We start from the raw sequence: 72,089 nt of genomic DNA, 5'->3' as shown, positions 1-72,089 counted from the left end.
TGTTGTGTATCCCAGTGTTCAACCATAAGGCTGCTGTGTTGTGTAACCCAGTGTTCATCTATGAGGCTGCTGTGCTGTGTATCCCAGTGTTCAGTCATGAGGTTGCTGTGTAGTGTATCCCAGTGTTCAACCATGAGGCTGAAGTGTTTTGTACCCCAGTGTTCAACCATGAGGCTGCTGTGCTGTGTATCCCATTGTTCAACCATGAGGCTCCTGTGCTGTATATCCCAGTGTTCAACAAAGAGGCTGCTGTGTTGTGTATCTCAGTGTTCAACCAAGAGGTTGCTGTGTTGTGTATCCCATTGTTCAACCATGAGGCTGCTGTGCTGTGTATCCCAGTGTTCGACCATGAGGTTGCTGTGTTGTGTATCCCAGTGTTCAACCAGGAGGCTTCTGCTTTGTGTTTCCCAGTGTTCAACCATGAGTTTGCTGTGTTGGGTATCCCGGTGTTCAATCATGAGGCTGCTGTGTTGTGTATCCCAGTGTTCAACCATGATGTTGCTATGTTGTGTATTCCAGTGTTGAACCATGAGCCTCCTGTGTTGTGTATCCCAGTGTTCAACCATGAGGTTGCTGTGTTGTGTATCCCAGTGTTCAACCATGAGGCTGCTGTGCTGTGTATCCCAGTGTTCAACCATGAGGCTGCTGTGCTGTGTATCCCAGTGTTCAACCATGAGGCTGCTGTGTTGTGTATCCCAGTGTTCAACCATGAGGCTGCTGTGCTGTGTATCCCAGTGTTCAACCATGAGGCTGCTGTGCTGTGTATCCCAGTGTTCAACCATGAGGTTGTTGTGCTGTGTGTCCCAGTGTTCAACCATGAGGCTGCTGTGTTGTATATCCCAGTGTTCAACCATGTGGCTGCTGTGTTGAGTATCCCAGTGTTCAACCATGATGTTGATGTGTTGTGTATCCCAGTGCTCAACCATGAGGTTGCTGTGCTGTGGATCCCAGTGTTCAACCATGAGGCTGCTGTGTTGTGTATCCCAGTGTTCAACCATGCTGTGTTGTGTCTCTCAGTGTTCAACCATGAGGTTGCTGTGTTGTGTATCCCAGTGTTCAACCATGAACCTGCTGTGTTGTGTATCTCAGTGTTCAACCAAGAGGTTGCTGTGTTGTGTATCCCATAGTTCAACCACAAGTCTGCTGTGTTGTGTATCCCAGTGTTCAACCACAAGGCTGCTGTGCTGTGTATCCCAGTATTCAGTCATGAGGTTGCTGTGTTGTGTATCCCCGTTTTCAACCATGAGGCTGAAGTGTTTTGTATCCCAGTGTTCAACCATGAGGCTGCTGTGCTTTGTATCCCAGTGTTCAACCATGTGGCTCCTGTGCTGTACATCCCAGTGTTCAACCATGAGGCTGCTGTGTTGTGTATCTCAGTGTTCAACCAAGAGGTTGCTGTGTTGTGTATCCCAGTGTTCAACCATGAGGTTGCTGTGTTGTGTATCTCAGTGTTCAACCATAAGGCTGCTGCGTTGTGTTTCCCAGTGTTCAACCATGAGTTTGCTGTGTTGGGTATCCCGTTGTTCAACCATGAGGCTGGGTTGTGTATCCCAGTGTTCAACCATGAGGCTGCTGTGTTGGGTATCCCAGTGTTCAACCATGAGGTTGCTGTGTTGTGTATCCCAGTTTTCAACCATGAGGCTGCTGTGTTGTGTATCCCAGTTTTCAACCATGAGGCTGCTGTGTTGTGTATCCCAGTGTTCAACCATGAGGCTGCTGTGCTGTGTATCCCAGTGTTCAACCATGAGGTTGCTGTGTTGTGTATCCCAGTGTTCAACCATGAGGTTGCTGTGTTGGGTATCCCAGTGTTCAACCATGAGGCTGCTGTGTTGTGTATCCCAGTGTTCAACCATGAGGCTGCTGTGCTGTGTATCCCTGTGTTCAACCATGAGTGTTCAACCATGCTGTGTTGTGTATCCCAGTGTTCAACCATGAGGCTGCTGTGTTGTGTATCCCAGAGTTCAACCATGATGTTGCTGTGTTGTGTATCCCAGTGTTCAACCATGAGGCTGAGGTGCTGTGTATCCTAGTGTTCAACCATGAGGCTGCTGTGCTGTGTATCCCAGTGTTCAACCATGATGTTGCTGTGTTGTGTATCCCAGTGTTCAACCATGAGGTTGCTGTGTTGTGTATCCCAGTGTTCAACCATGAGGCTGCTGTGTTGTGTATCCCAGTGTTCAACCATGAGGTTGCTGTGTTGTGTATCCCAGTGTTCAACCATGAGGCTGCTGTGTTGTGTATCCCAGTGTTCAACCATGAGGCTGCTGTGTTGTGTATCTCAGTGTTCAACCATAGGCTGCTGTGTTGTGTATCCCAGTGTTCAACCATGTGTCTGCTGTGTTGTGTATCTCAGTGTTCAACCATGAGGATGCTGTGTTGTGTACCCCAGTGTTCAACCATGAGGCTGATGTGTTGTGTATCCCAGTGTTCAACCATGAGTCTGCTGTGTAGGGTATCCCAGTGTTCAACCATGAGGCTGCTGTGTTGTGTATTCCAGTGTTCAACCATGAGGCTGCTGTGTTGTGTATCCCAGTGCTCAACCATGAGGTTGCTGTGCTGTGGATCCCAGTGTTCAACCATGAGGCTGCTGTGTTGTGTATCCCAGTGTTCAACCATGAGGCTGCTGTGTTGTGTATCCCAGTGTTCAACCATGAGGCTGTTGCGTTGTGTATCTAAGTGTTCAACCATGAGGCTGCTGTGTTGTGTATCCCAGTGATCAACCATGAGGCTGCTGTGTTGTGTATCCCAGTGTTCAACCATGAGGCTGCTATGTTGTGTATCCCAGTGTTCAACCATGAGGCTGCTGTGTTGTGTATCCCAGTGTTCAACCATGAGGCTGTTGCGTTGTGTATCTAAGTGTTCAACCATGAGGCTCCTGTGTTGGGTATCCCAGTGTTCAACCATGAAGCTACTGTGTTGTGAATCTCAGTGTTCAATCATGAGGCTGCTGTGTTGTGTATCCCAGTGTTCAACCATGATGTTGCTATGTTGTGTATCCCAGTGTTCAACCATCAGGCTGCTGTGTTGTGTATCCCAGTGTTCAACCATGAGGCTGCTGTGTTGTGTATCCCAGTGTTCAACCATGAGGCTGTTGCGTTGTGTATCTAAGTGTTCAACCATGAGGCTCCTGTGTTGGGTTTCCCAGTGTTCAACCATGAGGCTGCTGTGTTGTGAATCTCAGTGTTCAATCATGAGGCTGCTGTGTTGTGTATCCCAGTGTTCAACCATCAGGCTGCTGTGTTGTGTTTCCCTGTGTTCAACCATGAGGTTGCTGTGCTTGTGTGCTCCCAAGTGTTCAACCATGAGGCTGCTGTGTTGTGTATCCCAGTCCCAGTGTTCAACCATGAGGCTGCTGTGTTGTATCCCAGTGTTCAACCATGAGGTTGCTGTGTTGTGTATCCCAGTGTTCAACCATGAGGCTGCTGTGCTGTGTATCCCAGTGTTCAACCATGAGGCTGCTGTGGATGTTGCTGTGCTGTGAATTCCAGTGTTCAACCATGAGGCTGCTGTGTTGTGTATCCCAGTGTTCAACCATGAGGCTGCTGTGTTGTGTATCTCAGTGTTCAACCATGAGGTTGCTGTGTTGTGTATCCCAGTGTTCAACCATGAGGCTGCTGTGTTGTGTATCTCAGTGTTCAACCATGAAGTTGCTGTGTTGTGTATCCCAGTGTTCAACCATAAGGCTGCTGTGTTGTGTATCCAAGTGGTCATATATGAGGCTGCTGTGCTGTGTATAACAGTGTTCAGTCATGAGGTTGCTGTGTTGTGTATCCCCGTGTTCAACCATGAGGCTGAAGTGTTTTGTATCCCAGTGTTCAACAATGATCCTGCTGTGCTGTGTATCCCAGTGTTCAACCATGAGGCTGCTGTTCTGTATATCCCAGTGTTCAACAATGACGCTGCTGTGTTGTGTATCTCAGTGTTGAACCAAGAGGTTGCTGTGTTGTGCATCCCAGTGTTCAACCATGAGGCTGCTTTGCTGCGTATCCCAGTGTTCAACCAAGAGGCTGCTGTGTTGTGTATCCCAGAGTTCAACCATGATGTTGCTGTGTTGTGTATCCCAGTGTTCAACCATGAGGCTGAGGTGCTGTGTATCCTAGTGTTCAACCATGAGGCTGCTGTGCTGTGTATCCCAGTGTTCAACCATGAGGTTGCTGTGTTGTGTATCTCAGTGTTTAACCATGAGGCTGCTGTGCTGTGTATCCCAGTGTTCAACCATGAGGCTACTGTGCTGTGTATCCCAGTGTTCAACCATGAGGTTGCTGTTCTGTGTGTCCCAGTGTTCAACCATTAGGCTGCTGTGCTTTGAATCTCAGTGTTCAACCATGAGGCTGCTGTGCATTGTATCCCAGTGTTCAACCATAAGGCTGCTGTGCTGTGCATCCCAGTGTTCAACCATGATGTTGCTGTGTTGTGTATCTCAGTGTTCAACCATGAAGCTGCTGTGTTGTGTATCCCAGTGTTCAACCATGAGGCTGCTGTACTGTGTATCCCAGTGTTCAACCATGAGGTTGCTGTGCTGTGTGTCCCAGTGTTCAACCATGAGGCTGCTGTGTTGTGTATCCCAGTGTTCAACCATGTGGCTGCTGTGTTGCATATCCCAGTGTTCAACCATGATGTTGCTGTGTTGTGTATCCCAGTGCTCAACCATGAGGTTGCTGTACTGTGGATCCCATTGTTCAACCATAAGGCTGCTGTGTTGTGTATCTCAGTGTTCAACCATGAGGTTGCTGTGTTGTGTATCCCAGTGTTCAACCATGAGGCTCCTGTGTTGTGTATCTCAGTGTTCAACCATGAGGTTGCTGTGTTGTGTATCCCAGTGTTCAACCATAACGCTGCTGTGTTGTGTATCCCAGTGATCATCTATGAGGCTGCTGTGCTGTGTATCCCAGTGTTCAGTCATGAGGTTGCTGTGTTGTGTATCCCCGTGTTCAACCATGAGGCTGAAGTGTTTTGTATCCCAGAGTTCAACCATGAGGCTGCTGTGCTGTGTATCCCAGTGTTCAACCATGAGGCTGCTGTGCTGTACATCCCAGTGTTCAACCATGACGCTGCTGTGTTGTGTATCTCAGTGTTCAACCAAAAGGTTGCTGTGTTGTGTATCCCAGTGTTCAACCATGAGGCTGCTGTGCTGTGTATCCCAGTGTTCAACCATGAGGTTGCTGTGTTGTGTATCCCAGTGTTCAACCATGAGGCTGCTGCGTTGTGTATCCCAGTGTTCAACCATGAGTCTGCTGTCTTTTGTATCCAAGTGTTCAACCATGAGGCTGCTGTGCTGTGTATCCCAGTGTTCAACCATGAGGCTGCTGTGCTGTGTATCCCAGTGTTCAACCATGAGGCTGCTGTGTTGTGTATCTCAGTGTTCAACCATGAGGCTGCTGTGTTGTGTATCCCAGTGTTCAACCATGAGGCTGCTGTGCTGTGTATCCCAGTGTTCAACCATGAAGCTGCTGTGTTGTGTATCCCAGTGTTCAACCATGAGGTTGCTGTGTTGTGTATCCCAGATTGTATCCCAGTGTTCAACCATGAGGCTGCTGTGCTGTGTATCCCAGTGTTCAACCATGAGGTTGCTGTGTTGTGTATCTCAGTGTTCAACCATGAGGCTGCTGTGTTGTGTATCCCAGTGTTCAACCATGAGGCTGCTGTGCTGTGTATCCCAGTGTTCAACCATGAGGTTGCTGTGCTGTGTGTCCCAGTGTTCAACCATGAGGCTGCTGTGTTGTGTATCCCAGTGTTCAACCATGAGGCTGCTGTGTTGTGTATCCCAGTGTTCAACCATGATGTTGCTGTGTTGTGTATCCCAGTGCTCAACCATGAGGTTGCTGTGCTGTGGATCCCAGTGTTCAACCATGAGGCTGCTGTGTTGTGTATCTCAGTGTTCAACCATGAGGTTGCTGTGTTGTGTATCCCAGTGTTCAACCATGAGGCTGCTGTGTTGTGTATCTCAGTGTTCAACCATGAGGTTGCTGTGTTGTGTATCCCAGTGTTCAACCATGAGGCTGCTGTGTGTGTATCCCAGTGTCATCTATGAGGCTATCCCAGTGTTCAGTCATGAGGATGCTGTGTTGTGTATCCCCGTGTTCAACCATGTGTTCAACCATGAGGCTGCTGTGTGTGTATCCCAGTGTTCAACCATGAGGCTCCTGTGTGTTCAGTGCTCAACCATGAGGTTGCTGTACTGTGGATCCCAGTGTTCAACTATAAGGCTGCTGTGTTGTGTATCTCAGTGTTCAAATATGAGGTTGCTGTGTTGTGTTTCCCAGTGTTCAACCATGAGTTTGCTGTGTTGGGTATCCCGTTTTTCAACCATGAGGCTGCTGTCTTGTGTATCCCAGTGTTCAACCATGTGGCTGCTGTGTTGAATATCCCAGTTTTCAACCATGATGTTGCTGTATTGTGTATCCCAGTGCTCAACCATGAGGTTGCTGTGTTGTGTATCTCAGTGTTCAACCATGAGGCTGCTGTGTTGTGTATCCCAGTGTTCAACCATGAGGCTGCTGTGCTGTGTATCCCAGTGTTCAACCATGAGGTTGCTGTGTTGTGTATCCCAGTGTTCAACCATGAGGCTGCTGTGTTGTATATCCCAGTGTTCAACCACGTGGCTGCTGTGTTACGTATCCCAGTGGTTAACCATGATGTTGCTGTGTTGTGTATCCCAGTGCTCAACCATGAGGTTGCTGTGCTGTGGATCCCAGTGTTCAACCATGAGGCTGCTGTGTTGTGTATCTCAGTGTTCAACCATGAGGTTGCTGTGTTGTGTATCCCAGTGTTCAACCATGAGGCTGCTGTGTTGTGTATCTCAGTGTTCAACCATGAGGTTGCTGTGTTGTGTATCCCAGTGTTCAACCATAAGGCTGCTGTGTTGTGTATCCCAGTGTTCATCTATGAGGCTGCTGTGCTGTGTATCCCAGTGTTCAGTCATGAGGTTGCTGTGTTGTGTATCCCCGTGTTCAACCATGAGGCTGAAGTGTTTTGTATCCCAGTGTTCAACAATGAGGCTGCTGTGCTGTGTATCCCAGTGTTCAACCATGAGGCTGCTGTGCTGTATATCCCAGTGTTCAACCATGAGGCTGCTGTGTTGTGTATCTCAGTGTTCAACCAAGAGGTTGCTGTGTTGTGCATCCCAGTTTTCAACCATGAGGCTGCTGTGCTGCGTATCCCAGTGTTCAACCATGAGGCTGCTGTGTTGTGTATCCCAGAGTTCAACCATGATGTTGCTGTGTTGTGTATCCCAGTGTTCAACCATGAGGCTGAGGTGCTGTGTATCCCAGTGTTCAACCATGAGGCTGCTGTGCTGTGTATCCCAGTGTTCAACCATGAGGTTGCTGTGTTGTGTATCTCAGTGTTCAACCATGAGGCTGCTGTGCTGTGTATCCCAGTGTTCAACCATGAGGCTACTGTGCTGTGCATCCCAGTGTTCAACCATGAGGTTGCTGTGTTGTGTATCCTGTGCAGTGTTCAACCATGAGGCTGCTGTGCATTGTATCCCAGTGTTCAACCATGAGGCTGCTGTGCTGTGTATCCCAGTGTTCAACCATGATGTTGCTGTGTTGTGTATCTCATTGCTCAACCATGAGGCTGCTGTGTTGTGTATCCCAGTGTTCAACCATGAGGCTGCTGTGCTGTGTATCCCAGTGTTCAACCATGAGGTTGCTGTGCTGTGTGTCCCAGTGTTCAACCATGAGGCTGCTGTGTTGTGTATAGCAGTGTTCAACCATGTGGCTGCTGTGTTGCATATCCCACTGTTCAACCATGATGTTGCTGTGTTGTGTATCCCAGTGTTCAACCATGAGGCTGTTGTGCTGTGTATCCCTGTGTTCAACCATGAGGGTGCTGACTTGTGTATCCCAGTGTTCAACCATGAGGCTGCTGCGTTGTGTATCTCAGTGTTCAACCATGAGGTTGCTGTGCTGTGTGTCCCAGTGTTCAACCTTGAGGCTGCTGTGTTGTGTATCCCAGTGTTCATCTATGAGGCTGCTGTGCTGTGTATCCCAGTGTTCAGTCATGAGGTTGCTGTGTTGTGTATCCCCGTGTTCAACCATGAGGCTGAAGTGTTGTGTATCCCAGTGTTCAACCATGAGGCTGTTGTGCTGTGTATCCCTGTGTTCAACCATGAGGGTGCTGTCTTGTGTATCCCAGTGTTCAACCATGAGGCTGCTGCGTTGTATTTCCCAGTGTTCAACCATGAGTTTGCTGTGTTGTGTATCCCAGTGTTCAACCATGAGGCTGCTGTGCTGTGTATCCCAGTGTTCAACCATGATGTTGCTGTGTTGTGTATCTCATTGCTCAACCATGAGGCTGCTGTGTTGTGTATCCCAGTGTTCAACCATGAGGCTGCTGTGCTGTGTATCCCAGTGTTCAACCATGAGGCTGCTGTGCTGTGTATCCCAGTGTTCAACCATGAGGCTGCTGTGTTGTGTATCTCAGTGTTCAACCATGAGGCTGCTGTGTTGTGTATCCCAGTGTTCAACCATGAGGCTGCTGTGCTGTGTATCCCAGTGTTCAACCATGAGGTTGCTGTGCTGTGTGTCCCAGTGTTCAACCATGAGGCTGCTGTGTTGTGTATCCCAGTGTTCAACCATGTGGCTGCTGTGTTGCATATCCCAGTGTTCAACCATGATGTTGCTGTGTTGTGTATCCCAGTGCTCAACCATGAGGTTGCTGTGCTGTGGATCCCAGTGTTCAACCATGAGGCTGCTGTGTTGTGTATCTCAGTGTTCAACCATGAGGTTGCTGTGTTGTGTATCCCAGTGTTCAACCATGAGGCTGCTGTGTTGTGTATCTCAGTGTTCAACCATGAGGTTGCTGTGTTGTGTATCCCAGTGTTCAACCATAAGGCTGCTGTGTTGTGTATCCCAGTGTTCATCTATGAGGCTGCTGTGCTGTGTATCCCAGTATTCAGTCATGAGGTTGCTGTGTTGTGTATCCCCGTTTTCAACCATGAGGCTGAAGTGTTTTGTATCCCAGTGTTCAACCATGAGGCTGCTGTGCTTTGTATCCCAGTGTTCAACCATGAGGCTGCTGTGCTGTATATCCCAGTGTTCAACCATGAGGCTGCTGTGTTGTGTATCTCAGTGTTCAACCAAGAGGTTGCTGTGTTGTGTATCCCAGTGTTCAACCATGAGGCTGCTGTGCTGTGTATCCCAGTGTTCAACCATGAGGCTGCTGTGTTGTGTATCCCAGTGTTCAACCATGAGTTGCTGTGTTGTGTATCCTAGTGTTCAACCATGAGGCTGAGGTGCTGTGTATCCCAGTGTTCAACCATGAGGCTGCTGTGCTGTGTATCCCAGTGTTCAACCATGAGGTTGCTGTGTTGTGTATCTCAGTGTTCAACCATGAGGCTGCTGTGTTGTGTATCCCAGTGTTCAACCATGAGGTTGCTGTGCTGTGTATCCCAGTGTTCAACCATGAGGCTGCTGCGTTGTGTTTCCCAGTGTTCAACCATGAGTTTGCTATGTTGGGTATCCCGTTGTTCAACCATGAGGCTGCTGTCTTGTGTATCCAAGTGTTCAACCATAAGGCTGCTGCGTTGTTTTTCCCAGTGTTCAACCATGAGGTTGCTGTTTTGTGTATCTCAGTGTTCAACCATCAGGCTGCTGTGTTGTGTATCCCAGTGTACAACCATGAGGCTGCTGTGCTGTGTATCCCAGTGTTCAACCATGAGGTTGCTGTGCTGTGTGTCCCAATGTTCAACCATGAGGCTGCTGTGTTGTATATCCCAGTGTTCAACCATGTGGCTGCTGAGTTACGTATCCCAGTGTTCAACCATGATGTTGCTGTGTTGTGAATGCCAGTGCTCAACCATGAGGTTGCTGTGCTGTGGATCCCAGTGTTCAACCATGAGGCTGCTGTGTTGTGTATCTCAGTGTTCAACCATGAGGTTGCTGTGTTGTGTATCCCAGTGTTCAACCATGAGGCTGCTGTGTTGTGTATCTCAGTGTTCAACCATGAGGTTGCTGTGTTGTGTATCCCAGTGTTCAACCATAAGGCTGCTTTGTTGTGTATCCCAGTGTTCATCTATGAGGCTGCTGTGCTGTGTATCCCTGTGTTCAGTCATGAGGTTGCTGTGTTGTGTATCCCCGTGTTCAACCATGAGGCTGAAGTGTTTTGTATCCCAAAGTTCAACCATGAGGCTGCTGTGCTGTGTATCCCAGTGTTCAACCATGAGGCTCCTGTGCTGTACATCCCAGTGTTCAACCATGATGCTGCTGTGTTGTGTATCCCAGTGTTCAACCATGAGGCTGCTGTGCTGAGTATCCCAGTGTTCAACCATGAGGTTGCTGTGTTGTGTATTATCCCAGTGTTCAACCATGAGGTTGCTGTGTTGTGTATCTCAGTGTTCAACCATGAGGCTGCTGTGTTGTGTATCCCAGTGTTCAACCATGAGGCTGCTGTGCTGCGTATCCCAGTGTTCAACCGTGAGGCTGCTGTGTTGTGTATCCCAGAGTTCAACCATGATGTTGCTGTGTTGTGTATCCCAGTGTTCAACCATGAGGCTGAGGTGCAGTGCATCCCAGTGTTCAACCATGAGGCTGCTGTGCTGTGTATCCCAGTGTTCAACCATGAGGCTGCTGTGTTGTGTATCTCAGTGTTCAACCATGAGGCTGCTGTTCTGTGTATCCCAGTGTTCAACCATGAGGCTACTGTGCTGTGTATCCCAGTGTTCAACCATGAGGTTGCTGTTCTGTGTGTCCCAGTGTTCAACCATTAGGCTGCTGTGTTGTGAATCTCAGTGTTCAACCATGAGGCTGCTGTGCATTGTATCCCAGTGTTCAACCATAAGGCTGCTGTGCAGTGCATCCCAGTGTTCAACCATGATGTTGCCATGTTGTGTATCTCAGTGTTCAACCATCTGGCTGCTGTGTTGTGTATCCCAGTGTTCAACCATGAGGCTGCTGTACTGTGTATCCCAGTGTTCAACCATGAGGTTGCTGTGCTGTGTGTCCCAGTGTTCAACCATGAGGCTGCTGTGTTGTGTATCCCAGTGTTCAACCATGTGGCTGCTGTGTTGCATATCCCAGTGTTCAACCATGATGTTGCTGTGTTGTGTATCCCAGTGCTCAACCATGAGGTTGCTGTGCTGTGGATCCCAGTGTTCAACCATGAGGCTGCTGTGTTGTGTATCTCAGTGTTCAACCATGAGGTTGCTGTGTTGTGTATCCCAGTGTTCAACCATGAGTCTGCTGTGTTGTGTATCTCTGTGTTCAACCATGAGGTTGCTGTGTTGTGTATCCCAGTGTTCAACCATAACGGTGTTGTGTTGTGTATCCCAGTGTTCATCTATGTGGCTGCTGTGCTGTGTATCCCAGTGTTCAGTCATGAGGTTGCTGTGTTGACTATCCTCGTGTTCAACCATGAGGCTGCTGTGTTGTGTATCCCAGTGTTCAACCATGAGGCTGCTGTGCTGTGTATCCCAGTGTTCAACCATGAGGCTCCTGTGCTGTACATCCCAGTGTTCAACCATGAGGCTGCTGTGTTGTGTATCTCAGTGTTCAACCAAGAGGTTGCTGTGTTGTGTATCCCAGTGTTCAACCATGAGGCTGCTGTGCTGTGTATCCCAGTGTTCAACCATGAGGTTGCTGTGTTGTGTATCCCAGTGTTCAACCATGAGGCTCCTGTGCTGTACATCCCAGTGTTCAACCATGAGTTTGCTGTGTTGGGTATCCCGTTGTTCAACCATGAGGCTGCTGTCTTTTGTATCCAAGTGTTCAACCATGAGGCTGCTGTGTTGTGTATCTCAGTGTTCAACCATGAGGCTGCTGTGTTGTGTATCCCAGTGTTCAACCATGAGGCTGCTGTGCTGTGTATCCCAGTGTTCAACCATGAGGTTGCTGTGCTGTTTGTCCCAGTGTTCAACCATGAGGCTGCTGTGTTGTATATCCCAGTGTTCAACCATGAGGCTTGCTGTGTATCCCAGTGTTCAACCATGAGGCTGCTGTGCTGTGTATCCCAGTGCTCAACCATGAGGTTGCTGTGCTGTGGATCCCAGTGTTCAACCATGAGGCTGCTGTGTTGCGTGTCTCAATGTTCAACCATGAGGCTGCTGTGCTGTGTATGCCAGTGTTCAACGATGAGTTTGCTGTGTTGTGTACCTCAGTGTTCAAGCATGAGGCTGCTGTGTTGTGTATCCCAGTGTTCAACCATGAGGCTGCTGTGCTGTGTATCCCAGTGTTCAACCATGAGGCTGCTGTGCTGTGTATCCCAGTGTTCAACCATGAGGTTGCTGTGTTGTGTATCTCAGTGTTCAACCATGAGGCTGCTGTGTTGTGTATCCCAGTGTTCAACCATGAGGCTGCTGTGCTGTGTATCCCAGTGTTCAACCATGAGGTTGCTGTGCTGTGTGTCCCAGTGTTCAACCATGAGGCTGCTGTGTTGTATATCCCAGTGTTCAACCATGTGGCTGCTGTGTTACGTATCCCAGTGTTCAACCATGATGTTGCTGTGTTGTGTATCCCAGTGCTCAACCATGAGGTTGCTGTGCTGTGGATCCCAGTGTTCAACCATGAGGCTGCTGTGTTGTGTATCTCAGTGTTCAACCATGAGGTTGCTGTGTTGTGTATCCCAGTGTTCAACCATGAGGCTGCTGTGTTGTGTATCTCAGTGTTCAACCATGAGGTTGCTGTGTTGTGTATCCCAGTGTTCAACCATAAGGCTGCTTTGTTGTGTATCCCAGTGTTCATCTATGAGGCTGCTCTGCTGTGTATCCCAGTGTTCAGTCATGAGGTAGCTGTGTTGTGTATCCCCGTGTTCAACCATGAGGCTGAAGTGTTTTGTATCCGAGTGTTCAACAATGAGGCTGCTGTGCTGTGTATCCCAGTGTTCAACCATGAGGCTGCTGTGTTGTGTGTTCAACCATGAGGCTGCTATGTTGTGTATCCCAGTGTTCAACCATGAGGCTGCTGTGTTGTGTATCCCAGTGTTCAACCATGAAGCTACTGTGTTGTGAATCTCAGTGTTCAATCATGAGGCTGCTGTGTTGTGTATCCCAATGTTCAACCATGATGTTGCTATGTTGTGTATCCCAGTGTTCAACCATCAGGCTGCTGTGTTGTGTTTCCCTGTGTACAACCATGAGGTTGCTGTGTTGGGTAACCCAGTGTTCAACCATGAGGCTGCTCTGTTGTGTATCTCAGTGTTCAAAAATGAGGTTGCTGTGTTGTGTATCCCAGTGTTCAACCATGAGGCTGCTGTGTTGTGTATCTCAGTGTTCAACCATGAAGTTGCTGTGTTGTGTATCCCAGTGTTCAACTATAAGGCTGCTGTGTTGTGTATCCCAGTGTTCAACCATGAGGCTGAGGTGCTGTGTATCCCAGTGTTCAACCATGAGGCTGCTGTGCTGTGTATCCCAGTGTTCAACCATGAGGTTGCTGTGTTGTGTATCTCAGTGTTCAACCATGAGGCTGCTGTGCTGTGTATCCCAGTGTTCAACCATGAGGCTACTGTGCTGTGTATCCCAGTGTTCAACCATGAGGTTGCTGTGCTGTGTGTCCCAGTGTTCAACCATTAGGCTGCTGTGTTGTGTATCCCAGTGTTCAACCATGAGGCTGCTGTGCATTGTATCCCAGTGTTCAACCATGAGGCTGCTGTGCATTGTATCCCAGTGTTCAACCATGATGTTGCTGTGTTGTGTATCTCAGTGTTCAACCATGAGGCTGCTGTGTTGTGTATCCCAGTGTTCAACCATGAGACTGCTGTGCTGTGTATCCCAGTGTTCAATCATGAGGTTGCTGTGCTGTGTGTCCCAGTGTTCAACCATGAGGCTGCTGTGTTGTGTATCCCAGTGTTCAACCATGTGGCTGCTGTATTGCATATCCCAGTGTTCAACCATGATGTTGCTGTGTTGTGTATCCCAGTGCTCAACCATGAGGTTGCTGTGCTGTGGATCCCAGTGTTCAACCATAAGGCTGCTGTGTTGTGTATCTCAGTGTTCAACCATGAGGTTGCTGTGTTGTGTATCCCAGTGTTCAACCATGAGGCTGCTGTGTTGTGTATCTCAGTGTTCAACCATGAGGTTGCTGTGTTGTGTATCCCAGTGTTCAACCATGAGGCTGCTGTGTTGTGTATCCCAGTGTTCAACCATGAGGCTGCTGTGTTGTGTATCCCAGTGTTCATCCATGAGGTTGCTGTGTTGTGTATCCCAGTGATCAACTATGAGGCTGCTGTGCTGTGTATCCCAGTGTTCAACCATAAGGCTGCTGTGTTGTGTATCTCAGTGTTCAACCATGAGGTTGCTGTGTTGTGTATCCCAGTGTTCAACCATAACGCTGTTGTGTTGTGTATCCCAGTGATCATCTATGAGGCTGCTGTGCTGTGTATCCCAGTGTTCAGTCATGACGTTGTTGTGTTGTGTATCCCCGTGTTCAACCATGAGGCTGAAGTGTTTTGTATCCCAGAGTTCAACCATGAGGCTGCTGTGCTGTGTATCCCAGTGTTCAACCATGAGGCTGTGCTGTACATCCCAGTGTTCAACCATGAGTGCTGTGTTGTGTATCTGTGTTCAACCATGAGGTTGCTGTGTTGTGTATCCCAGTGTTCAACCATGAGGCTGCTGTCTGTGTTTCCCAGTGTTCAACCATGAGTGCTGTGTTGGGTATCCCGTTGTTCAACCATGAGGCTGCTGTCTTGTGTATCCAAGTGTTCAACCATGAGGCTGCTGTGCTGTGTATCCCAGAGTTCAACCATGAGGCTGCTGTGCTGTGTATCCCAGTGTTCAACCATGAGGTTGCTGTGTTGTGTATCTCAGTGTTCAACCATGAGGCTGCTGTGTTGTGTATCCCAGTGTTCAACCATGAGGCTGCTGTGCTGTGTATCCCAGTGTTCAACCATGAGGTTGCTGTGCTGTGTGTCCCAGTGTTCAACCATGAGGCTGCTGTGTTGTATATCCCAGTGTTCAACCATGTGGCTGCTGTGTTACGTATCCCAGTGTTCAACCATGATGTTGCTGTGTTGTGTATCCCAGTGCTCAACCATGAGGTTGCTGTGCTGTGGATCCCAGTGTTCAACCATGAGGCTGCTGTGTTGTGTATCTCAGTGTTCAACCATGAGGTTGCTGTGTTGTGTATCCCAGTGTTCAACCATGAGGCTGCTGTGTTGTGTATCTCAGTGTTCAACCATGAGGTTGCTGTGTTGTGTATCCCAGTGTTCAACCATAAGGCTGCTGTGTTGTGTATCCCAGTGTTCATCTATGAGGCTGCTGTGCTGTGTATCCCAGTGTTCAGTCATGAGGTTGCTGTGTTGTGTATCCCCGTATTCAGCCATGAGGCTGAAGTGTTTTGTATCCCAGTGTTCAACAATGAGGCTGCTGTGCTGTGTATCCCAGTGTTCAACCATGAGGCTGCTGTGCTGTATATCACAGTGTTCAACCATGAGGCTGCTGTGTTGTGTATCTCAGTGTTCAACCAAGAGGTTGCTGTGTTGTGCATCCCAGTGTTCAACCATGAGGCTGCTGTGCTGCGTTTCCCAGTGTTCAACCATGAGGCTGCTGTGTTGTGTATCCCAGAGTTCAACCATGATGTTGCTGTGTTGTGTATCCCAGTGTTCAACCATGAGGCTGAGGTGCTGTGTATCCCAGTGTTCAACCATGAGGCTGCTGTGCTGTGTATCCCAGTGTTCAACCATGAGGTTGCTGTGTTGTGTATCTCAGTGTTCAACCATGAGGCTGCTGTGTTGTGTATCCCAGTGTTCAACCATGAGGCTGCTGTGCTGTGTATCCCAGTGTTCAACCATGAGGCTGCTGTGCTGTGTATCCCATTGTTCAACAATGAGGTTGCTGTGCTCTGTGTCCCAGTGTTCAACCATGAAGCTGCTGTGTTGTGTATCCCAGTGTTCAACCATGAGGCTGCTGTGTTGTGTATCCCAGTGTTCAACCATGAGGCTGCTGTGTTGTGTATCCCAGTGTTCAACCATGAGGCTGCTGTGTTGTGTATCCCAGTGTTCAACCATGAGGCTGCTGTGCTGTGTATCCCAGTGTTCAACCATGAGGCTGCTGTGTTGTGTATCCCAGTGTTCAACCATGAGGGTGCTGTGTTGTGTATCCCAGTGTTCAACCATGAGGCTGCTGTGTTGTGTATCTCAGTGTTCAACCATGAGGCTGCTGTGTTGTGTATCCCAGTGTTCAACCATGAGGCTGCTGTGTTGAGTATCGCAGTGTTCAACCATGATGGTGCTGTGTTGTGTATCCCAGTGGGATCCCAGTGTTCAACCATGAGGCTGCTGTGTTGTGTATCTCAGTGTTCAACCATGAGGTTGCTGTGTTGTGTATCCCAGTGTTCAACCATGAGGCTGCTGTGTTGTGTATCTCAGTGTTCAACCATGAGGTTGCTGTGTTGTGTATCCCAGTGTTCAACCATGAGGCTGCTGTGTTGTGTATCCCAGTGTTCAACCATGAGGCTGCTGTGCTGTGTATCCCAGTGTTCAACCATGAGGCTGCTGAGTTATGTATCCCAGTGTTCAACCATGATGTTGCTGTGTTGTGAATGCCAGTGCTCAACCATGAGGTTGCTGTGCTGTGAATTCCAGTGTTCAACCATGAGGCTGCTGTGTTGTGTATCCCAGTGTTCAACCATGAGGCTGCTGTGTTGTGTATCTCAGTGTTCAACCATGAGGTTGCTGTGTTGTGTATCCCAGTGTTCAACCATGAGGCTGCTGTGTTGTGTATCTCAGTGTTCAACCATGAGGTTGCTGTGTTGTGTATCCCAGTGTTCAACCATGAGGCTGCTGTGTTATGTATCTCAGTGTTCAACCATGAGGCTGCTGTGCATTGTATCCCAGTGTTCAACCATAAGGCTGCTGTGCTGTGTATCCCAGTGTTCAACCATGATGTTGCTGTGTTGTGTATCTCAGTGTTCAACCATGAGGCTGCTGTGTTGTGTATCCCAGTGTTCAACCATGAGGCTGCTGTGCTGTGTATCCCAGTGTTCAACCATGAGGTTGCTGTGCTGTGTGTCCCAGTGTTCAACCATGAGGCTGCTGTGTTGTGTATCCCAGTGTTCAACCATGATGTTGCTGTGTTGTGTATCTCAGTGTTCATCCATGAGGCTGCTGTGTTGTGTATCCCAGTGATCAACTATGAGGCTGCTGTGCTGTGTATCCCAGTGTTCAACCATAAGGCTGCTGTGTTGTGTATCTCAGTGTTCAAGCATGAGGTTGCTGTGTTGTGTATCCCAGTGTTCAACCATGAGGCTCCTGTGTTGTGTATCTCAGTGTTCAACCATGAGGTTGCTGTGTTGTGTATCCCAGTGTTCAACCATAATGCTGCTGTGTTGTGTATCCCAGTGATCATCTATGAGGCTGCTGTGCTGTGTATCCCAGTGTTCAGTCATGAGGTTGCTGTGTTGTGTATCCCCGTGTTCAACCATGAGGCTGAAGTGTTTTGTATCCCAAAGTTCAACCATGAGGCTGCTGTGCTGTGTATCCCAGTGTTCAACCATGAGGCTCCTGTGCTGTACATCCCAGTGTTCAACCATGATGCTGCTGTGTTGTGTATCCCAGTGTTCAACCATGAGGCTGCTGTGCTGAGTATCCCAGTGTTCAACCATGAGGTTGCTGTGTTGTGTATCCCAGTGTTCAACCATGAGTTTGCTGTGTTGTGTATCCCGTTGTTCAACCATGAGGCTGCTGTGTTGTGTATCCCAGTGTTCAACCATGAGGCTGCTGCTGTGTTGTATCCCAGAGATCAACCATGAGGCTGCTGTGTTGTGTATCCCAGTGTTCAACCATGAGGTTGCTGTGTTGTGTATCTCAGTGTTCAACCATGAGGCTGCTGTGTTGTGTATCCCAGTGTTCAACCATGAGGCTGCTGTGCTGTGTATCCCAGTGTTCAACCATGAGGTTGCTGTGTTGGGTATCCCAGTGTTCAACCATAAGGCTGCTGTGTTGTGTATCCCAGTGTTCAACCATGAGGCTGAGGTGCTGTGTATCCCAGTGTTCAACCATGAGGCTGCTGTGTTGTGTATCCCAGTGTTCAACCATGAGGCTGCTGTGTTGTGTATCTCAGTGTTCAACCATGAGGCTGCTGTTCTGTGTATCCCAGTGTTCAACCATGAGGCTACTGTGCTGTGTATCCCAGTGTTCAACCATGAGGTTGCTGTTCTGTGTGTCCCAGTGTTCAACCATTAGGCTGCTGTGTTGTGTATCTCAGTGTTCAACCATGAGGCTGCTGTGCATTGTATCCCAGTGTTCAACAATAAGGCTGCTGTGCTGTGCATCCCAGTGTTCAACCATGATGTTGCTGTGTTGTGTATCTCAGTGTTCAACCATGAGGCTGCTGTGTTGTGTATCCCAGTGTTCAACCATGAGGCTGCTGTGCTGTGTATCCCAGTGTTCAACCATGAGGTTGCTGTGCTGTGTGTCCCAGTGTTCAACCATGAGGCTGCTGTGTTGTGTATCCCAGTGTTCAACCATGTGGCTGCTGTGTTGCATATCCCAGTGTTCAACCATGATGTTGCTGTGTTGTGTATCCCAGTGCTCAACCATGAGGTTGCTGTGCTGTGGATCCCAGTGTTCAACCATAAGGCTGCTGTGTTGTGTATCTCAGTGTTCAACCATGAGGTTGCTGTGTTGTGTATCCCAGTGTTCAACCATGAGGCTGCTGTGCTGTGTATCCCAGTGTTCAACCATGAGGTTGCTGTGTTGTGTATCCCAGTGTTCAACCATGAGGCTGCTGTGTTGTGTATCCCAGTGTTCAACCATGAGGCTGCTGTGTTGTGTATCCCAGTGTTCAACCATGAGGTTGCTGTGTTGTGTATCCCAGAGTTCAACCATAACGCTGCTGTGTTGTGTATCCCAGTGTTCAACCATGAGGCTGCTGTGCTGTGTATCCCAGTGTTCAACCATGAGGCTCCTGTGCTGTACATCCCAGTGTTCAACTATGATGCTGCTGTGTTGTGTATCTCAGTGTCCAACCATGAGGTTGTTGTGTTGTGTATCCCAGTGTTCAACCATGAGGCTGCTGCGTTGTGTTTCCCAGTGTTCAACCATGAGTTTGCTGTGTTGGGTATCCCGTTGTTCAACCATGAGGCTGCTGTCTTGTGTATCCAAGTGTTCAACCATGAGGCTGCTGTGCTGTGTATCCCAGAGTTCAACCATGAGGCTGCTGTGCTGTGTATCCCAGTGTTCAACCATGAGGTTGCTGTGTTGTGTATCTCAGTGTTCAACCATGAGGCTGCTGTGTTGTGTATCCCAGTGTTCAACCATGAGGCTGCTGTGCTGTGTATCCCAGTGTTCAACCATGAGGTTGCTGTGCTGTGTGTCCCAGTGTTCAACCATGAGGCTGCTGTGTTGTATATCCCAGTGTTCAACCATGTGGCTGCTGTGTTACGTATCCCAGTGTTCAACCATGATGTTGCTGTGTTGTGTATCCCAGTGCTCAACCATGAGGTTGCTGTGCTGTGGATCCCAGTGTTCAACCATGAGGCTGCTGTGTTGTGTATCTCAGTGTTCAACCATGAGGTTGCTGTGTTGTGTATCCCAGTGTTCAACCATGAGGCTGCTGTGTTGTGTATCTCAGTGTTCAACCATGAGGTTGCTGTGTTGTGTATCCCAGTGTTCAACCATAAGGCTGCTGTGTTGTGTATCCCAGTGTTCATCTATGAGGCTGCTGTGCTGTGTATCCCAGTGTTCAGTCATGAGGTTGCTGTGTTGTGTATCCCCGTGTTCAACCATGAGGCTGAAGTGTTTTGTATCCGAGTGTTCAACAAGGAGGCTGCTGTGCTGTGTATCCCAGTGTTCAACCATGAGGCTGCTGTGCTGTATATCCCAGTGTTCAACCATGAGTATGCTGTGTTGTGTATCTCAGTGTTCAACCAAGAGGTTGCTGTGTTGTGCATCCCAGTTTTCAACCATGAGGCTGCTGTGCTGCGTATCCCAGTGTTCAACCATGAGGCTGATGTGTTGTGTATCCCAGAGTTCAACCATGATGTTGCTGTGTTGTGTATCCCAGTGTTCAACCATGAGGCTGAGGTGCTGTGTATCCCAGTGTTCAACCATGAGGCTTCTGTGCTGTGTATCCCAGTGTTCAACCACGAGGTTGTTGTGTTGTGTATCTCATTGTTCAACCATGAGGCTGCTGTGCTGTGTATCCCAGTGTTCAAACATGAGGCTACTGTGCTGTGTATCCCAGTGTTCAACCATGAGGTTGCTGTGCTGTGTGTCCCAGTGTTCAACCATTAGGCTGCTGTGTTGTGTATCCCAGTGTTCAACCATGAGGCTGCTGTGCATTGTATCCCAGTGTTCAACCATAAGGCTGCTGTGCTGTGTATCCCAGTGTTCAACCATGATGTTGCTGTGTTGTGTATCTCAGTGTTCAACCATGAGGCTGCTGTGTTGTGTATCCCAGTGATCAACTATGAGGCTGCTGTGCTGTGTATCCCAGTGTTCAACCATGAGGTTGCTGTGCTGTGTGTCCCAGTGTTCAACCATGAGGCTGCTGTCTTGTGTATCCCAGTGTTCAACCATGTGGCTGCTGTGTTGCATATCCCAGTGTTCAACCATGATGTTGCTGTGTTGTGTATCCCAGTGCTCAACCATGAGGTTGCTGTGCTGTGGATCCCAGTGTTCAACCATAAGGCTGCTGTGTTGTGTATCTCAGTGTTCAACCATGAGGTTGCTGTGTTGTGTATCCCAGTGTTCAACCATGAGGCTCCTGTGTTGTGTATCTCAGTGTTCAACCATGAGGTTGCTGTGTTGTGTATCCCAGTGTTCAACCATAACGCTGCTGTGTTGTGAATCACAGTGATCATCTATGAGGCTGCTGTGCTGTGTATCCCAGTGTTCAGTCATGAGGTTGCTGTGTTGACTATCCTCGTGTTCAACCATGAGGCTGCTGTGCTGTGTATCCCAGTGTTCAACCATGAGGGTCCTGTGCTGTACATCCCAGTGTTCAACCATGAGGCTCTGTGCTGTGCTGTATACCAGTCCCAGTGTTCAACCATGATCCCAGCTGCTGTGTTGTGTATCCCAGTGTTCAACCAAGATCCCAGTGTTCAACCATGAGGCTGCTGTGCTGTGTATCACAGTGTTCAACCATGAGGTTGCAACCATGAGGCTGCTGTGCTGTGGATCCCAGTGTTCAACCATGAGGCTGCTGTGCTGTGTATCCCAGTGTTCAACCATGAGGTTGCTGTGCTGTGTGTCCCAGTGTTCAACCATTAGGCTGCTGTGTTGTGTATCCCAGTGTTCAACCATGAGGCTGCTGTGTTGTGTATCCCAGTGTTCAACCCTGATGTTGCAGTGTTGTGTATCCCAGTGCTCAACCATGAGGTGTCTGTGTTTTGTATCCCAGTGTTCAACCATGAGGCTCCTGTGTTGTGTATCTCACTGTTCAACACTGAGGTTGCTGTGTTGTGTATCCCAGTGTTCAACCATGAGGCTGCTGTGTTTGTGTCTAATGTTCAACCATGAGGCTGCTGTGCTGTGTATCCCAGTCTTCAACCATGGGGTTGCTGTGTTGTGTATCGCAGTCTTCAACCATGAGGCTGCTGTGTTGTGTATCCCAGTGTTCAACCATGAGGCTGCTGTGCTGTGTATCCCAGTGTTCAACCATGAGGCTGCTGTGCTGTGTATCCCAGTGTTCAACCATGAGGCTGCTGTGTTGTGTATCTCAGTGTTCAACCATGAGGCTGCTGTGTTGTGTATCCCAGTGTTCAACCATGAGGCTGCTGTGCTGTGTATCCCAGTGTTCAACCATGAAGCTGCTGTGTTGTGTATCCCAGTGTTCAACCATGAGTGTTGCTGTGTTGTGTATCCCAGTGTTCAACCATGAGGCTGCTGTGTTGTATATCCCAGTGTTCAACCATGTGGTTCTGCTGTGTTTCAACCATGAGGTTGCTGTGCTGTGTATCCCAGTGTTCAACCATGATGAGGTTGCTGTGCTGTGTATCCCAGTGTTCAACCATAAGGCTGCTTTGTTGTGTATCCCAGTGTTCAACCATGATGTTGCTGTGTTGTGTATCCCAGTGTTCAACCATGAGGTTGCTGTGCTGTGTATCCCAGTGTTCATCTATGAGGTTGCTGTGCTGTGTATCCAAGTGTTCATCCATGAGGCTGCTGTGTTGTGTATCTCAGTGTTCAACCATGTTGTTGCTGTGTTGTGTATCCCAGTGTTCAACCATGATGTTGCTGTGTTGTGTATCCAAGTGATCAACCCTGATGTTGCTGTGTTGTATATCCTAGTGTTCAACCATGAGGTTGCTGTGCTGTGTATCACAGTGTTAAACCATGAGGCTGCTGTGTTGTGTATCCCAGTGTTCAACCATGAGGCTGCTGTGTTGTGTATCCCAGTGTTCAACCATGAGGCTGTTGCGTTGTGTATCTAAGTGTTCAACCATGAGGCTGCTGTGTTGTGTATCTCAGTGTTCAACCATGAGGCTGCTGTGTTGTGTATCCCAGTGTTCAACCATGAGGCTGCTGTGTTGTGTATCTCAGTGTTCAACCATGAGGTTGCTGTGTTGTGTATCCCAGTGTTCAACCATGATGTTGCTGCTTTGTTGTGTATCCCAGTGTTAAACCATGAGGCTGCTGTGTTGTGTATCCCAGTGTTCAACCATGAGGCTGCTGTGTTGTGTATCCCAGTGTTCAACCATGAGGCTGTTGCGTTGTGTATCTAAGTGTTCAACCATGAGGCTGCTGTGTTCGGTATCCCAGTGTTCAACCATGAGGCTGCTGTGTTGTGTATCCCAGTGTTCAACCATGAGGCTGCTGTGTTGTGTATCCCAGTGTTCAACCATGAGGCTGCTGTGTTGTGTATCCCAGTGTTCAACCATGAGGCTGCTGTGCTGTGTATCCCAGTGTTCAACCATGAGGCTGCTGTGTTGTGTATCTCAGTGTTCAACCATGAAGCTGCTGTGTTGTGTATCCCAGTGTTCAACCATGAGGCTGCTGTGTTGTGTATCTCAGTGTTCAACCAGGAAGCTGCTGTGTTGTGTATCCCAATGTTCACCCATGAGGCTGATGTGTTGTGTATCCCAGTGTTCTACCATGAGGCTGCTGTGTTGTGTATCTCAGTGTTCTACCATGAGGCTGCTGTGTTGTGTATCTCAGTGTTCAACCATGAGGCTGCTGTGTTGTGTATCCCAGTGTTCAACCATGAGGCTGCTGTGTTGTGTATCCCAGTGTTCAACCATGAGGCTGCTGTGTTGTGTATCCCAGTGTTCAACCATGAGGCTGCTGTGTTGTGTATCCCAGTGTTCAACCATGAGGCTGCTGTGTTGTGTATCCCAGTGTTCAACCATGAGGCTGCTGTGTTGTGTATTCCAGTGTTCAACCATGAGGCTGCTGTGTTGTGTATCCCAGTGTTCAACCATGAGGCTGCTGTGTTGGGTATCCCAGTGTTCAACCATGAGGCTGCTGTGTTGTGTATCCCAGTGTTCAACCATGAGGCTGCTGTGTTGTGTATCTCAGTGTTCAACCATGAGGCTGCTGTGTTGTGTATCCCAGTGTTCAACCATGAGGCTGCTGTGTTGTGTATCCCAGTGTTCAACCATGAGGCTGCTGTGTTGTGTATCCCAGTGTTCAACCATGAGGCTGCTGTGCTGTGTATCCCAGTGTTCAACCATGAGGCTGCTGTGTTGTGTATCTCAGTGTTCAACCATGAGGCTGCTGTGTTGTGTATCCCAGTGTTCAACCATGTGGCTGCTGTGCTGTGTATCCCAGTGTTCAACCATGAGGTTGCTGTGCTGTGTGTCCCAGTGTTCAACCATGAGGCTGCTGTGTTGTGTATAGCAGTGTTCAACCATGTGGCTGCTGTGTTGCATATCCCAGTGTTCAACCATGATGTTGCTGTGTTGTGTATCCCAGTGCTCAACAATGAGGTTGCTGTGCTGTGGATCCCAGTGTTCAACCATGAGGCTCCTGTGTTGTGTATCTCAGTGTTCAACCATGAGGTTGCTGTGTTGTGTATCCCAGTGTTCAACCATAACGCTGCTGTGTTGTGTATCCCAGTGTTCATCTATGAGGCTGCTGTGCTGTGTATCCCAGTGTTCAGTCATGAGGTTGCTGTGTTGTGTATCCCAGTGTTCAACCATGAGGCTCCTGTGCTGTACATCCCAGTGTTCAACCATGAGGCTGCTGTGTTGTGTATCCCAGTGTTCAACCATGAGGTTGCTGTGTTGTGTATCCCAGTGTTCAACCATGAGGCTGCTGCGTTGTGTTTCCCAGTGTTCAACCATGAGTTTGCTGTGTTGGGTATCCCGTTGTTCAACCATGAGGCTGCTGTCTTGTGTATCCAAGTGTTCAACCATGAGGCTGCTGTGCTGTGTATCCCAGAGTTCAACCATGAGGCTGCTGTGCTGTGTATCCCAGTGTTCAACCATGAGGTTGCTGTGTTGTGTATCTCAGTGTTCAACCATGAGGCTGCTGTGTTGTGTATCCCAGTGTTCAACCATGAGGCTGCTGTGCTGTGTATCCCAGTGTTCAACCATGAGGTTGCTGTGCTGTGTGTCAAAGTGTTCAACCATGAGGCTGCTGTGTTGTATATCCCAGTGTTCAACCATGTGGCTGCTGTGTTACGTATCCCAGTGGTTAACCATGATGTTGCTGTGTTGTGTATCCCAGTGCTCAACCATGAGGTTGCTGTGCTGTGGATCCCAGTGTTCAACCATGAGGCTGCTGTGTTGTGTATCTCAGTGTTCAACCATGAGGTTGCTGTGTTGTGTATCCCAGTGTTCAACCATGAGGCTGCTGTGTTGTGTATCTCAGTGTTCAACCATGAAGTTGCTGTGTTGTGTATCCCAGTGTTCAACCATAAGGCTGCTGTGTTGTGTATCCCAGTGTTCATCTATGAGGCTGCTGTGCTGTGTATCCCAGTGTTCAGTCATGAGGTTGCTGTGTTGTGTATCCCCGTGTTCAACCATGAGGCTGAAGTGTTTTGTATCCCAGTGTTCAACAATGAGGCTGCTGTGCTGTGTATCCCAGTGTTCAACCATGAGGCTGCTGTGCTGTATATCCCAGTGTTCAACCATGAGGCTGCTGTGTTGTGTATCTCAGTGTTCAACCAAGAGGTTGCTGTGTTGTGCATCCCAGTGTTCAACCATGAGGCTGCTGTGCTGCGTATCCCAGTGTTCAACCGTGAGGCTGCTGTGTTGTGTATCCCAGAGTTCAACCATGATGTTGCTGTGTTGTGTATCCCAGTGTTCAACCATGAGGCTGAGGTGCTGTGTATCCCAGTGTTCAACCATGAGGCTGCTGTGCTGTGTATCCCAGTGTTCAACCATGAGGTTGCTGTGTTGTGTATCTCAGTGTTCAACCATGAGGCTGCTGTGCTGTGTATCCCAGTGTTCAACAATGAGGCTACTGTGCTGTGTATCCCAGTGTTCAACGATGAGGTTGCTGTTCTGTGTGTCCCAGTGTTCAACCATTAGGCTGCTGTGTTGTGTATCTCAGTGTTCAACCATGAGGCTGCTGTGCATTGTATCCCAGTGTTCAACAATAAGGCTGCTGTGCTGTGCATCCCAATGTTCAACCATGATGTTGCTGTGTTGTGTATCTCAGTGTTCAACCATGAGGCTGCTGTGTTGTGTATCCCAGTGTTCAACCATGAGGCTGCTGTACTGTGCATCCCAGTGTTCAACCATGAGGTTGCTGTGCTGTGTGTCCCAGTGTTCAACCATGAGGCTGCTGTGTTGTGTATCCCAGTGTTCAACCATGTGGCTGCTGTGTTGAATATCCCAGTGTTCAACCATGATGTTGCTGTGTTGTGTATCCCAGTGCTCAACCATGAGGTTGCTGTACTGTGGATCCCAGTGTTCAACCATAAGGCTGCTGTGTTGTGTATCTCAGTGTTCAACCATGAGGTTGCTGTGTTGTGTATCCCAGTGTTCACCCATGAGGCTCCTGTGTTGTGTATCTCAGTGTTCAACCATGAGGTTGCTGTGTTGTGTATCCCAGTGTTCAACCATAATGCTGCTGTGTTGTGAATCCCAGTGATCATCTATGAGGCTGCTGTGCTGTGTATCCCAGTGTTCAGTCATGAGGTTGCTGTGTTGTGTATCCCCGTGTTCAACCATGAGGCTGAAGTGTTTTGTATCCCAAAGTTCAACCATGAGGCTGCTGTGCTGTGTATCCCAGTGTTCAACCATGAGGCTCCTGTGCTGTACATCCCAGTGTTCAACCATGATGCTGCTGTGTTGTGTATCTCAGTGTTCAACCAAGAGGTTGCTGTGTTGTGTATCCCAGTGTTCAACCATGAGGCTGCTGTGCTGAGTATCCCAGTGTTCAACCATGAGGTTGCTGTGTTGTGTATCCCAGTGTTCAACCATGAGGCTGCTGCGTTGTGTTTCCCAGTGTTCAACCATGAGTTTGCTGTGTTGGGTATCCCGTTGTTCAACCATGAGGCTGCTGTCTTGTGTATCCAAGTGTTCAACCATTAGGCTGCTGTTCTGCGTATCCCAGAGATCAACCATGAGGCTGCTGTGCTGTGTATCCCAGTGTTCAACCATGAGGTTGCTGTGTTGTGTATCTCAGTGTTCAACCATGAGGCTGCTGTGTTGTGTATCCCAGTGTTCAACCATCAGGCTGCTGTGTTGTGTTTCCCTGTGTACAACCATGAGGTTGCTGTGTTGGGTAACCCAGTGTTCAACCATAAGGCCGCTGTGTTGTGTATCCCAGTGTTCAACTATGACGTTGCTGTGTTGTGTATCCCAGTGTTCAACCATGAGGTTGCTGTGTTTGGTATCCCAGTGTTCAACCATGAGGCTGCTGTGTTGGGTATCCCAGTGTTCAACCATAAGGCTGCTGTGTTGTGTATCCCAGTGTTCAACCATGAGGTTACTGAGTGGTGTATCCCAGTGTTCAACCATGAGGTTGCTGTGTTGGGTATCCCAGTGTTCAACCATGAGGTTGCTGTGTTGGGTATCCCAGTGTTCAACCATGAGGCTGCTGTGTTGTTTACCTGGAGAGTTTACCTGAAGAGAGTTCCGGGGGTCAACGCCCCCGCGGCCCGATCTGTGACCAGGCCTCGTTAGGTCAGTGTCCCAGGATGCGACCAACACCAGTCGACTAACACCCAGGTACCCATTTTACTGATGGGGAACATAGACAACAGGTGGAAAGAAACACGTCCAATGTTTCTACTCTGGCTCTGAATCGAACCCAGGCCCTCACCGTGTGAAGCGAGAGCGTTAACCACCAGGCCACCAGTGTTCAACCATGAGGCTGCTGTGTTGTGTATCCCAGTGTTCAACCATGAGGTTGCTGTGTTGTGCATCTCAGTGTTCAACCATGAGGCTGCTGTGTTGTGTATCCCAGTGTTCAACCATGAGGCTGCTGTGTTGGGTATCCCAGTGTTCAACCATGAGGTTGCTGTGTTGTGCATCTCAGTGTTCAACCATGAGGCTGCTGTGTTTGGTATCGCAGTGTTCAACAATGAAGCTGCTGTGTTGTGTATCTCAGTGTTCAACCATGAGGCTGCTGTGTTGGGTATCCCAGTGTTCAACCATGAGGTTGCTGTGTTGTGCATCTCAGTGTTCAACCGTGAGGCTGCTGTGTTGGGTATCCCAGTATTCAACCATGAGGCTGCTGTGTTGTGTATCCCAGTGTTCAACCATGAGGCTGCTGTATTGGGTATCCCAGTGTTCAACCATGAGGTTGCTGTGTTGTGCATCTCAGAGTTCAACCATGAGGCTGCTGTGTTTGGTATCCCAGTGTTCGACCATGAGGCTGCTGTGTTGTGTATCTCAGTGTTCAACCATGAGGCTGCTGTGTTGGGTATCCCCGTGTTCAACCATGAGGTTGCTGTGTTGTGCATCTCAGTGTTCAACCATGAGGCTGCTGTGTTGGGTATCCCAGTGTTCAACCATGAGGCTGCTGTGTTGGGTATCCCAGTGTTCAACCATGAGGCTGCTGTGCTGTGCATCTCAGTGTTCAACCATGAGGCTGCTGTGTTGGGTATCCCAGTGTTCAACCATGAGGTTGCTGTGTTGTGCATCTCAGTGTTCAACCATGAGGCTGCTGTGTTGTGTATCTCAATGTTCAACCATGAGGCTGCTGTGTTGTGTATCTCAGTGTTCAACCATGAGGCTGCTGTGTTGGGTATCCCAGTGTTCAACCATGAGGTTGCTGTGTTGTGCATCTCAGTGTTCAACCATGAGGCTGCTGTGTTGTGTATCCCAGTGTTCAACCATGAGGTTGCTGTGTTGTGCATCTCAGTGTTCAACCATGAGGCTGCTGTGTTGTGTATCTCAGTGTTCAACCATGAGGCTGCTGTGTTGTGTATCTCAGTGTTCAGCCATGAGGCTGCTGTGTTGGGTATCCCAGTGTTCAACCTTGAGGTTGCTGTGTTGTGCATCTCAGTGTTCAACCATGAGGCTGCTGTGTTGGGTATCCCAGTGTTCAACCATGAGGATGCTGTGTTGGGTATCCCAGTGTTCAACCATGAGGCTGCTGTGCTGTGCATCTCAGTGTTCAACCATGAGGCTGCTGTGTTGGGTATCCCAGTGTTCAACCATGAGGCTGCTGTGTTGGGTATCCCAGTGTTCAACCATGAGGCTGCTGTGTTGGGTATCCCAGTGTTCAACCATGAGGCTGCTGTGTTGGGTATCCCAGTGTTCAACCATGAGGCTGCTGTGTTGGGTATCCCAGTGTTCAACCATGAGGCTGCTGTGTTGGGTATCCCAGTGTTCAACCATGAGGCTGCTGTGTTGGGTATCCCAGTGTTCAACCATGAGGCTGCTGTGTTGGGTATCTCAGTGTTCAACAATTTACTGCCAGGGACAGTGTATATTTTTTCGCAATAAACTTTATTTTAATGTTGACTAAATATACGTTTGTACATACTTGTGCCATACTATTGTTTACATTATTTAATATATTTTCTTGTATATTTCTAGATGTGTCTAGAGCAATGTGAAGTTATCCCGGCTCTACTGCCTACCTAGTTTGTAATACTTTTCTGTCACTTTCTTGGGACATACAACTGGCGTTTTACGCTTGTTTTTAACGTTTAATTTTTATTTTAATTATTTAAAAATTGTTTTTATATTTCCCCTGCTGAATTTGCCTAATAGGTTGTAATATTTTATTGATAACACTGTCCCGGCTCTCCCTATTGAGATTATTTTCTTAGGCCTATTTTAAATACCTTACTGTTAGGGTGGTGTGCGTGTTTCTCTAATATTTTTCTGAAAATTTTAGTAACATACTGTCTTATGGATGCTTGTATGCTTAATAATTTACTACTGCCAAGTAGATATATTCTTTCTACTGCCCGTACTCTGCTGCCTGTGCTCTTTAGTGTGTACTTCCCCCAGGCTATATTATTCTAAGCCATTCCTAGCACTTTCTGAGCTATGTATAGTGGATACATAAAATAAGATCCATTCCATTATGGATAACCATAGATATACATCGATCATGACACTAATACATATATATAAATCTTACTATTGACTAGCATATTTAATCCTTGCTTACTATTGACTAGTATATTTAAATCTTACTATTGACTAGCATATTTAATCCTTGCTTACTATTGACTAGTATATTTAAATCTTACTATTGACTAGTATATTTAAATCTTAATTTCATCTTGTCGGTATTATATACCATTCTTGTACTACTACTACTACCACCACCTCTTCCTGCCTATATATAGCCGTCCTGCTCCATTTCTGGTTAGTGTGACTTTGTAAATGGTCCAAGTCTGACCGAAACGTCGTCGTAAGCTTCTCTCTTTTATGTGCGGGTTATTTGTGTATAGTAATTATTGACTCTATGACGGCCGGTGTGGCAGTCATAGTGTTAATTACTCCAAGGGATCATTGATCACCGCGGAGTGGCAGTCATATTTACAGGACTGTCACGCAAATGCGGCAAATTACTTTCTAGGTATCAATGTGGCCACACGAGTAGAGTTCACCATATCACATCAGCGGCTGCACTGTATTTTGTGTCACACTCTATTACAGAAAATTTGATTAGTGCCGTTAGAGAAACGAAATAATTTTCCAGTTTTAGTAGTGGGGTTCAGTGTTAGAACTTCCAGTGTTGGTATTAGTTTACTGAGTTCTCTGTGGCTCGCATCGTTTAATTTGAATCGTGTTCACCGGACAAAATTGTTCCATTCTTCATGGCCTCTTTAGCCAGATGAATCTTTGCTCACTTCAGAGAGATATCTGAACTTGCTATAAGGCGTGCACATATAGCCAGGGAATTTGAAGCTGGAAGCCTGACAGTATGGAAGGCGAATACAGTGTTCTCTTCAATTCCAGTCGTCCAGGATCATGATCAAAATAATATCTCCATTGAAGAAGATGGTGAATAAGATGGCGGCCCCATGACAACTGTGGTCTGCCACACTGGATGGTCGCTGGACAAGACGCTGCCAGGTTCATAAAAACTTGAAAATGGACGTTAATACTCAGGAATGTATCTAGAAATACGTCATCAGCAAGTGATACCAAAAGTACATTCCTCGTTCCCCAAAGATGTCAGCTTCCTGGGTGAAGAGTGTATTAGCATGCCTCCAGGGTATCTTTCCGTCGCATTTCCAGAGAATAAATAAGATCTATGGGCAGTGAACTTCATTTTATATGGAACAATCACAATCTTAAACTCAAGTGATGTTCTTCCAGTAAGTGTCAATGTGTGACACGTTACAATCTATATGGTAAGTATGGGATGTTTATATTTGTGTAACTCCTATGAATTTTACATACTTTTCTGTTTAATTTTGATGTAAATACTAAGATGTTTATTGAATTGGTGCAATCTCCTTCAAATATAACGAGAACATCTTAGTTCGAAGTAATGAGATACTTCGTGTAGGCTTTCTTGTTACATATCATTGTTACAAGCAACGGACATGTTGCACCAAGTCTGTTGTGAGAGAAGATTGTTATGTGATGCTAGTTGGTTATCTCTTCACTAAAGTTCCTGAAATTGAATAATTTTGCATTGTCTCTGGAACACTTTGTCTGCAGGTCATATAAGAAATATAATTGTTTACATAGGGAATAAGTTTGGAAATATTCTATAATTTCGTTAGAAGATTTTTATACATATTAAGAGCTGAGTAATTTATTCCTGTAATACTTTCCTAATTTTGTATTAAAAATATACTATACAGTATTTATTGTTTCTTTTCATTCACTTTCAGGTCTTTTCAGAATAAGTATATTTTACATGGGTTATTGGTCCGTATAAGAGTGAGCATAAATATGCGAGTATACCTAATGAATTATTCGATGGCCCTATAAATATATTAAACACGTTAACATTGGAATAATTGTGGAGACTTCTACAAGAATTAGGTATTTCTTATCCACTTAAGAGTTTCAACGTTTGAGGATATGTTCAAGAGTTGAATATTTATATAGATTAGATATAGCAAAGTGACATTAGTGATGAGGAAGTAAGGATTGGCGCCATTCTCAATATCTTTTGTACTAAATGAAGGACTGACTACAGCTTCACCAGTGTGGTGAGACAAGGTATCTGCCACCACACTCGACTAGCAAGTGCGGTCAGCAGTAACAGCCTCGTTGATGAGGTCCTAATCCACTGGGAGGCCTGCTTATGGACCGGGCCGCGGGGGCGTTGATCCCCAGAATACCCTCCAGGTAGACTCCAGGTAAAGTTGGATTGAACTAACTGTGCCAACTGAGGAAGGTCAGCTGTGAGTGTCATCATTTAGGTGAACGAGAGATCAAGAAACAAACGTTCATGCATAAACCTTGATCATTACAAGAGTTGCCATACTGAACACCGAACCATTGATAATCGTTGTGATATTTAGCAGGACTCTGGAGTCCCTCTCAACTTGAATAACTCACTCAAAGTTTCTGAAGATTATGGTACCGTCGTCCTGTTACTTAAGGAAATAAGGTGCTCTTGAGCATTTCAACCTTAAACTTAAGGAAGTTCTTGCCCAGTTGGGGATTACATAAATATTTCTTCCTTTTACCATCCAGACGAACTTGTACATATTTACCAGGTTCTAAAATTTATGTGAGTGAATGTTATTGAGAAGTAAGACTGGGACGAGGAGCTACATTTGTTGCTCTTTAGAAGTGAGGAAAGTGTTTGTTAGCCGCGAGGTGTTAGTGATTTTACTCTAATATTCACACATACTTACGAAATCGTAATGACACGATTCTAAACAAACAATACCACGGACGGGGATAGAACCCGCGGTCAGAGAGTCTCAAAATTCCAAACCGTCGCGTCTGGAGTTTTGAGACTCTCCGACCGCGGGTTCTATCCCCACCCGTGGTATGGTTTATTCACACATACTCTCGGAACATCACTGCGCTAGCGGTAATGAACTTCCTCATCTAATCGTCTAAAACTTTAAGATAAACCTCAGCGGGTACCTGATAAAACTTTAAGATAAACCTCAGCGGGTACCTGATGAAACTTTAAGATAAACCTCAGCGGGTACCTGATAAAACTTTAAGATAAACCTCAGCGGGTACCTAATGAAACTTTAAGATAAACCTCAGCTGGTACCTAATGAAACTTTAAGATAAACCTCAGCGGGTACCTGATGAAACTCAGCGGGTACCTAATGAAACTTTAAGATAAACCTCAGCGGGTACCTGATGAAACTCAGCGGGTACCTAATGAAACTTTAAGATAAACCTCAGCGGGTACCTAATGAAACTTTAAGATAAACCTCAGCGGGTACCTGGTGAAACTTTAAGATAAACCTCAGCGGGTACCTGATGAAACTTTAAGATAAACCTCAGCGGGTACCTGGTGAAACTTTAAGATAAACCTCAGCGGGTACCTGATGAAACTTTAAGATAAACCTCAGCGGGTACCTAATGAAACTTTAAGATAAACCTCAGCGGGTACCTGGTGAAACTTTAAGATAAACCTCAGCGGGTACCTGGTGAAACTTTAAGATAAACCTCAGCGGGTACCTGGTGAAACTTTAAGATAAACCTGAGCGGGTACCTGATGAAACTTGACAAACTTTCAAGTTTCACTGAAAACAAAGAAGTACTGAGTGACAGGTCAGCTGAGCAAAGATAATTAATAGCGAGAGCGATCTGCTCTTGATCCAGTAACAAGAGCCGGGGTTTCCTTCCTTCTTGAGCACTTGCACTGCCTAACATGGACCGGTAGGCCTTCCGCAGTGCTCCTTCTTTCTTATGTTCTTATGTAATACACTGAAGGTTATGATCATATGTCCTTATGAAATCGTAATCAAGCTGAAGACCTATAATAAGATTCATATCACAAACAGACCTATTACGACTCACGAAATCGTAATAACACGATTGTAAACAAACCATACCACGGGTGGGGTTTGAACTCGCGGTTTGTTAGACGTAGTACAGTGTCAGTTTTTCACATTAACTAAATTAAGCATGAAATATTATAACAATAATGAACACCGTTGACCCTGAAGGTGAGGTCAGGAAACAATACCAACGTTTCCTGACGCGGGTGTTGGTCATATGATAACCCGCAGCTGAATCTTTTGGTCATCTGACCGAGGACTTTCTAAAATATTCTTTAACACTTTTAAAAATATAAAAATTAATGTAAAAATTAATAATTTTGTACCAAAAGGACCTTAGGAAACTTACCTAACCTTATTATAGCAAGCGCAATTTAATTTAGTCTAATCCAGATAAATATATTTTAGATAAGTTTACAGTAATTTAATGATAAACAAACACAATGAAATATATTTTTTTCCGTTAGGTTCAGAATGATATTTGTGAAATTACTGCATACAAAAATTTTCTCTTGCCTTATTCGGTAAGAACCGTTGCTATTTAAACCATGAGTAATATATTTTTAGCCTTGCATAAAAATATCTGCTAGGAATTTAGAACTGCATTCCTGTCTTGGCACCAGCTGCATTTAGGGTGAACCTGAAGTTTAATGGAGATGGAAAGAAGTGTCATGGCAGTTTGTTTACACTATGGGAGGGCAAGAGCTAGTTACTGTGGGGTAACTAGCTGTTGCCCTCCCACAGTGTAAACAAATTGCAAATCCATTGACATTAAATGCCTCTCATACCCAGTGAGTGTCAGTGTGTCTGAGGTTAAAGCAGAATTAATTAGTATGAGTCGCGTGCATATTTGAGGCTGACGATATGGAGTATAAGTTACTTACATGCAACACTCCTTTTAAAGTACACCTGTCTTTTTTAAATGTGATATAAATACTAAGATCTTTAATGAGTTTGGATAAACTGACATTATCCTATAACATTGTAAAATCATTGTTCTTGGGAAGCTGGAATATAGTACTTAATTTCTTCTGGAAATTAAGTATATTCTGTGAGATGATATTTGTTATTATTCTCTCATTGTAGCAACAGAGTCTGTAAAATTAGATTACTGTTCACCTGAGTTACTTACACTATTTGTAAGCCCTGGGATTATTGTTATTTATGTTTGGGATAAATTAGGTAATTTTTAGTAAGATATGTTATTAGTGTTTGGTAAATATTTATAGAAATGATATCTTTCATCGCCCAATTCATGTTTTTCTTTAATCTTTAAATAAAAATAATTACCGATTACGAAGAATTTGATCTATTGATTAACCTTAAAAAATCCGAGGAAAGATGCTGGTCTCTTTGAAGAATATAGTGGAACTGTTTTAATGTCTGTGTATTGGTTGTTAGACAAAGAATAGTAACGTCACACTTGTTTTTTTTCTGACAGAGATAGAAGTTCTATTGATATAGTGTTCATTTCCTAGTGATATTTTTCAAAATAACTTGTACAACATCCAGAGGTTCGTTCTCATGCACTTTGATAGAACCTTCACCTGCACAGCCATTTAAAAGACACGAAAACGCTCTATAAAAGCATGGTAGAAGAGCAACGTACCAGGAGACCACGTATAGTGTCAAACACTGATACCAGAACCTGTACTGTCTTCTTTCACCCAGACTGGAGGAAGTTGCAAGAGGCAACTTCCCACCTCACTACTTGCTCGTGTCGTGAAAATGCATCGACTGTTTACAACGTTGTAAGTGATTAAAAAAAATGGCTGGACATAAAATACACAAGTCTGTGTCAGTAAAGGAAATGCTCACACAATGACTTTCTAACCACGGAACTGCGATGATAAAAACTGCAATGTAGCGACAACTAATTTAATAAATATATTTACTGGATTTCAGTAATTTTGGTTGATTGTTCTTTATTGTTTTAATTCAAGTTCCTTTGTTTTTAAGATAACTTTGAGGTTACAGAATACATAACAAGTAAAATATTTCATTACTAGTATGACAGCTGGTACCAAAACACACACAAAAAAAATGCGATTTTAGATTATCAAAATGTAATCAGTGTCTGGCAGTAAATAATGAACTACGACAATTGTATAGGCTATTTTTATAGGCTATTTTTATAGGTTGTGCTGGATTTAATCTTGTTGATGATAAACTTAGCAGATTTGTGATTTTTTTTAATAAAAATCCTCTCTGTCTACATATGATTATTAACCAATCAGTAACAGCTAAAACAGTTTAACAAGTACAATAACTCTTATATATTTTTCTTTTTCAAAATTTTACTTAGAATTTATTATCTCAAACTGAAGCGACTTTGGTCATCTTCACTTAGCAATTCTGAAAATTTATCGAATTTCATGCACGTCTTACTGAAAAATGTCCACCACAGACTTACTGGACTTCATTTGCAGTTACTCGTTTTTTAAAATCACTTTATATATATTGGAACATATGTGTCAAATGTGGGGGCTTTAATATATAATTCACAATAGAAAATTTATGCCGCTCCTTTAGTAGACATTTATCTTATATTGTAAGAAATGTTAGTGAAATGCTTTTATTATAAGTAAACTTGTTACTGACATGTCATTATGATCATAAAAAATAGTTATTTGGGTATTTATTGAAGTTGATATGACAAGTTTTTGACCCCGTGATCTAGCAGACACAAGTTCCTGATGTATCAACAAGTTACGTTAACCTATGTGACCAGGGATCCAGCAGACACAAGTTCTTGATGTACAAAGAAGACTTTGACAATTACGTTCCTAACTAACTAGGAATCCAGCAGATACTAGTACGTGTTTTACAAACAAGACTGATAGGTAAGTTAACCTAACTGAGGCAGGAGTTTATCCTAATCGTCGTGGAGGTTGTGACAGATTATACGTAGGTGAAACAGCAAGAAACCTTGAAACACGTCTCAATGAACACATTAATGCCAGTTGGAACGATAACTTCAACAACGCCTGCGTACAACACAGGAAATCGACCAACCACCTGATGAAATGCAGCGACGCTCCGCTAGTGATTAAAGAACCCAGTTTCCGTAAACGTAAATGCCATGAATCATCATTAATCCCTATTTGTATCACAATTAAACAGATTTAAAGGCAGCTTCGTCATCTCTGAAGTATTGGCGAGAATTCTCCTCAAAGCAATAATCCTCGTCATCACATTGCTGCTACCTCTACTACTACTACTACTACTACTACTACTACTACAACTACTACTACTAACATAACAATTACTACTACTATTACCTACAACGATTATATTATGTTTTGCACCTCACTCTGTTTCTATATATACCCTCTGTGTCCCTGTATTGTTTGTAACGGCGTGACAAAGCTCCTGGAGAGCGAAACGTTGCCACAATAAAATGTCACATTAGTTGCATTTGTGTCCTTTTACTCTCCTACGTGCGGGTTATTTGTTTAAAACTCGGTAAATTTTACCTCTTCACTATTTCGTGAGCAAGTGACCTCCCTGGTCACAAGATCATGACTGAGTAACATTCAAAACTGCTTGTTGAATGGGTTTCAGACATTCATAAGCTCATGACTGGTTGGGAACCAGATCCTCAATCATAGGATTAGCATGACTCAGTCTCATAACTGAGCAATAAACAGATTCAATCTCATGACATGGCAGCATGACATTTTTTCACAGAAGTGTGAATATGTGTAGGGAGAGAAAGTGAGAAAGGCTAAATGAAAAGATAAGTAGGTAAGACACATTTTGTTTTTGTTTTTTTTGCGTGAGGGTTGAAGGTGAGTAATTTTCTTGTTGGTCAATATGAATGCATGTAGTTGTTAGGTAAGACACATATGCAACAGTTAGGTATCTTTATTATGAAACGTTTCGCCTACACAGTAGGCTTCTTCAGTCAAGTACAGAAAAGTTGATAGAAGCAGAAGATACTTGAACACGAATGCATGTAATTTTCTTTTTTTAAGGTCAACATGACATGTATATATGATGTATATTCTGGTTCACTGACATATGTTGGAAGGTTTTCCCATGCGCCCTCTGCCGGCCTTCATGGATCAGATATATCCCACGTTGATTAGTTGCGTTGGGCTTTCTCTGTCAGGCAGCTATTGTTCACTGTTAAGTTGTGGCATCCGTGGCATCCTTTACGTGTAGTGCGTGAAGGTCTTCCATCCTGATTCAGTATTCCAACCGAGCATTTAAGACAAAGCAAAGGGCTATTTTCAAAGCCCTTTGGAGTTTCAACATGTTCGTTTTTATTATCAGTGTTTGTGGTGTACACGGATATTCGAGAACTGGGTGAATCACCGTGTTGTAGAGAAGTTTCCTGATGTGGGTTGGGGTCCTGTCTGAATCTGTTGAGGAGGTGGACTTGGGATTTTGCTAGATTTACTTTGTTAGTGGCGTTTAGCAGTACCTCAGTTTCCTTTCCCATGATCTTGTTGATATTGTTGAGGTCAACAGTACTGTATCTGATGGTAATCCATTCCTTTCAATCGCCACTGGATAACCTCCTACTGTACTAATCCATACTTTGTCTGGGTTGCTACTAATTTTCCTCATCTCTGAGGTAACTGTCCTATTCAGTTAGTCGCTGATGTTTTTAATGACTTCATAGGATTTACATCTGTTATTACCTGCTGGGTTACCGGAGACAGCATTTATAAAGTCGTCAATGAAGTGGGCTATGATTATCTTTGTACACCGACTGTAGAACACCTTCGACATAGATGTTGAAAAATATTGGGCTCAGGAGGGAGCCGTAGCATTAATAGGAATGACAGTGAGTCATGATTGACAAGCATGAAGAACCACAAACTCATGACTGGCAAGCATAAAGAACCACAAACTCATGACTGGGAAGCATAAAGAACCACAAACTCATGACTGGCAAGCATAAAGAACCACAAACTCATGACTGGCAAGCATAAAGAACCACAAACTCATGACTGGCAAGCATAAAGAACCACAAACTCATGACTGGCAAGCATAAAGAACCACAAACTCATGACTGGCAAGCATAAAGAACCACAAACTCATGACTGGCAAGCATAAAGAACCACAAACTCATGACTGGCAAGCATAAAGAACCACAAACTCATGACTGGGAAGCCTTAAGAGCTACAAACTCATGATTTGCAAACATATAAATCCTCCTTCTAAATTTAAAGGAAAAAGGTAGATAATGTGTGTTTTGTGATACAGAAAAAAAAATCAGACCCAAACATCGGAATAGTCACACGAAACATACTTACATACTTACATCTTATCTACCTTTTTCTCTCTCTCTCTCTCTCTCTTGAGAGAGAGAGAGAGAGAGAGAGAGACAGACAGACAGACAGAAAGAGAGAGAGAGGTACCGTACGTGACTCCATCTACCGAAGGAGAGAGGAACTTACGACGAAGTTTCAGTCCGACTTGGTCCATTTACAAAGTCACACTAACAGAAAGGAGAGAAGGAGCCAGTATATATAGACCAGCAGACAGGGACGGGACAAAAGAGGTAGTAGGAGAGGAAACAGAGAGGTAGTGGTGGTAGTAACAGTGGAGTCAAAGACCAAGAAAGAGGAGCACTGCAGGAGAGTTAGGGGCCCACAAAGGATAGGAACAAAAACATAGATCCAATTCCCTAGATCAAAAGCCCCTCACCAGCATCTAGAAACCTCCCTTGAGGGGAAAGAGGAAAAGAGGAACAAGAAATAGAGTAGACACCGGGAGCATCTTTAGAGGGAGGAGAGGTATGAACTAGATTAGTGCGAAGAGCGTTAGTCTGGCGATAAGAAAGTTTGATGTCTAAGGACCGGAGAGAGTTGTTGAGATTAGAAAGACTGGATATTTCCAGTCTAATGAAGGCAGAGAACAGGAGAATTCCCAGGACTAGAAAGTTTGGGAAAGAAGAAAGTCCATTTAGCACTTGAGAAGCAGTTTATAAAATAGGAAGGACGAGAAAATGAATTACGAAGAGTAGAAATTTCCGATTCAAGGAACTGAAGACCACAAATGCGGAGAGCACCGAGAAAGAGAGAAATAAGAAAACTTTTCCTGACAGAGGACACACGATAAGAAAAGTAGTGAATGTTCATGCCACTGTTCATGCCACTGTTGGGAGGTCAGGTCCCTCTCAAGAGGGACCTGACCTCCCAACATCTGAGTTCTTACCTCTTCTAGTGACCTACGTCTCACCTCTTGGCGCTATATAAAGCTCCATCCTGTCACTTCATCTCCATATTGTTTCATACTATGGAACAATGCTCTTCTCCAGACTGAGGGACTGACCACCTCAAAACTTTAAGGGTGATGGACTGATTACATCGTCTTCAAGTATCTTCTGCTTCTATCAACTTTTCTGTACTCGACTGAAGAAGCCTACTGTGTAGGCGAAACGTTTCATAATAAAGATACCTAACTGTTGCATATGTGTCTTACCTAACAACCTGTCGGTATTTTATACCATTTTAATGTTCAATCTGTCAGACACTGCAACACAAGAGTATCTTGGTACAGACCTGCAATCAACTTCGACAACTTCCACTAGTGAGAGGGGCTGGATTTGAGAGGGACCTGACCTCTCAACATCTGAGTTCTTACCTCTCCTAGTGATCTACGTCTCACCTCTTGGCGCTATATAAAGCTCCATCCTGTCACTTCATCTCCATATTGTTTCATACTATGGAACAATGCTCTTCTCCAGACTGAGGGACTGACCACCTCAAAACTTTAAGGGTGATGGACTGATTACATCGTCTTCAAGTATCTTCTGCTTCTATCAACTTTTCTGTACTCGACTGAAGAAGCCTACTGTGTAGGCGAAACGTTTCATAATAAAGATACCTAACTGTTGCATATGTGTCTTACCTAACAACCTGTCGGTATTTTATACCATTTTAATGTTCAATCTGTCAGACACTGCAACACAAGAGTATCTTGGTACAGACCTGCAATCAACTTCGACAACTTCCACTAGTGAGAGCGGCTGGATTTGAGAGGGACCTGACCTCCCAACATCTGAGTTCTTACCTCTTCTAGTGACCTACGTCTCACCTCTTGGCGCTATATAAAGCTCCATCCTCTCACTTCATCTCCATATTGTTTCATACTATGGAACAATGCTCTTCTCCAGACTGAGGGACTGACCACCTCAAAACTTTAAGGGTGATGGACTGATTACATCGTCTTCAAGTATCTTCTGCTTCTATCAACTTTTCTGTACTCGACTGAAGAAGCCTACTGTGTAGGCGAAACGTTTCATAATAAAGATACCTAACTGTTGCATATGTGTCTTACCTAACAAAACCTGCGGTGGACATGAATATCAAGGAAAGGAAGCAAAGAATTAGATTCCCATTCAGCTTTACACTTAATGGAGGAGCAAAATTGTTAAGGGCATCAAGAAATGGTTGAAAGAGACTAGAGTCATGAGGCCAAAGAGCAAAAAAAAGATGTCATCTACATAGCGGAGCCAGAGTGAAGGTCTCACATCAATAGTAGGAAGAACAGTCTCGAAGTATTCCATGTAAAGATTAACAAGAACAGGAGACAGAGGAGAGCCCATAGCGACACTGAAGGTTTGAGAATAACATTTACCTTGGAAGGAAATGGGATTTATGTCCTCACAAAGACGGATAAGATCAGGAAAGACATCAGTAGGTATAGGGAGATGAAGTAACACCTAATTGGCCCTCTCTCTGAGAAAATTAAAGACATCACGTTCGATGAGGTCTTGAGGGTGACGAAGGCGGGCAGGAGAAAAAGTACCAAGAAATGGGGTTAGGGTTTTTTGCCAGCCAAGAAGCAAGAGAATAAGGGACAGAACCTCTAGAGGATATGACAGGTTTATGAGTTTTGGGAAAACCATAGAAATAGGTCAGAGATAGACAAATGACACGAAAACGTTGAACAAGGTCAAAGTCAGGAGGACAGAGGTCGAAGAGAGTCCTTAGTTTCTTGTTGAAAGTTCTCTTGATACGATCAAGAGGGTTGGAAACGAGAGAAGTGTAGGCATGTGAGTCAGAGAGCAAGACATCAGCTTTACGGAGATAATCCTCGCCATCAAGGATAACTACCGAATTACCTTCGTCGTCTCTCTCTCATAAGTGTAGTTTGTTTGTGCATTGTTCCAGTGACGGTATTGTGCCTTTTTGTTACTGAACGAAGGAATTCTCTCAGTTTCTATGTTTCATCACCTGCCCTGTTTCTTTAACTCGTAGGAGTTTCTCATCTGTTCTCATATTTTGTTTCCTCATGAGAGATAACACCAGCCATGCAGTCTCATGAGAGATAACACCAGCCATGCAGTCTCATGAAAGATAACACCAGCCAAGCAGTCCAAGTAAGCATTATTCTTCTGTTAGGTAAATGGACACAGATGCAACTAATGTGACTTTTTATTTTGGCGACGTTTCGCTCTCCAGTTCTTCCAGCACAAACAAAAATATACTCAAAGTGCATCCCAGTAATTCTTTTACCACGAAGTAATGATATCAATTGTAAGTACAACTGAAAGAGAAAGTAATGACACCAAAGTAGCACAAATTGTTAAAAAACTGAAGTGCGCTACGTACAGCTTCAGAACCTTGAAAGTTTCTTGGAGCTACAATTTGTAGTATTTTAATTAAAGAACATGTCACTGTGTCCCGTAGCTTGATTTCCCGGTACGGATTAAAACATTAGGACGTGTTTCCTTCAGACACCTGCTATCCATGTTCACCTAGCAGTAAAATAGGTACCTGTGTGTTAGTCGACTGTGTGGGTGGCATCCTGGGACAAAACTGACCTAATTTGCGGGAAATGCTCTGCATAACAAGCTGCTTTCTATATAGCAGTATGTCGTTGATGTCAGCTAGGTCTATGTACCTTGTACATGTACTTGTAGATATAAAGATTGTTATTATGACTGAGATATTGCAAGTAATGTAGAAATAAATCTTTCAACCTCAAAAGGCTATTACTTTATTCTGCAGAAAAAAACTGTTCTTTCTAACAAAACACTCAATAAAACTAAGGAATACCTCGTTAAAGTTTTAAACCCATCGATCATCGTAAACATCTGACGACTTTCAATAATCATTGCACACTCACCTAATGTCCTTAATAAACCTGGATGCCATCTTTCCCATGAGTAGAAGGTCTCCGAACTTATGGATACAAGCATGTAATGAAAGGTGAATTCACAATATATTTCGACTTTCAGAACTCACTGAAGGTGACAGCGGCCCGCCCTTCCTTCCTTACTTACTTCCTACCTTATTAGAAATTAGCATAAATTAAAGTGGATGGACACGTGTAGTCCCCCCCACACACACACTCAAAGTCATGGAGAAGATTATCAGGAGGAGAGTGGTGGAGCATCTGGAACGGAACAAGGTTATAAACGACAACCAGCACGGATTCATGGAAGGCAAATCCTGTGTCACAAACCTTTTGGAGCTTTATGACAAAGTAACAAAAGTCAGACACGAGAGAGAGGGGTGGGTTGATTGCATCTTCTTGGAGTGAAAGAAGGCCTTCGACACAGTTCCTCACAAGAGATTAGTGCAGAAGCTAGAGGATCAGGCGCATGTAACAGGAAGTGCACTGCAATGGATCAGAGAATACCTGACAGGGAGGCAACAACGAGTCATGGTACATGATGAGGTATCACAGTGGGCACCTGTGACGAGCGGGGTCCCCCAGGGATCAATTCAAGGATCAGTGCTATTTTTGGTATATGTGAATGACATGATGAAAGGGATAGACTCAGAAGTGTCCCTGTTCGCAGATGATGTGAAGTTAATGAGGAGAATTAAATCAGATGAGGATCAGTCAGGACTACAAAGAGACCTGGACAGGATGGACACCTGGTCCAGCAACTGGCTTCTTGAATTCAACCCTGCCAAATGCAAAGTATAGGCTAGGTGGCCGAAGACTGCAAACCTCGCTCAAGAAGATCTTGGGGTGAGCATAACACTTCCATATATATATATATATATATATATATATATATATATATATATATATATATATATATATATATATATGTCGTGCCGAATAGGCAGAACTTACGATCTTGGCTTAAATAGCAACGCTCATCTTGCCATATAGGACAAGCGAAAATTTGTGTATGCAATAATTTCGCCAAAATCATTCTGAACCTAACGAAAAAAAATATATTTCACTGTGTTTGTTTAGTATTAAATAACTGTAAACAAATCTAAAATATATTTAGTTGGGTTAGGCTAAAATAAATTGTTCTTGCTATAATAAGGTTAGGTAAGTTTTCTAAGATTCGTTTGGAGGAAAATTTTAGTATCAGATGACTCAAACCGTATCCTTAATCTATTAAAACTCACGAAATCGTATGACACGATTGCAAACCAACACTACCGCGGGGGTAAAACTTCAGACCGGCGCGACGGTCTGAAGTTTTACGACTCAACCGCGAGTTCAAGCCTCGCCCGTGGTATGATTTCCGTTTTCTCAATCATTTCATTTAGTTTTATATTAAGTAGCAACTGCTAAATAACTTAGTTATAAACTAAATGTTAAACGAACATTTACTAGCAAGTTTACGTAATATAACAGTTCACAAAGTGAAAAATGACCCTCAGTATTTTATCTCTCCATATTATTTTAAATAAGCTTTAGAAGGTTACCACCTATTTTATTATATACCTTTATATACCTCTGATGCAATTATTCTTGTCAGACATAGTATTATCAATAAGTATTGTTAGATATATTAGTCTTGATTTTTAGCTAATTATGTAACATTAACCACTAATACTAACTTTATCCCACAGTAAACCTGATCACTGATATCATAGCAAATAACACCTCAACACCCGAGCATAAGTGTCACTTTCACCTGTCAGTATTTCACTCCATTAATATCAGTTGTCATATATTTATATTGAGTGATATAACCTCTGGTGGGCGAAACGTGTCAAGGACTGTCTGTTTTTCATCAGCTTAGTTAACTTGACCCAACAAAGTTTACGAAATGTGTATAAGAATAGGTTGTGAAATTCACTTAGGTAAGATCACATCTCACAAATTACAGAGACGTAAGACTATATAACATATATTGTATAACAGAAGTAAGATCACATCCCAAGTGTTACACAGCTTAACACTACCACATCACATGTTGCAGAGCTTTGTTAAAATCAATTATCATATAGTACCTAGTTAAGTCGTCATATTATATACTGTAGACATTATATGTTGCTGACCACGTATCATATGTTGTTGACCTTATATCATACGCTCTATGCTTCATATATCATAGATCTTCTATCATATGTTGTGAACCTCATAATGTGCGGTAGAACTCACGTTGTGGGTTTCAATTACTATGTTATAGTTCTCATATAAGATCATTTATACTTTTTGTAGCTTGATGTTACACAACATATGTTGTTGACATATGATTGTATCACATATTTATGAAAATACAGTTTATAAGATAAAATTTCGAATTTATTTTTGTAATGTTAAACCCATATGGATTAGTTAAGATAAACATGAGAGAGAAAGTGAAACTTAGAGCAGAGATCAGGAAGAAAGAAATAGGTGAGAGATAAGAGGAAAAAAAGGCGTGCAAGGGGAACGAGAGAGCGTAAGGGGAAATAGACAGCGTAAGGGGAAACAGACAGTGTAAGGGGAAACAGACAGTGAAATAGAGTACGGAAATTAATGGAATGTGTGAACTTGTGATTGGCTGGTGGACTGCAGATTACATTTCATAGCGTAGACTCTACGCTATGTGAGGTTCAAAGTAATTAGAGGTTCAGTAATCATGGCTAGGTATCTTGTGAGGATTACTGATGGTAGTTCAGACTGGTTCTGTTGGCATCAACGGGTGGTGGCAGGGTGGTAGTGTGACAGTAGTGGTGGTGCTGGTGACGGCCGTGGTGATAGTGGTGGTGCTGGTGACGGCCGTGCTGATAGTGGTGGTGCTGGTGACGGCCGTGCTGATAGTGGTGGTGCTGGTGACGGCCGTGATGATAGTGGTGGTGCTGGTGACGGCCGTGCTGATAGTGGTGGTGTTGGTGACGGCCGTGCTGATAGTGGTGGTGTTGGTGACGGCCGTGCTGATAGTGGTGGTGTTGGTGACGGCCGTGCTGATAGTGGTGGTGCTGGTGACGGCGGTGGTGATAGTGGTGGTGCTGGTGACGGCGGTGGTGATAGTGGTGGTGTTGGTGACGGCCGTGCTGATAGTGGTGGTGCTGGTGACGGCGGTGGTGATAGTGGTGGTGCTGGTGACGGCGGTGGTGATAGTGGTGGTGTTGGTGACGGCCGTGGTGATAGTGGTGGTGTTGGTGACGGCGGTGGTGATAGTGGTGGTGTTGGTGACGGCCGTGGTGATAGTGGTGGTGCTGGTGACGGCCGTGCTGATAGTGGTGGTGCTGGTGACGGCGGTGGTGATAGTGGTGGTGTTGGTGACGGCCGTGGTGATAGTGGTGGTGTTGGTGACGGCCGTGTTGATAGTGGTGGTGCTGGTGACGGCCGTGCTGATAGTGGTGGTGCTGGTGACGGCCGTGTTGATAGTGGTGGTGCTGGTGACGGCCGTGGTGATAGTGGTGGTGCTGGTGACGGCCGTGCTGATAGTGGTGGTGTTGGTGACGGCCGTGCTGATAGTGGTGGTGCTGGTGACGGCCGTGCTGATAGTGGTGGTGCTGGTGACGGCCGTGCTGATAGTGGTGGTGCTGGTGACGGCCTTGCTGATAGTGGTGGTGTTGGTGACGGCCCTGGTGATAGTGGTGGTGCTGGTGACGGCCTTGCTGATGGTGGTGGTGTTGGTGACGGCTGTGCTGATAGTGGTGGTGTTGGTGACGGCCTTGCTGATAGTGGTGGTGTTGGTGACGGCCTTGCTGATAGTGGGGGTGTTGGTGACGGCTGTGCTGATAGTGGTGGTGCTGGTGACGGCCTTGCTGATGGTGGTGGTGTTGGTGACGGCTGTGCTGATAGTGGTGGTGCTGGTGACGGACGTGCTGATAGTGGTGGTGCTGGTGATAGCTGTGCTGATAGTGGTGGTGGTGCTGGTGACGGACGTGCTGATAGTGGTGGTGGTGCTGGTGACAGCTGTGCTGATAGTGGTGGTGGTGCTGGTGACAGCTGTGCTGATAGTGGTGGTGGTGCTGGTGACAGCTGTGCTGATAGTGGTGGTGGTGCTGGTGACAGCTGTGCTGATAGTGGTGGTGGTGCTGGTGACAGCTGTGCTGATAGTGGTGGTGGTGCTGGTGACAGCTGTGCTGATAGTGGTGGTGGTGTTGGTGACGGACGTGCTGATAGTGGTGGTGGTGCTAGTGACAGCTGTGCTGATAGTGGTGGTGGTGCTGGTGACTGCTGTGCTGATAGTGGTGGTGGTGCTGATGACAGCTGTGCTGATAGTGGTGGTGGTGTTGGTGACAGCTGTGCTGATAGTGGTGGTGGTGCTGGTGACAGCTGTGCTGATAGTGGTGGTGGTGCTGGTGACAGCTGTGCTGATAGTGGTGGTGGTGCTGGTGACGGCCGTGCTGATAGTGGTGGTGGTGCTGGTGACGGCCGTGCTGATAGTGGTGGTGGTGCTGGTGACGGACGTGCTGATAGTGGTGGTGGTGCTGGTGACAGCTGTGCTGATAGTGGTGGTGGTGCTGGTGACAGCTGTGCTGATAGTGGTGGTGGTGCTGGTGACAGCTGTGCTGATAGTGGTGGTGGTGCTGGTGACAGCTGTGCTGATAATGGTGGTGGTGCTGGTGACAGCTGTGCTGATAGTGGTGGTGGTGCTGGTGACAGCTGTGCTGATAGTGGTGGTGGTGCTGGTGACAGCTGTGCTGATAGTGGTGGTGGTGCTGGTGACAGCTGTGCTGATAGTGGTGGTGGTGCTGGTGACAGCTGTGCTGATAGTGGTGGTGGTGCTGGTGACAGCTGTGCTGATAGTGGTGGTGGTGCTGGTGACAGCTGTGCTGATAGTGGTGGTGGTGCTGGTGACAGCTGTGCTGATAGTGGTGGTGGTGCTGGTGACAGCTGTGCTGATAGTGGTGGTGGTGCTGGTGACAGCTGTGCTGATAGTGGTGGTGGTGCTGGTGACAGCTGTGCTGATAGTGGTGGTGGTGCTGGTGACAGCTGTGCTGATAGTGGTGGTGGTGCTGGTGACAGCTGTGCTGATAGTGGTGGTGGTGCTGGTGACAGCTGTGCTGATAGTGGTGGTGGTGCTGGTGACAGCTGTGCTGATAGTGGTGGTGGTGCTGGTGACGGACGTGCTGATAGTGGTGGTGGTGCTGGTGACAGCTGTGCTGATAGTGGTGGTGGTGCTGGTGACAGCTGTGCTGATAGTGGTGGTGGTGCTGGTGACAGCTGTGCTGCTAGTGGTGGTGGTGCTGGTGACAGCTGTGCTGATAGTGGTGGTGGTGCTGGTGACAGCTGTGCTGATAGTGGTGGTGGTGCTGGTGACAGCTGTGCTGATAGTGGTGGTGGTGCTGGTGACAGCTGTGCTGCTAGTGGTGGTGGTGCTGGTGACGGACGTGCTGATAGTGGTATTGGAGGTATTAGTGGTGGTGGAGGTAATGGTCGTTGTGTTGGTAGTTGGGGTGATGGGGGCGGTGCTGCTGCTGTGTTCTGCTTCCTGCTGCTGCTGTTGCTACTACTACTGCATATGCTTCTGCAGCTGCTTTTTTTGCGTCTGCTGCTGCTGGTACCACTTGTGCTGCTGATAATACTGCTGTATTTCCTAATGCTGTTGCTGCTTCTGCTGGTGTTGGTACCACTGATGCTGTATCTACTGCTGCTTCTGCTGGTAGTGGTATCCCTGATGCGGCTAGTATATTTGCTGCATCTTCTGCTGCTGGTACTGACCTTCTGCTACAGCTGTTGTTCTTGCTGCTGCTGTGTCTACTACTGCTGCTGCACCTGCTACCGCTGTTGTTCTTGCTGCTGCTCTGTCTACTACTTCTGCTGTTGCTCTTGCTGCTGCTGTCTAATACTGCTGCTGCACCTGCTATCGCTGTTGTTCCTGCTGCTGCTGTGTCTTCTACTACTGTTGCTGCTGTTGCTATTGCTGCTGTTCTTGCTGCAGTGCCTACTACTACTGCTGTTGTTCTTGCTGCTGCTGCTGTGTCTTCTACTACAGCTGTTGTTCTTGCTGATGCTGCTGTGTCTTCTACTACTGCTGCTACTGATGTTGTTCTTGCTGCTGCTGTGTCTACTACTACTGCTGCTACTGCTGTTGTTCTTGCTGCTGCTGTGTCTACTACTACTGCTGTTGTTCTTGCTGCTGCTGCTGTGTCTTCTACTACTGCCGTTGTTCTTGCTGCTGCTGCTGTGTCTTCTACTACTGCTGTTGTTCTTGCTGCTGCTGCTGCTGTGTCTTCTACTACTGCTGTCGTTCTTGCTGCTGCTGTGTCTACTACTACTGCTGCTGTGTCTTCTACTACTGCTGTTGTTCTTGCTGCTGCTGCTGTGTCTTCTACTACTGCTGCTACTTCTGTTGTTCTTGCTGCTGCTGTGTCTACTACTACTGCTGTTGTTCTTGCTGCTGCTGCTGTGTCTACTACTACTGCTGCTACTGCTGTTGTTCTTGCTGCTGCTGCTGTGTCTTCTACTACTGTTGTTGTTCTTGCTGCTGCTGTGTCTACTACTACTGCTGTTGTTCTTGCTGCTCCTGCTGCGTCTTCTACTACTGCTGTTGTTCTTGCTGCTGCTGTGTCTTCTACTACTGCTATTGTTCTTGCTGCTGCTGTGTCTTCTACTACTGTTGTTATTGCTGCTGCTGTGTCTACTACTACTGCTGTCGTTCTTGCTGCTGCTGCTGTGTCTACTACTACTGCTGCTACTGCTGTTGTTCTTGCTGCTGCTGTGTCTTCTACTACTGCTGTTGTTCTTGCTGCTGCTGCTGTGTCTTCTACTACTGCTGTTGTTCTTGCTGCTGCTGTGTCTTCTACTACTGCTGTTGTTCTTGCTGCTGCTGCTGCTGTGTCTTCTACTACTGCTGTCGTTCTTGCTGCTGCTGTGTCTACTACTACTGCTGCTGTGTCTTCTACTACTGTTGTTGTTCTTGCTGCTGCTGCTGTGTCTTCTACTACTGCTGCTACTTCTGTTGTTCTTGCTGCTGCTGTGTCTACTACTACTGCTGCTACTGCTGTTGTTCTTGCTGCTGCTGTGTCTACTACTACTGCTGTTGTTCTTGCTGCTGCTGCTGTGTCTACTACTACTGCTGCTACTGCTGTTGTTCTTGCTGCTGCTGCTGTGTCTTCTACTACTGCTGTTGTTCTTGCTGCTGCTGTGTCTACTACTACTGCTGTTGTTCTTGCTGCTCCTGCTGTGTCTTCTACTACTGCTGTTGTTCTTGCTGCTGCTGTGTCTTCTACTACTGCTATTGTTCTTGCTGCTGCTGTGTCTTCTACTACTGCTGTTGTTATTGCTGCTGCTGTGTCTACTACTACTGCTGTCGTTCTTGCTGCTGCTTCTGTGTCTACTACTTCTGCTGCTACTGCTGTTGTTCTTGCTGCTGCTGTGTCTTCTACTACTGCTGTTGTTCTTGCTGCTGCTGTGTCTACTACTACCGCTGTTGTTCTTGCTGCTGCTGTGTGTACTACTGCTGTTGTTCTTGCTGCTGCTGCTGTGTCTTCTACTACTGCAGTGTCTTCTACTACTGCAGTGTCTTCTACTACTGCAGTGTCTTCTACTACTGCAGTGTCTTCTACTACTGCACGCTGTTCATCGCCGCTGTGTCTACTCACTACCGCTGCTGCTGCTTGCATACCTACCTGCCGCCGTGCTCTACACTACCTGCTGCCGCTGCTGTTCACTGCCTACCGTTGCCGTGTCCACTACCATCGCTGCGCTATGTTCACTGCTGCCGCTGTGTTCACTCATGCTGTGTTCTACTGCTGCCGCTGCTGTGTCACTATACCGCCGCCGCTGGTATACTACTACCGCTGCCTGCATTCACTACCACCGCCGCCGCTGTGTTCCACTATACCGCTGCCTATGCTGCTGCCACTACCACCGCTGCCTGCTGTGTTACTACCACCACCGCTGCCTGTGTTCACATCCACCACTGCCGCTGCCGTTCATACACTACCGCCGCTGCTGTGTTTACACCACTATCCACTACCGCTGCTGCTGTGTTCATACATACCGCCGCTGCGTGTATACACTACCGCTGCTGCCACTGTGCATGCTACTATCACTTGCGCTGCAGTATACTACTATCCAGCCTTGCCGCCTGTGTTTATACTACCATTCCGCTGCTGCCTGTCTACTACTACCTTGCTGCTGCTGTGTCATACACTACCGCTGCTGCTGTGTTTACTATCATTACTGCCGCTGCTGTATACTCACTACCGCTGCCGCTGTGTATACCATACGTGCCGCGTGTTTACTACCATTGCCGCTGCTGTATATTATCTTGTGCCGCTGTGTATACTCACGGCTGCCGCTGTGTATACTACTTCATTGCTGCTGCGTGTATATTATCCATTGTGCTGCCTGTATACTAATACTGCTGCTGCTGTGTATACTACATTGCTGCTGCTGTGTATACTACATTATTGCTGCCGTGTATACATAGTGCGTGTATACTACCATTGTGCTGTGTGTATCCACCGCTGGCTGTGCATACCAATTGCTGCTGTATACTCATCACTTGCGCTGCGTGTATACTATCATTGCCGCTGCTGTGTATACTACTACCTTGCTGCTGCTGTGCATAACCATCACCTTGCCGCTGCCGTTGGTATAACTATTGTCCGCTGCTGTATACCTACTATTGCTGCTGCTGTGTATACTACTTCATTGTTGCTGCTGTGTTATACTACTATTGCTGCTGCTGTGTATACTCATACTGCTGCTGTACCAGCACTATACGCTGCAGTGTGTTACTACATTGTGCCGTGTGTATACTCCATGCTGCCTGCTGTACTACCATTACTGTGCCGTGCATACTACCGCTGCCGTGTGTATACTACATTGCGCCGCTGTGTACCGCGCGCTGTGCATACTACATACCATCTGCCGCTGTGCATACTACTATTGCCGCTGCTGTGTATATCTACCATTGCTGCTGCTGTGTATACCTACTGCTGCTGCCGCTGTGTATACTCACTATTGCCGCTGCTGTGACATACTACCATTGCGCTGCTGTGTATACTACTATTGCTGCGCTGTGTATACTACATTGCTGCTGCTGTGTATACTCACTACTGCCTGCCGCTGCTGCAGTATACTACTATTGCTGCTGTGTATACTACATTGCTGCCGCTGTGTATACTATCATTGCTGCTGCTGTGTATACTACATTGCTGCTGCTGTGTATACTATCATTGCTGCTGCTGTGTATACCACATTCGCTGCTGCTGTATACTCACTATTGCTGCTGCTGTGTATACTACCATTGCTGCTGCTGTGTATACCACTATCGCCGCTGTGTATACTACCACTTGCTGCCGCTGTGTATACCTACCATTGCTGCCTGCTGCGTATACTACTATTGCTGCCGCTGTGCATATCACCTATTGCTGCCTGCTGTGTATACTATATTGCTGCCGCTGTGTATACCTACCATTGCTGCCTGCTGTGTATACTACTTCATTCCGCCGCCTGCCTGTGTATACTACCACTGACTGCCTCCGCTGTGTATACCTACTACATTGCTGCTGTGCATACTACTCATTGCTGCCTGCTGTGTATACCTACTATTGCTGCCTCTGTGTATACTATCCATTGCCTGCTGCCGTATACTCCATTGCCGCTGCCGCTGCTGCCGCTGTGTATACCTAACTGCCGTGTGCATACCACCAGCTGCTGTGTATACCAACAGCCGCTGCCGTGCGTGTATACCACCATCACCGCCGCCTGCTGTGCATACCACTACCTGCCTGCCGCTGTGCATACCACCACCGCTGCCTGCTGTGTATACCATCATTCCGCTGCTGCTGTAGACTCCACTACCGCTGCTGCCTGCATACACCGCCTGCCGCCGTGCATACTCACTACCGCCTGCTGCTGTACATCCACCACTGCCGCCGCTGTGCATACCACTACCGCCTGCCGCTGTGTATACCTACCACCTTGCATGCCTGCCGCTGTATACCTACTCATTGCCTGCCGCGTGCATACCACTACGCATGCGTATAATACATGCGCGCCTGTGCATAACCACCACGCTGTGCATACCATACGCTCCGCCGTATACCTCACTGCTGCCGCTTGCGTATACCTACCACTGCTGCTGCTGTGTATACTACACCGTGCCGCCTGTGTATACACTACCGCTGCCGCTGTGTATACCATACCTTGCTGCTGCTGTGTTTACTACCATTGCTGCCGCTGTGTATACTACTACTGCTGCCTGCTGTGTATACCTACTATTGCCTGCCGCTGTGTATACTATCCATTGCCGCTGCTGTGTATATTCCCCATTGGCTGCCGCTGTGTATACCTACCGCTGCCTGCCTGCATACTACTACCGCTTGTGTATACCATACTCCAGCCTGCCTGTGTATACTCATCACCGCTGCCGCTGTGCATACTACCACCTTGCTGCTGCTGTGTATATCACCATTGCCTGCTGCTGTGTATACTACTACGCTGCCTGCTGTATACTACTACCGCCGCCTGCTGTGTATACTAATCCACTGCTGCCGCGTGTATACTACATTGCTGCGCTGTGCATACCTACATTGCCGTGCTGTGTATACTACATTGCTGCTGCTGTGTATACCTACCATTGCAGCCGCTGTCTCTATCACCTGCTGTTGTTCCTTGCTGCCTGCTGCCTGCTGTGTCTCTACCACCGCTGTTGTTCCTGCGCTGCCTGCTGTCGTCTTCTACTACTGCTGCTTGTTCCTGCTGCCTGCTGTGTCTTCTACTACCGCTGTTGTTCCTTGCTGCCGCTGTGTCTACTAATACCGCTGTTGTTCCTTGCTGCCGCTGTGTGTACCACTGCTGTTGTTCCTTGCTGCCTGCCTGCTGTGTCTTCTACTACCGCAGTGCTGCTTCTACCACCGCAGTGTCTCTACTACCTGCAGTGTCTTCACTACCTGCAGTGTCTTCATCACTGCAGTGTCTTCTACCTTCCGCAGCTGCTACCACCGCTGCACTGCGTTGTTCCTTGCGCCTGCTGTGTCTACTACTACCTGCTGCTGCTTGCTTGCCCCAGCTGCCTGCCGCTGCCGCTGCTGCCGCTGCGCCCTACTACCACCGCTGCTTGTTATTGCTGCCGCTGTGTTCTACTACTACCGCCGCCGCTGTGTCTACTCACCGCTGCCGCTATGTCTACACCTGCCTGCTGTGTCTACTACCTCACTGCTGCTGTATCTCCACTATGCTGCCGCTGCCAGTCTACTACTACTGCTGCTGCTGATCATACCACTCGCTGCCAGCTGCATTCACTACTACCGCTGCTGCTGTGTCTACTACTACCGCTGCCGCTGTGTATACCACTACCGCTGCTGCTGGTTTTACTACCAATGCCGCCGCTGTGTCTACCACTACCGCTGCTGCTGTGTACACTACATCACCGCTGCCGCTGTGTATACTCACTCCGCTGCCGCGTGTTTATACTACCATCGCTGCTGCTGCTGTGTTCTACTACCTATTGCTGCTGTGTATACAACCTGCGCTGTGTTTACTACCATTGCGCCGCTGTGTTCTACTACTACCGCGCCGCTGTGTATACTACCACCGCTGCTACTGTGTTTACACCTATTGCTCGCCGTATACTACTACCGCTGCCTGCCTGTATACTCACTACCGCTGCGTGCTATACCACCATTGCTGCTGCTGCATATTACCATTGCCTGCTGTGTATAACTACTACCGCTGCTGCTGTGTATACACTATTGCCTGCGCTGCATACCACATTGCGCCGCTGTGATACTACCATTGCTGCTGCTGTATACTACCATTGCCGCCGCCTGTGCATACTCACTGCTGCCGCCGTGTATACCACCATTGTTGCCGCTGTGTATATTACCATTGCCGCTGCTGTGTATACCACATGCTGCTTTGCAGTATACTACTTATTGCTGCTGCCTGTGTATACTATACCGCCGCTGCTGTATACACATTGCCTGCTGCTGTGTATACTACTATTGCTGCTGCTGTGTATACCACTACATTGCTGCTGCTGTGTATACTTACTCATTGCTGCTGCTGTGTATACACCATTGCTGCGCTGTGTATACTCACTACCGCTGCTGCTGTGTATACTACCACCGCTGCCGCTGCTGTGTCACTACATTGCGCTGCGTGTATACAACCACCACCGCCGCTGTGTTTACTACATTGCCGCTGTGCACTACTACTGCGCTGCTGTGTATACTACTAGCGCTGCTGCGTTTACATATTGCTGCTGCTGTGTATACCATCATCACCGCTGTGTGTATACTACCATTGCCTGCCGCTGTGTATACACTATTGCATGCCAGCATATCCCATTGCTCGCTGTGTATACTACTACCGCTGCTGTGTATACTCACTATTGCCGCTGCTGTGTATACTCATCATTGCGCTGTGCCAGTACTACTATTGCCGCTGCTGTATACTACATTGCCGCTGCTGTATACTACTACTCGCGCCGCTGTGTATACCTATTGCCGCTGCTGTGTATATACCATTGCCGCCGCTGTGTATACCTACCATTGCTCCGCCTGCTGTGCATACTACTACTTGCTGCCTGCGTGCATATACCATCGCTGCCGCTGTGATACTCACCATTGCCGCTGCTGCATACTACTTATTGCCGCGCTGTGTATACCACCATTGCTGCCGCGTGCATACCATCCATTGCCGCTGCCGTGCATACTCACCATTGCTGCCGCTGGCATACCACCGCTGTGTGCATACTACCATGCTCGCTGCCTGCCCATTGCCTACCGCTGCTGCCGCCGCTGCCGCTGGCCACTACTACCGCTGTTGTTATTGCCTGCCGCCGGTTCACACCACCGCCGCCTGCTGTGTTTCACTACCACCTGCTGCCGCTATGTCACTACCGCCTGCCGCCTGTGTTCTACTATACACCTGCTGCATCTACCACACTGCTGCCGTGTGTCACTACTACCGCTGCCAGCTGTATACTACCAGCGCTGCCTGCTGCATCTACTACTTACCGCTGCCGCTGTGTTCTTATTGCTGCTGCTGTGTATACTACTACTGCTGCTGCTGTGTATACTACTACTGCTGCTGCTGTGTATACTACTATTGCTGCTGCTGTGTATACTACTACTGCTGCTGCTGTGTATACTACTACTGCTGCTGCTGTGTATACTACTACTGCTGCTGCTGTGTATACTACTATTGCTGCTGCTGTGTATACTACTACTGCTGCTGCTGTGTATACTACTACTGCTGCTGCTGTGTATACTACTACTGCTGCTGCTGTGTATACTACTATTGCTGCTGCTGTGTATACTACTATTGCTGCTGCTGTGTATACTACTATTGCTGCTGCTGTGTATACTACTACTGCTGTGTATACTACTACTGCTGCTGCTGTGTATACTACTATTGCTGCTGCTGTGTATACAACTACTGCTGCTGCTGTGTTTACTACTATTGCTGCTGCTGTGTCTACTACTACTGCTGCTGCTGTGTATACTACTACTGCTGCTGCTGTGTTTACTACTATTGCTGCTGCTGTGTATACTACTACTGCTGCTGCTGTGTATACTACTATTGCTGCTGCTGTGTATACTACTATTGCTGCTGCTGTGTATATTCCTATTGCTGCTGCTGTGTATACTACTACTGCTGCTGCTGTGTATACTACTATTGCTGCTGCTGTGTATACTACTATTGCTGCTGCTGTGTATACTACTATTGCTGCTGCTGTGTATACTACTATTGCTGCTGCTGTGTATACTACTACTGCTGCTGCTGTGTATACTACTATTGCTGCTGCTGTGTATACTACTATTGCTGCTGCTGTGTATACTACTATTGCTGCTGCTGTGTATACTACTATTGCTGCTGCTGTGTATACTACTACTGCTGCTGCTGTGTATACTACTATTGCTGCTGCTGTGTATACTACTATTGCTGCTGCTGTGTATACTACTATTGCTGCTGCTGTGTATACTACTATTGCTGCTGCTGTGTATACTACTATTGCTGCTGCTGTGTATACTACTGCTGCTGCTGTGTATACTACTATTGCTTCTGCTGTGTATACTACTACTGCTGCTGCTGTGTATACTACTATTGCTGCTGCTGTGTATACTACTATTGCTGCTGCTGTGTATACTACTATTGCTGCTCTGTGTATACTACTATTGCTGCTGCTGTGTATACTACTATTGCTGCTGCTGTGTATACTACTACTGCTGCTGCTGTGTATACTACTACTGCTGCTGCTGTGTATACTACTATTGCTGCTGCTGTGTATACTACTATTGCTGCTGCTGTGTATACTACTATTGCTGCTGCTGTGTATACTACTACTGCTGCTGCTGTGTATACTACTACTGCTGCTGCTGCTGTGTCTACTACTATTGCTGCTGCTGTGTATACAACTACTGCTGCTGCTGTGTTTACTACTATTGCTGCTGCTGTGTCTACTACTACTGCTGCTGCTGTGTATACTACTACTGCTGCTGCTTCTATACTACTACTGCTGCTGCTTCTATACTACTACTGCTGCTGCTGCTTCTATACTACTACTGCTGCTGCTTCTATACTACTACTGTTGCTGCTGCTTCTATACTACTACTGCTGCTGCTGCTTCTATACTACTACTGCTGCTGCTGTGTATACTACTACTGCTGCTGCTGTGTATACTACTACTGCTGCTGCTGTGTATACTACTATTGCTGCTGCTGTGTATACTACTATTGCTGCTGCTGTGTATACTACTATTGCTGCTGCTGTGTATACTACTACTGCTGTGTATACTACTACTGCTGCTGCTGTGTATACTACTATTGCTGCTGCTGTGTATACTACTACTGCTGCTGCTGTGTATACTACTACTGCTGCTGCTGTGTATACTACTACTGCTGCTGCTGTGTATACTACTACTGCTGCTGCTGTGTATACTACTATTGCTGCTGCTGTGTATACTACTACTGCTGCTGCTGTGTATACTACTACTGCTGCTGCTGTGTATACTACTACTGCTGCTGCTGTGTATACTACTATTGCTGCTGCTGTGTATACTACTATTGCTGCTGCTGTGTATACTACTACTGCTGCTGCTGTGTATACTACTACTGCTGCTGCTGTGTATACTACTATTGCTGCTGCTGTGTATACTACTACTGCTGCTGCTGTGTATACTACTACTGCTGCTGCTGTGTATACTACTACTGCTGCTGCTGTGTATACTACTATTGCTGCTGCTGTGTATACTACTACTGCTGCTGCTGTGTATACTACTACTGCTGCTGCTGTGTATACTACTACTGCTGCTGCTGTGTATACTACTACTGCTGCTGCTGTGTATACTACTATTGCTGCTGCTGTGTATACTACTATTGCTGCTGCTGTGTATACTACTACTGCTGTGTATACTACTACTGCTGCTGCTGTGTATACTACTATTGCTGCTGCTGTGTATACTACTACTGCTGCTGCTGTGTATACTACTACTGCTGCTGCTGTGTATACTACTACTGCTGCTGCTGTGTATACTACTACTGCTGCTGCTGTGTCTACTACTACTACTGCTGCTGTGTCTACTACTACTGCTGCTGCTGTGTCTACTACTACTGCTGCTGCTGTGTATACTACTACTGCTGCTGCTGTATCTACTACTACTGCTGCTGCTGTGTCTACTACTACTGCTGCTGCTGTGTATACTACTACTGCTGCTGCTGTGTTTACTACTAATGCTGCTGCTGTGTCTACTACTACTGCTGCTGCTGTGTACACTACTACTGCTGCTGCTGTGTATACTACTATTGCTGCTGCTGTGTATACTACTACTGCTGCTGCTGTTGTTTCTACGAATGAAGGTGAGACTTGAACAGAGATATGCGTTATTGTACGCAACGCATCACTGAAGCCAAGCCTGAGGTATTTCTTGAGGAGGTTGTAAATCAGGTTCAGGTCTCATCATGATTAAGACCAACTTTTAAACACATTTGTTCACACAACATTACTGTGTAAACCACCAAAGAAAACGTCTATTTAAGGTGAAAATATTTCCAAACAGGAACAATATAAACGAATGTTGGAGCAGATGAGTGTGTACAAGGGAAGTGTATACCAGGTAAGACACATGTGCAACATCTGGTTACTTTTATTGTAGACGTTTCGCCATCCATTGGCTTTATCAATACAGATTCTAGGACATAACTAGAAGACAGTAGAACTATATACAAAAGATAAGGTAATCAGTCTCTCAGCCTTGGAGTTGGTGTTGAGAGCACCGTGGTGGTAGAGATTCTGGAGCACTGGCAAGGAGACTGGTGCTTACATAGGCGTCAGTGGATAAGGACGTGTAGCAGACGAGGGCATAGTCACTAGTAGGTGGGATTCCCCAGTGGAAGTAGGTTCTACCCAAAGGGATGGGTTAGTTGTAGCAGCCGTGAAGAAGGTTTTGTGTATACCAAGGAAGTGTATACAAGCTAAGTGTATACCAGCTAAGTGTATACAGCTAAGTGTATTCCTATGTGTATACCAGGAAAGTGTATAACAGGTAAGTGTATATCAGCCATGTGTATACCAAGTGTATACCAACTAAGTGTATACCAGCTAAGTGAATGCCAGCAAAGCGTACACCTGCTTTGTGTATACCAGGTAAGTGTATACCAGATAAGTGTATATCAGCTAGGTGTATATCAGCTATGCATATACCAGCTAAGTGTATACCAGCTAGGCATATACCAGGTAAGTGTATGTCAGCTGAGTGTATACCATTTAAGTATATACCAGCTAAGAGTGTACCAGCTAAGAGAGTACCAGCTAAATGTATACCAGCTAAGTGTACACCTGCATGGCGTACTTAGTATTCTAAGTTAAAAATACTTAGCTCGTATATACTTAGCTGGTACACACTTAGCTGTTACACTCTCGGCTGGTATACAATCAGCCGGTATACCAGCAAAGTGTTTACCAGCTAAGTGTTTACCAGCTAAGAGTGTACCAGCTATGTGTCAGTGAGAGTAATTAAGCTAAATAACAGATGGGGCAGAGTAACAGTGTTTATGTAAGTCAGTGTTTTAACTTGTTCGTTTAAATTTGATTGGATCATAAAGTATAATAATTGGACACAGTTGGTATTAGTAGAAAAACCCGAGATAAGTCGCAATAAAAGACTGGCAATAAATAAACTAAAGAATTAACCGAGACTAGAACGGACGTCCTTGAATGTGGCCGCCACAAAGTGTTACCACTCGGCTACGGAGCTTATAATAGAATGATATTTACAGACATCACTTTTGTGATATGTCTGCATCAGCGGCACCAACTGTGACCCTTTTGTCTCATCCCTCAGTGCCAGGAACTGTTATGGATTCTCATACCCTGCAAGGCCATGTCTCAGATGTGCAGTTAACAAACATTGTTCTGTTGTAAGCTTCGTTGCTCAGTAGGACAGTGTTGGGCAAGGTATATTCAAACACTAGGGTTCGATACCCCCGTCAGTTCTTCTGTTTATCTGTGGACTGTCTTTATTACAGTATATCTTCGGGTAATGATCTTCATGCCTTTGATGGGGTGAAGTATGATGCATTGTCATGATACATTGTCATGATACATTGTCATGATACATTGTCATGATACATTGTCATGATACATTGTCATGATACATTGTCATGATACATTGTCATGATACATTGTCATGATACATTGTCATGATACATATGGTCGTAGTTGGTGTCGCTGTTACAAATATGTCAGAGATATACTGTTTGTAAATATATTCCACTGAACTCTACCTGTCTTGTCCCGTTCCTGTCTGTTGGTCTATATATACTCCCTTCTGCTCTCCTTTTTGTTAGTGTGACTTTGTAAATGGTCTAATTGGGACCGAAACGTCGTCGTTCGCTCCACTCTCCTATGTGCGGGTTATTTGTGTATTGTTCCAGTCACGGAATTCTGGCTTTTTGCTATTTAATGTGTGTGTGTGTGTGTGTGTGTGTGTGTGTGTGTGTGTGTGTGTGTGTGTGTGTGTGTGTTTGTGTGTGTACTCACCTAATCATACTCACCTAATTGTGGTTGCAGAGGTAGAGACTCAGCTCCTGGCCCCGCCTCTTCACTGAACGCTACTAGGCCCTTTCTCTCCCTGCTCCATGAGCTTTATCATACCTCGTCTTAAAGCTATGTATGGTTCCTGCTTCCACTACATCACTTGCCAGACTATTCCTACTTCCTGATTACTGAAGAAATACTTCCTAACATCCCTGTGACTTGTCTGAGTTTTCAGCTTCCAATTGTGACCCCTTGTGTTTGTGTCCCCACTCTGGAATAGCCTCTCTCTGTCCACCTTGTCTATTCCACATAGTATTTTGTATGTCGTTATCATGGCTCCTCTAACCATCCTGTCCTCTAGTAACATCAGGCCGATTTCCCTTAACCTTTCTTGGTAGGACATTACCCTTAGCTCTGGAACTAACCTTGTCGCAAACCTTAGCACTTTCTCTAATTTCTTGACGTGCTTGACCCGGTGTGGGTTTCAAACTGGTGCTGCATACTGCAGTAAGGACCTGACGTACACGGTGTGCAGTGTCTTGAATGATTCTTTACTAAGGTATCGGAACGCTATTCTCAGGTTTGCCAGGCGTCCATATGCTGCAGCAGTTATCTGGTTGATGTGTGCCTCCGGTGACATGCCGGTGTTATACTCACCCCAAGATGCTTCTCCTTGAGCGAGGTTTGCAGTCTTTGGCCACCTAGCCTATACCCTGTCTGCGGTCTTCTTTGACCTTCCCCGATCTTCATGACTTTGCATTTGGCGAGGTTAAATTTGAGATGCCATTTGCTGGACCAGGTGTCCATCCTGTCCAGGTCTCTTTGTAGTCCTGTCTGATCCTCATCTGATTTAATTCACCTCATTAACTTCACATCATCTGCGAACAGGGACACTTCTGAGTCTATCTCTTCCACCATGTCATTCACATATACCAAACATAGCACTGGTACTAGGACCGACCCCTGTGGGACCACACTCATCACACGTGCACACTGTGATACCTCATCACGTACCATGACTCGTTGTTGCCTGTCAGTTATTCTCTGATCCATTGCAGTGCCTTTCCTGTTATATGCGCTTGATCCTCTAGCTTCTGCACTAATCTCTTGTGAGGAAATGTGTCGAAGGCCTTCTTGCAGTTCACGAAAATGCAATCAACCCACCCCTCCCTCTCGTGTCTTCTGTTACTTTATCATAAAACTGCAGAAGGTTTGTGACACAGGATTTGCCTTCCACGAATCCGTGCTGGTTGTCGTTTATAATCTTGTTCCATTCCAGGTGTTCCACCACTCTCCTCCTGATAATCTTCTCCATGACTTTGCATACTATACACGTCAGTGACATTGGTCTATAGTTTAGTGCCTCTTTTCTCTCTCTTTTTTTGAAAAATGGGAACTACATTTGCCGTCTTCCATACCTCAGGTAGTTGTCCAGTTTCAAGGGATGTGTTGAAGATTGTGGTTAATGGCACACACAGCATATCTGCTCCCTCTCTACGGACCCACGGGGAGATGTCCGGTCCCATTGCCTTTGAGGTATCAAAGTCACTTAGCAGCTTCTTCACCTCCTCCTCTGTTGTGTGTATGTCATCCAACACTTGTGGGTATATTCCATGCTGGTGTCCCCCTCCGCTCTGTCTTCCCAGAGTCCTTCCTGTCTCTACTGTAAATACTTCCTTAAATCTCGTGTTGAGCTCCTTACATACCTCTTGATCGTTTCTTGCTAGTTCCCCACCTTCTTTCCTCAGCGTAATCACCTGGTCTTCGACTGTTGTCTTCCTCCTAGTGTGGCTATACAGAAGTTTCGGGTAAGACTTGACTTTCGATGCTACGTCGTTTTCCTACTGTCGCTGGGCCTCCCTCCTTATCTGTGCATTCTCGTTTCTGGCTCTTTTACTAATCTCCTTATTTTCGTGGGTCCTTTGTCTTCTGTATCTTTTCCATTCTCTAATGCACTTAGTTTTTGCCTCCCTACACCTTCGGCTAAACCAAGGACTCGCTTTGGTGTTTCCATTGTTTCTGTTGCCCTTGGGAACAAACCTTTCCTCTGCCTCCTTGAATTTGTTATTATGTATTCCATCATTTTGTTTACTGACTTTCCTACCAATTCTCTGTCCCACTGAACCTCCTGCAGAAAGTACCTCATTCCTGTGTAGTCCCCCTTTTTATAGTTTGGCCTTTACCATGCAACTCCTGTTACCCTCTCCACTTGTAACTATACAATGTAATCAAAGCTCAGAACCACGTGATCACTGGCTCCAAGGGGCCTCCTCAATGTCTGAACTGCTCATGGTGAACATAAGGTCCAGTCTTGCTGGTTCATCCTCCCCTCTCTCTCTGGTAGTGTCCCTGACATGTTGTATGAATTTTTCCAGTACCACATCCATAATCTTGGCTCTCCATGTTTCGGAACGCCCATGTGGCTCCAGGTTTTCCAAATCTGTCTCCCTGTGGTTGAAATCGCCCATGAACATAAGAACTTAAGAAAGAAGGAACACTGCAACAGGCCTACTGACCCATGCGGAGCAGGTCCATGTCCCCCCCCCCGGATAAGACCAATGACCCACCCCCCGGATTATCCCAATGACCCACCCAGTCTGGTCATCCCCACTCAAGGATGGAGCACTGTATCAGACCCAGCAGCACAAGCTAGTCAGGTCAACTCACACCCACCCACACCCACTCATGTATTTATCTAACCTATTTTTAAAACTACACAACGTTTTAGCCTCAATAACTGTACTCGGGAGTTTATTCCACTCATCCACAACTCTATTACCAAACCAGTACTTTCCTATATCCTTCCTGAATCTGAATTTTTCCAACTTGAAACCATTGCTGCGAGTCCTGTCTTGGCTGGAAATTTTCAGCACACTATTTACATCCCCTTTATTTATTCCTGTTTTCCATTTATACACCTCGATCATATCACCCCTAATTCTACGCCTTTCGAGAGAGTGCAGATTCAGGGCCTTCAGTCTATCCTCATAGGGAAGATTTCTGATACATGGGATCATCTTTGTCATCCTCCTTTGTACGTTTTCCAGAGCATTTATATCCATTCTGTAATACGGTGACCAGAACTGAGCAGCATAATCTAAATGAGGCCTAACCAAGGATATATAGAGTTGAAGAACAACCTAAGGACTTCTATTATTTATGCTTCTAGATATGACCTGCAGCTTTGCTCTGCTTGAGTGAGCTCTTCTTGCCACCTCAGCCTTCTATTCGTCAGCTTTTGTGTTAGTAGAATATTTCTTGCATAATATGATCACACATGGTCCTATATTTTAAGAGAATCAATAATTTGTTTCTATCTGTTAAGGGCTTGTGTTGGCAGTCACTGAGGTGAACAGGAAATTGAAGAAGACTAAGTAAAACACAATATTCTTTGCCAATGCTCAGGCGGTGATAAAGATTAAGATCAAATATTTTTCTGGTGTATCATATGTTGGAAATAAAAAACAGCTGCCGCATTTTGACAGGAAACGCCGATAAATGATGAATAAATATCAAAGGGATATGTTATCTGAAAAATTAAGATGCAAATATTGTAACAGGTCAAGTGATTGTACATTGTTTCAAACAAGAAAAACAGTTATTTCGTAACAATGGTATACACTGGAACACTGGGAAAGAAATTAAATAAAGATCAATGCATGATGTCTTTCTATAGTGATATTCAAGTTACTCTGACACAGATAGTCAAGTCTCAGTAACTATAGTAGAATTAGAGATTGAGTCATTCTACTTACTGTTGCAGGAAGGTATCCTCTCGATACCAGGGAACACCTGTCTTTATCATAATGTGTTACTGATAGCATATGTTGACACAAAGGTTTCTATATTAAAATATAAAAATGGTGTACAAAATTACCACGTATATTGGATGTATGAAGTGTAAGGAGAGTTTCCAAAGAAAGATGTATTTTCTTAAATGGTAACGATGATCCGGTTTCTTATCTTCAGCCTGGTTCAATAGTGGATTCTTGTGTAAGAAGAGACAGAACAAGAGCCACATTACTTGAACTTTTCCAGTGAGTGCAGGAAGGCGGGCGACAGTAAGTCCAAGAGAGGCTCTGGTGATAAAGTTGAACTTTTCTTGGAGAATCCAGACTTTGGGTTAATCATCCAGCTTGGGCTGCGTAATTCAGATAAAAACCAGGGACAGCACTATCTATCCTATGGTCGTAGAATCTCCAAATGCTTCCAATTCTTTCCCTGATGGGATAATGGTCATGAAGAATTTAGTTCGTCACTGTTTGAGGCCAAGAGAGACAGCCATGATTCCTCAGTAAAAATAGAAGAATCATGAAGACCCATAATTAAACTTCAGAAAAATTACAGCAATGTTGAGGATAATTAGAATTTTCTGTTGGCTAGGAGGAAGGAAAGAGCAAGATGATACATCAAAGTCTGTCATAATTGTTGGGATGTAAGTAAGCCGGGATATAACAGTCAGCACCAGTGTGATCATCTCCAGGCATAGAGAAACCATTTTCAAAACTCATTATTTGTTGTGAAGGCGTGTTACCTAAGTCAAGTTGTAGGAGTCACTATAATTTTACAATGATGTGAACAAGAAGCCCCGAGACAGTTATTAGAACTATAAAACAAAGTAATAATAAAATATATGTTTTTTATAGCAGGTTTAAGAAAAAAAAAAAAAACTGGGCTTTAATTTTAAGACAAAGTCCTTCAGGGAAGTTTCAACTTGTCTTGGGATACAAGGAAATTGGTCGTCAACATAAGAGCTTCCATCACAGGCCGCCTTACAATACTTCACCAAACATTGAGAATCGTCAGACCTTAATGTTTGTTTTCTCCCAGACTGAGAAGAGTCTGCTATTGTTGTTACTCACTACCAGAAAATTGTACAAGAGGCTCTTGGAACTTGTCTTATTGACAATGTTTCTTAGTGAGAATGAATGTCCCATATTAGTAATAAGAAATGGAAATAAGGAACGTAGCATAGTGGATGATATTATGGAAGGATTTGAGGAATGGTAATTAAGGAGTAGTTTGGAAAAGTTAACTAATGCTAGTTCTTTAATCTAGGAAACAGAGTTATGGTGCAGGAACCAATCCCTGAATGCGCCTTTAAGGCTCGTTTAATGAGACGATTGGAGGAAGTTTGTAAGACTTTTGATCTTAACTACCTAATCTGATCTAAAGTCAGAACAAGTTTAATATTCATGATCTTCAGCACATGATAATTATATTGACAACTCTCTCACTCTCTGTCTGTCTGCCTGTCTGTCTGCCTGTCTGTCTGTCTCTCTGTCTCTCTCTCTCTCTCTCTCTCTCTCTCTCAAAATCGATGCATGACCCATACTAAAATTCTACGCTTGACATGGGTCGTGCCACAAATAAGATCTCTGGAAGCAATTTTTGCTCCATTACTTGAAAGATCTAGTAAACCTGCCAACTTGTGGCTCGATTTTAAGAGAGAGAGAGAGAGAGAGAGAGAGAGAGAGCGAGCACATGTGTGCATAGGATAACATAGAAAGATAGGGAACAGAGGACTTGAAAGTCCTCACTGAGGCTCTTTAAGAAGAAACGTCTTTTTCTGCCTAGTTTAAGGACTCTCGTGTTATCTGGTGTGTAAGTTATTACAACCCAGGAGTCCCAAAGGCCTGTTATCCTGGGTGTAAAGGGAGCAAAATAAACACAGCAGAAAAACTTTTGACTTATATTATCCTTCACCAATTTAGAACAGAAGTATGTACACTATATACATTATGTACAGTAATAGGTATTAGTGCACTCCACGGTAAGCAAGGCAGAAATAGAAGCCACAAGATAGCAGACCGTGCTTCAACCAGCTCTAGAATGGGAATGACAAGGGCAGACAGGAGAGTGGTACCCACATAACCTCTACGATTGCCAAAACCACTTCTCATTGGCTGGAACCTGGCTACTGGTTGAACGGCGGGGCCCCATCGTCAACCCTCAGTCACCTGGTTCGCTGGTTGGGGGAGATAGCCTGTAAATGAGGGTGTGTACATGCTCTGAATAAAGGTTACGTACACTTTGTATGCCACATAAGTCAATGACAGAAAAGCAAAAGGCTCTCTTCCTAGCCCTCAATCCATTCGCTCACCTCCAGCAACAAATCAGAGGAAAAAATATAAAATACCATATCGGAAAAGTCATATGAGAATTTTTAGGAGAGATTAAACTGGATGGAAGACGTAGAGAACAACTACCTATATACTAATATAGAACAGTTTAAGTATTAAAAGACTCGTAGTGCTCCGCCATTCGTAGATCTCAACGCACCAGTAGTTCTACTTCTGGTTACTACCATTTCAGATATGATTACCACAACCCTCTACCTCTACCACCACTTCTTATTAACTAGTTTCCTTAGTTGTCAACGGGTCGTCTTGTTACAGTCGCTGAACATACGTTAGGAATATGTGGGCTTCAGAATGACGCAGCCATAGCAAGTACATGATGTATACGACGGTCAGCATGAGTTTAATGAGGGTTTATTGTGGGATGGGAGACTGACTGGCTGAGGCAGCAAGTATTCGTGGTAATAATCTCTCATCATATCATATACATATAATAATGCAATAATACGTTATTATATGTATAATATATAATAACATATTTGTCTGACACGTCGTGACAGAAAAAAATATATGTATACTGAAGAATACTGAGATTTATACTAAGCAAGTGGTATTGTAGGCTGAGGCAACTCCACTCATTATATAAGGTGTACTTTGTTGATTCCTATAACGTACAAAATGCCTCTCCAGTTGGTACTTCCATGGCTGTATTTTATTTGCACATAAAACATTAGCCAGTAGCTTTTTCAATTCTGAAAAACTTCTGTTTACGAAAAAATCTTGGAAATGTTCATCTTGCATCTTCTCCATTAAGTTCCATTGTTTCTGGTCCACCTGATCTGTTGACATGTGTTGAAGTCTTTCAGTTTCTTAAATTGTTGGTTGAGATCTTCTTGTAGGCTTTGTCTCTTTACAGAAAAATATGTTGAGTACCTTGAGAGTTTCTTTACATAGTTTCAGTCTGATGGTACGAGTCTGGTAGTAACTCTCTGATGGTACGAGTCTGGTAGTAACTCTCTGATGGTACGAGTCTGGTAGCAACTCTCTGATGGTACGAGTCTGGTAGTAACTCTCTGATGGTACGAGTCTGGTAGTAACTCTCCGATGGTACGAGTCTGGTAGTAACTCTGATGGTACGAGTCTGGTAGTAACTCTCTGATGGTACGAGTCTGGTAGTAACTCTCTGATGGTACGAGTCTGGTAGCAACTCTCTGATGGTAAGAGTCTGGTAGTAACTCTCTGATGGTACGAGTCTGGTAGTAACTCTCTGATGGTACGAGTCTGGTAGTAACTCTCTGATGGTACGAGTCTGGTAGTAACTCTCTGATGGTATGAGTCTGATAGTAACTCTCTGATGATACGAGTCTGGTAGTAACTCTCTGATGGTACGAGTCTGGTAGCAACACTCTGATGGTACGAATCTGGTAGTAACTCTCTGATGGTACGAGTCTGGTAGTAACTCTCTGATGGTACGAGTCTGGTAGCAACTCTCTGATGGTACGAGTCTGGTAGTAACTCTCTGATGGTACGAGTCTGGTAGCAACTCTCTGATGGTACGAGTCTGGTAGTAACTCTCTGATGGTACGAATCTGGTAGCTACTCTCTGATGGTACGAGTCTGGTAGCTACTCTCTGATGGTACGAGTCTGGCAGCTACTCTCTGATGGTACGAGTCTGGTAGTAACTCTCTGATGGTACGAGTCTGGTAGCTACTCTCTGATGGTACGAGTCAGGTAGCAACTGTCTAATGGTACGAGTCTGGTAGCTACTCTCTGATGGTACGAGTCTGGTAGCTACTGTCTGATGGTACGAGTCTGGTAGCTACTCTCTGATGGTACGAGTCTGGTAGCTACTCTCTGATGGTACGAGTCTGGTAGCTACTCTCTGATGGTACGAGTCTGGTAGCTACTCTCTGATGGTACGAGTCTGGTAGTAACTCTCTGATTGTACGAGTCTGGTAGCTACTCTCTGATGGTACGAGTCTGGTAGTAACTCTCTGATGGTACGAGTCTGGTAGCTACTCTCTGATGGTACGAGTCTGGTAGCTACTCTCTGATGGTACGAGTCTGGTAGTAACTCTCTGATGGTACGAGTCTGGTAGCAACTCTCTGATGGTACGAGTCTGGTAGTAACTCTCTGATGGTACGAGTCTGGTAGCAACTCTCTGATGGTACGAGTCTGGTAGCAACTCTCTGATGGTACGAGTCTGGTAGTAACTCTCTGATGGTACGAGTCTGGTAGTAACTCTCTGATGGTACGAGTCTGGTAGTAACTCTCTGATGGTACGAGTCTGGTAGTAACTCTCTGATGGTACGAGTCTGGTAGTAACTCTCTGATGGTACGAGTCTGGTAGCAACTCTCTGATGGTACGAGTCTGGTAGTAACTCTCTGATGGTACGAGTCTGGTAGTAACTCTCTGATGGTACGAGTCTGGTAGTAACTCTCTGATGGTACGAGTCTGGTAGTAACTCTCTGAAGATTTGTGCTCGAAATATCTATATATAAAATCTCTCCATCATTGTTTCCATGATGTTGTCAGTTAGACATTGTAAACATTGTAAACATTGTAAACATTGTAAACATTGTAAACATTGTAAACATTGTAAACATTGTAAACATTGTAAACGTTGTAAACATTGTAAACATTGTAAACGTTGTAAACGTTGTAAACGTTGTAAACATTGTAAACATTGTAAACATTGTAAACATTGTAAATATTGTAAATATTAATTATTCAAAGGTTCTTTTCTTCGCCTATTTCTGTAAATTTGTTGCTAAACATTTGTTATTGCTGTCTGAGACCTGTGCAAGTTTTTTCTGCATTAGATGTTACCAATAACCTGGAGATTATTTACAGAATGTGAAAAAGATTGGACTAAATACCAATCCTTAGAGAACTCCGCCCTTAAGAGCAAGCTAAACAAACACACACTGTGTTTCCTGTTTGTGAGCCAATCACTTATCCAGACAAGAAGTTCGTCTCCAATAATCAATGAGGCACCTTGACGATGGCCTTTTGGAAATTAAGATATACATCAAGATATACATCAAGATATACATCAAGATATACATCAAGATATACATCATGATATATATCAAGATATACATCAAGATATACATCAAGATATACATCAAGATATACATCAAGATATACATCAAGATATACATCAAGATATACATCAAGATATACATCAAGATATACATCAAGATATACATCAAGATATACATCAAGATATACATCATGATATACATCATGATATACATCAAGGTATACATCAAGATATACATCAAGATATACATCAAGATATACATCATGATATACATCATGATATACATCAAGGTATACATCAAGATATACATCATGATATACATCATGATATACATCAAGATATACATCAAGATATACATCAAGATATACATCAAGATATACATCAAGATATACATCATGATATACATCATGATATACATCAAGGTATACATCAAGATATACATCAAGATATACATCATGATATACATCAAGGTATACATCAAGATATACATCAAGATATACATCATGATATACATCATGATATACATCAAGATATACATCATGATATACATCAAGATATACATCAAGATATACATCAAGATATACATCAAGGTATACATCAAGATATACATCAAGATATACATCAAGATATACATCAAGATATACATATCATTTTTTATGTAATTGAAAAAAAATGGATTAAGTTAGTCAGGGTCATCAACCTCTCAGTGATGAATCTATGATGGCTTCAGGATATTAGGAAGTTATTTTCCCGAAAATTAATTCGTGTCGTCCCTAATATTCTCCATTTGTTTACCAGAGAATAACCTTAGGCTTAGGAGATTATAACTGAGCTCACAGCTCTTTCCTTCCTTTGAAAATATAAGGAAACATTTGCTAGTTTCCTGCACCTTACCTGCTGTTGGTGATTTATTAAAATTCTTCCTTAGTGGGTAAGAGATTTTGCCTCTTTATTCCTTTTTTTTTTTTTTTTTTTTTTTACACAGGGTTTGACAGCTATTTACAGGTTAAGGATTCCTAACTTTATTGGCAAGCTAAGAGCTGTTACCTACATCAGCTCATTTGAAAGCATTTTTATTGTTATGAGACATACAAGTAGGGAACAGGATGAAGTTGGAGCCATCTGTGGGCCAGCATTTTCATTTGATCAACTGACGTTATCTCGTTGACATCATTATGCTGTACGAATGTGTTCCATACTCGAGTCATCCTGGGTATATATGATCTCAGATGGAGTGATGTTCTGGAGAAGGGTACAGCCAGAGTGAAGTTGCTGCTTTCTGCCCGGCTTGTGGCATAAAAGCTTGTTTCACGCTGTCCTCGAAGTGGATCCAAGTGTGGTATTTTGACAATATTGGCCTTGTACATAACAGTAAGGCCACCCACATCCCTCCTATGTTGAAGGCTCTGCTGAAATGACAGATCTATCCAGGATGGGTCCAGGCGAGAGATGAGACGTCTTGCTCTGTTCTCTACTCTGTCAAGCAGTCGCAGATGAGAGGGGGGGCAGGCAAACCAAGAAAGTGGAGCATACTCAAGGTGTGAGCGTACTTGTGCCTCGTACAGGATCTTGCAACCCCTACTGTCAAGCAGATGCGAGATACGGCGAAGTGCTGTAAGCTTCCTGGCTGCCTTGTTTGCAAGATTTACAACATGGTTCTTCATGGTTAGTTTGGAGTCAAATTTCACCCCAAGGATATCAACTTCTTCTCCAGGTGCCAACATCGTCCCATTCATCCTTACTACTGCACCAGCATTACCATCATGGTGCCTAGAGACGATCATCATTTGCGTTTTCTCAGGTGCAAATGTTACTTGCCATCTATTTCCCCAAGCTGATATAGCTCTCAGCTGGTGATTGATGTAGCTTAGAGCAGCTGGCATTTCTTCTCTTGGATAAGTGAATGTCAGTGTACAGTCGTCTGCATATGCATGTGATTCTGGGATGAGATGAAGAAGGTCGTTGAAGTAGACATTCCATAACAATGGACCCAGCACACTTCCTTGTGGAACGCTTGCCCCAATAGGATGCCTTGCTGATTCCGTTCCATTGAGGACTACACTTAGAGATCTACCATGAAGGTAATCACTGAGGAGACATAGCGTAGAGCCTGCAATTCCCAGTGCTTGAAGTTTTGCTAAGAGGCCCTGGTGCCACACCCGGTCGAAAGCGCCAGCAATGTCCAGTGCTACCACACAGCTGACTTTGGATTCATCCAGTGACTGGTGCCACTTAGTGGAGAGGTTTAACAACAGATCAGCAGCAGAGTAACCTTTTGTTGATATTTTATTTTTGAAAGAGAGAGAGAGAGAGAGAGAGAGAGAGAGAGAGAGACAGACAGATACAGAGAGACAGAGACAGAGAAAGAAAGAGAGAGAGAGAGGAGGGGGATTTGGTAGGTCTCGAGGTGATCTGTAGAAAAGTTTCCTTTATCTAAATTATGAACATTCGTGAATTATTTAAGCGTGTGAGTCAAGGAGAGAAAAGCAGAAGACTTTCTTCCCATCCTCCACTCTGTCTGGCTACTGTAGAAATTTGCACATAAGATGAAAGTGTATAGAAGACATATGCTGTAACTCTCTCCACTAATTTATAATTTTTTCTATCATCAACTACTCTTTTTACTTCACAATCACTCGTACAGATGCGTATACCAGTGCCTCAGCTACTCGTTACCACG

Source organism: Cherax quadricarinatus, chromosome 69 (assembly GCF_038502225.1).
Source record: "Cherax quadricarinatus isolate ZL_2023a chromosome 69, ASM3850222v1, whole genome shotgun sequence".
In the NCBI taxonomy this organism is placed as follows: domain Eukaryota; kingdom Metazoa; phylum Arthropoda; class Malacostraca; order Decapoda; family Parastacidae; genus Cherax; species Cherax quadricarinatus.
This window is presented reverse-complemented; position numbering follows the sequence as displayed.